General features: G+C 43.1%; 2 protein-coding genes across 3 annotated transcripts; both read right to left on the bottom strand.

Annotated features, from left to right (window-relative positions):
- Positions 1-4205: 4205 nt before the first annotated feature.
- Positions 4206-6565, bottom strand: LOC119325728. Of its 2 annotated transcripts, none has more exons than XM_037599456.1 (2): positions 6409-6565; positions 4206-5634 (listed from the first exon to the last, which is right to left on the bottom strand). In XM_037599456.1, the coding sequence occupies exon 2, from the start codon at positions 5610-5612 to the stop codon at positions 4458-4460; it is 1155 nt and encodes a 384-aa protein (XP_037455353.1). In that variant the 5' UTR covers positions 5613-5634; positions 6409-6565; the 3' UTR covers positions 4206-4457. The 2 variants fall into 2 exon arrangements, with proteins under 2 accessions (XP_037455353.1, XP_037455354.1); XM_037599457.1 differs by lacking the exon at positions 6409-6565 and adding an exon at positions 6187-6381.
- Positions 6566-44028: 37463 nt separating this feature from the next.
- LOC119325720 lies at positions 44029-52232 on the bottom strand. The gene is made up of 3 exons (XM_037599454.1): positions 52077-52232; positions 49855-51276; positions 44029-44330 (listed from the first exon to the last, which is right to left on the bottom strand). Exon 2 carries the CDS (start codon positions 51252-51254, stop codon positions 49884-49886), a length of 1371 nt encoding a protein of 456 aa, XP_037455351.1. The 5' UTR covers positions 51255-51276; positions 52077-52232; the 3' UTR covers positions 44029-44330; positions 49855-49883.
- Between the last annotated feature and the right edge of the window lie 19857 nt (positions 52233-72089).

Raw genomic sequence — 72089 nt, 5'->3', positions numbered from 1 at the left:
GCAGATGCCTCATACGGAGTGGACTCAAATTGGTATCTTGACTCTGGCTCAAATGAGAACATCACCTCTGAGCTTGAGAAGATGACCATGCACGAGAAGTATCAAGGCCAAGATCAAGTCCACACTGCTGAAAACGGTCCAGGTATGATGATAAGTCATGTTGGCAAGTCTATTATTCAAACCCCACATCGTGATATTCGTGTAGATGATGTTCTGCACATTCCTAATGCATCAAAAAATCTTCTGTCAGTTCATCGCATTACTCTTGACAATGGTGTCTTCATAGAGTTTCATCCCTTTTTCTTTTTGATCAAGGATCAGGTCACGAGGAGGGTGCTTTATCGCGGTAGATGTGTGCAAGGTCTCTATCCGTTGATCCCCACAATTTCCAAGTTCAATAAGCAAGCATATGGAGCTTTCAAGGTGTCCTCAGAACGATGGCATAATCGTTTAGGCCACCCATCTTTTTCCGTTGTTTATCAAATTCTTAGCAAAAATAAGCTCGCGTTTGTTGACGAGCATGATCATGAAACTATCTGTGACTCTTGCCAAAGAGCAAAAAGCCATCAGTTGCCATATCCTATTTCCAATAGTGTTTCAACAAAACCCTTGCAACTTGTGTTTTCTGATGTATGGGGACCGGCCCCCTCCTCTGTCGGTCGGCACACCTATTACGTGAGTTTCATCGATGATTTTAGCAAGTATACATGGATATACCTCCTTAAGAAACGCTCCGATGTTTTCCAAGTTTTTCTTAACTTTCAAGCTCTTGTCGAACGACAATTCAATTGCAAAATACTTGCCATGCAATCAGACTGGGGAGGGGAATACGAGAAACTTAACTCCTTTTTCCAACAGATAGGGATTTCTCATCATGTTTCTTGCCCTCACGCTCACCAACAAAATGGTTCCGCGGAGCGCAAGCATAGACACATTGTCGACGTTGGTCTTTCCCTTCTTGCCGGAGCATCCATGCCACTCAAGTTCTGGGATGAGGCGTTCCTCACCGCGGTGCACCTCATAAATATTTTACCTAGTCGTGTCATCAACTTTGAGACACCCACTGAACGTCTACTTCATATCAAGCCTGAGTATTCTCATCTTCGTGTGTTTGGTTGCGCATGTTGGCCCAACCTTCGTCCCTATAATAATAGGAAACTCATGTTTCGATCAACACAATGTGTCTTCATAGGCTACAGCGCACAACATAAAGGTGTCAAGTGTCTCGATGTAGCCACGGGACGCGTGTATATCTCCCGAGATGTTGTCTTTGATGAAACGGTGTTCCCTTTTGCTAAACTCCACCCAAATGCCGGCGCTTTGCTTCGCAAAGAAATTCTTCTGTTGCCTTCTACCTTAACCGGCGTTGATCATGGGGGAGAGAATAATAGTACTGACCAACTTGCCTCTAATCATCATATTATGCCTGAGATTAATGCTGCAGATTTAAATCCAGAAGAAGAAGGCAACAGGCGTGATTTCATGTGCCCCCTGGCTGGCGACATGCACGCACATCGAGGAGGATTCGCCCCAATATCCTCTCCGGGATCCGGGCGCACAGCACCTGGTCGGGCCTCGGGGCCCGAGCGCCTCGAGCAGGCGCGTGATCAAGACAACGACGGCGCTGCCCCGCACCAACCGCCTGACGACGCGTGGCTGGCAGATACTCGCGCGCCCGACCCCGCCTCACCTGGTTGGTCCACGCCGGTTTCGCCAGGGCCCGCCACTGCACCAGATTTGACCGGGCCCGCCGCTTCACCACCGAGGCGGTCGCCCACAGGCACGACACAATCTTCCTCGGGATCTGAGTCGCCAGCACCTGAGGCTGATTCGACCGGCGGATCTCCTGCGGCTTCATCTCCTGTGGTTTCTCCTGTGGCGCCGCGCACCAGGCTACAGAAGGGAATTACCACTCGGTTAAATTATAAAAATTTCTCAAAAATCGGTATGTCATGCACAACTGGTGAACCTAACAGTTTAATGACAGCACTTGGTGATCCTAGGTGGAAGGCGGCCATGGAAGATGAAATCGCGGCGCTGCGTAAAAATAAAACGTGGCACCTAGTGCCCCCTCGACCAGGCAGAAATCTGATTGATTGTAAGTGGGTATATCGAATCAAGAAGAAGTCTGATGGTACTATAGATAGATACAAAGCAAGACTTGTAGCCAAGGGCTTCAAGCAAAGGTATGGAATAGATTATGAGGACACGTTCAGTCCTGTTGTTAAAGCTGCAACAATCCGTCTTGTGTTATCAATAGCTGTGTCCAGGGGTTGGAGTCTGAGGCAGCTAGATGTTCAGAACGCGTTTCTTCATGGTGTTCTGGAAGAGGAAGTGTACATGAAACAGCCTCCTGGGTTTGAAGACAAAGATGCACCATCCTATGTTTGCAAGCTTGACAAGGCCCTGTATGGGTTGAAGCAGGCACCCAGGGCGTGGTATTCACGGTTAAGTATGAAACTCCAATCACTTGGCTTTGTTCCATCAAAATCTGACACCTCCTTGTTCATCTATAACAAGCACAAAACATCCATATTTGTTTTAATATATGTTGATGACATAATTGTCACTAGTTCTTCTGATGGAGCTGTGACAGCATTACTCAAGGATCTAGGCTCTGAGTTTGCACTCAAGGACTTGGGAGATCTGCATTTCTTCTTGGGCATTGAGGTCAAGAAACATAGCAACGGTATTCATCTATCTCAGGAAAAGTATGCTACTGAACTACTAAGCAGAATTGGCATGCAGAATTGTAAATCTTCACCAACACCTTTGTCTAGTTCAGAACCTTTGTCCTTGACAGAAGGACAGCCTCTGCATCAAGAGGATATTACAGGTTACAGGAGCCTAGTCGGTGGACTTCAGTATTTGACTCTTACACGACCTGACATCTCTTTTGCAGTCAATAAAGTGTGTCAGTATCTTTATGCACCTACCACAGTTCACTGGACAGCTGCAAAACGAATTCTCAGGTACATAAGAAGCACTATACACTTGGGTCTCACATTCAGCAAGTCATCTTCCACACGTGTCAGTGCCTACTCAGATGCAGACTGGGCTGGTTGTTTGGATGACAGAAGGTCAACAGGTGGTTTTGCTATCTTTTATGGACCTAACTTGATATCATGGTGCGCAAGAAAACAAGCTACTGTTTCTAGGTCAAGCACAGAAGCAGAGTATAAAGCATTAGCAAATGCAACGGCAGAAATTATTTGGGTTCAGTCTATGCTCAGAGAACTTGGGGTGACTCAGATTCAGCCTCCTTGTTTGTGGTGTGACAATCTTGGTGCTACATATTTATCTGCTAACCCAGTTTTTCATGCCAGGACAAAGCACATTGAAATAGACTTTCACTTTGTACGAGAACGTGTTGCCAATAAACAGCTTGAGATCAGGTTTATACCTTCCAAAAGTCAGCTTGCAGATGGGTTCACAAAGGCATTGCCATTCAAAGGTTTTGAAGAATTCAAACGTAATCTCAACTTATGCTAGTTGTGATTATGGGGGAGTGTTAAACATACATGTGCCAACATGTGTCACGGCGACTATTGCTTGGTAGCCAAGACTTTGAAGTAGTTAGGAGATCTCTAGTTGTTAGCATAGTTATCATTTAACTTGATATTCTCCTTATCTCTCCATGTAATCTATCTGGTTGTTAACAACCGAACCTTGTATGCCTCTGCGAGATCTGGCCTCGCCTCAATCAATATATATCATGCGGGCTCCCATGTTGGGGGTTGAGACGCTTCTACAATTTCCACACTAGCCAGTTGCATAATTCACTAGGATGAGGGGCATAACTAAACTGCAGTGGCCAGTCCTGTAGCTAAACTGGAAATTTATATCATAACTGAACTGCAGAATTTCACTGCATCAGATCATCAGGGAATTTATATCTTCACTGAGACGAGGTGCAGAACTATATATACTGCCGCGGGCAGTCCTGGTCACTATCAAATGGGGACTTCTATTTTTAAACTAAGGTTACACCAACTAATCCATCTGGTGTATCATCCTTCCACTGCCGTTTAGCAAACAATGACAACCTTATGCACACAAAGCTCAAGTACAAGCAGAAATGTTAGATTTTCATCGTTGAAACAGGGGAGACGCTGAACATATATATGCTACTTTCATTATAGAAAAAAAGCATAAGTGGTCAAGTACACCTAGTAAAATACTATTAAACAGGGAGCACAGGTTGGTAAAAAACGGATAACTGAGTTATTCTAGTAAAGCTAGTGCTAGTGCCGACACCACAAAAGTTAAAACTTATCAAGTTCAACAAACAAAATACAGGAGCAGAGGGAGCACTCCTCCGTACCACGAGTAACATATTCTGCCAATGCATGCAGCAAAAACCAATCTCTACTCCCTGGATCTCAAAGGGAAATCTCAGATGAAGCCGGTGCTGCGGCAAACTGTACGTAGTTGGCTGGCAGGCACGGATCATTCATTCATTGGCCATCCGAGTAGAACATGCTTGGGTACAGCCAGAGCGGCCGAACTGATGACTGCACTGGGGTGCTTCCAAAGCCTGCGGGTTCAACGCGTGTTGGTCGTGTTGGTCTATCCTGCAAGCGATCTGGCCTGCCACACAGCCTATAGAGAAACCAAGGTCGAGCTGTACGAGCAAAGTACACGATGTCGCTCCTTCCTCCCCATAGCTCCGGGCTCATGCAAGAAAGTGCCGAGCTCTTCGCTTCCGCCCCTACAAAGAGTGCCCGCTCGCCCAGCTTCTCCACGGCCACCCGTGTCGCGGGCTCAGTTGACATGTCGAGGCGGTGGAACTCGCCAAAACTGAGAATGAGAAGTATATCACCACAAACCACCAGCCTTCCTACCACCGGCTTTCCTCCCACAGGCTTGGTTTTTATCTCCTGCAGGCCATGCTGAGGGGCCAGCTGCAGAGCGTAGGATCTCCCATAGCTATTCGAGACAATGAGCTGACCATCCAACTCCACAAAATGGTCTATTACAAACTGACAAGGAAGCTGGAGTTCGGACCAAGAGTCGTTTCCAACACGCAGATCAAGCAGGAAGGACTCGGTACTGACAAGGAGATGTGAGTTGGGTGATGCAAGTGGGGCTGTTAGAATGCCAGCCAAGTGAAGTTTTGAACATCCAGCACGGGATGGGAGACGTGGAGTCGACACCTCGTCGCCGGTGAACACATCGATGATGCGACAGTATCCGTTGCAGTAGTAGATGAGCTTACCATAGGAGGATCCAATAAATGTCATCTTCTCCAGGGCATCTTGAGGGATCCAACAGCGAAGGGCGGCGTTTCGGTTGGCTGGATCAACAACCTTACATGGGTATAGCTCACGACAACCACTGGTACAAGGAAGAAGAGGACCTTGTGCACGAATATGGGGCTGGATGAGGAGAGGTGGTAATTTTGTGAGGAATGTGGATTTTGATGGGTACGAGGAGAAGGCAGCACGCCACGAGGGGCATGTGGTGGCGAAGCCAAGAAGGTCTCGGAAGGAGCCCAGCCGATCAACGATGGAGTGAAGCAAGCCATCTGGGAGGTCAGCCCAACCTTGGGGTCCGAAAGAGGCAAGGTGCCAAGGGAGAGAGACGGCAGGCAGTTTGCTGGGTCTCTGCATGATGCGCTGTTGATGGCAAACTCTGCAAGCAATAAAAAGAATTGTAAGCTACTACTAAGCAGATTAAGAAATACAAGGCGGATAGCATGTTAATCGGAACCATGGGTAAGGAGATGATATTCTGCAGGTGAAACATATATGCCTGTGTATCAAAGAAACTTGCTATGTGCTACCAGGAATAAGAAGCATGGATAAATAAACGCGCGATACTTCTTCGGATAAATAAACAACCAAAAGGAACTTCATATAGACCAAAAACAACAGTTTAATCGGATTACATTTGCGGTGGGTCGTCATGGTTATGGAAATATGTGTCCTCCATTTTATTTTATCTTATTTGTGAAGCACATATGTACATTCAGAACATTTCGATGCTGGTGCCTTTCGGCTAGCAGTATACTACATCTGTACACATTCAGCAACTGTACATCTTTACATCGACAAGTGCTGCTCTAGCCCTCTAACGGATGACATTAAAATGTTGTTGAGGTGCGATTTTCTTTCTTTATTCCATTCCATTCAATTGCAGGGGAGGGGGCGCTCGAATTCGCTCAAAACTGGGGACAAACCAAACCTGAATCCGGGTCAGAGTATCCCAAATCGCAGCGCTAGCTGAGTCTAAATCTCGATTAGTCCACCCAATCTACTCTAAATCTAGTCCTATGTTAGGTAAGCACAGTGTATCTTACGCCAGAATTCACTAAAACACCCAACCAAGAAGCGGAAGCGATTCATCCAACCAAGAACCAGCTAGGGTTTCGGCGCAGGGGCGGGAGGTGGAGCGAGCGAGCCTCACGGGTGGGGAAGGAGACGGCGATGCCGATGCGGTCGCCGGCTGTCGCGGACGTCCTCTTCTCCAGGGGTGTCGCCGCCGACTCGCCGGGAACGGAGAGGATCTGCTCTCTTATTGGTTGGGAGGGGAGGGTGGGGAGGTGTGAGCACTACTCAAGCAGAAGCACACTGACGTGAGTGACGGCTGACGGAGCAGAGTGCACTCTGGTCTCCGGGATTCAGATAACCAACGGCTCCGATTCGATTCGTCCAAGCACCAACTTGATATGGCTGGTCATAGTGGGAGTAACTTAAGGAGCAACATAGATGCCACATTAGCAAAAATGATGAGGTGACAAGTAGTTAATGAGGAGAGAGGCAAATAGAGTAACATAATATGTTACCATCACATATCGCTTTCCAATGTAAAATGAGTCTACATAGTGATAAATGAAGACATCTATGTTACTACATATATGACACTACCCACTATGAAGGTAGTAACATAGGCTAGTAACATATACATGTTACTACTTTAAGTTACTCCCCACTATGACCAGCCTAATAGATCAACGGTGGACAAGTCAGCTGAACACCGTAATTGATGAGTGAGTAGGTGGGTTAGGTGCACCCCTCGTCCAGTGAAAAGTCATGAGGCATGGCGAGGAGGTAATTCCTTTGGCTCACGGAATAAAATTGATGAATGAATAAAATTTCGTTTTAATTCAAAAAAAGAAGAAGGTAAGAGCGAATGATCTTTTTCGTGGTTTCCATTCTAAGAAGATCGACTTGTATAAGTCTAAAAATGGGGAGCAAAGGAAGAAGCAGGCTGAGCCATCTAGGAGGTGTTTGGCAACAGAAACGTTAACGGCAACGTTAACGTAATCAGATCACACTGTTTACATAGGTGTAATGAGATTTTTTGAAGTTTGTTTGGTTCACGTTGGCGTAAAGGTATTGCTTACCATCGCTCTGTTCTTGCTCGGCCCTGCTGCTCGCCGGCGGAACCTCGCCGGCCACTATCGTCCCTGTGGATGGCCTGCTCTTGCTCGGCCCCAGCTGCCCAAGATCTCAAACGCCACGGGCCACCATCGTGCGGGGAGGATGGGGGCTCGTGGGGCAGGATACCGTGACCTTACCGGTGTGGGGTGGGCGGTATCGATCCATAACTGGGCCTGACCTGTTTACAGAGGGATTCGTTTACGTAGTGGACTAAACAAACAAGAGTAACGTTTTTCCTTTACAGCGTAAACAGGTGACGGGCAAATATCGCCGAAACAAACACCTCCTTATGCTTACCGTCTTACCGTCCAACTTTATTATTGTATACGGTACTACCTTGATTGATTACCCCAATAACAGTTGACTAGCCCAGCCACGTGGAATGTGTGACAAACAACGGTGATTTAGATCGTGAGAGCATCTACAACCGAATGCCCTCAAGCCCCCAAATGTTCGAGCGGGCAGCTCGGCCAATGACCGCTCGCGAAAGCGTGACACAATCGAATCCCTCAAACCCGATCTATACGCCCGGGTTGACCGACACCCCATAGCCGACTCATATCTGGGTGGATATGGGGCAGTCCGGATGCGTCTGCCACGACTGACCGGTGCACCTCGTCCCCACATATAACTCGTCCTGGGCGAACCCTACACAGTCGGTCAAACACTCTCGAAGAGTCCATATTCCACCGCCATTTCCTTTCCTTCCCTTCCCTCTCGGTCTCCTCCCAATCTCTCCTCGTTCCTCTCCGTCATGTCGAGCTCCGGCAGCACCGGCGGTGTCGGATCAAGCAGCGAAGTAGACCCCATCGACTGGACGCCCTATGCGCCGCATTAGCGCGGTTGCAGGTGGACAAGGGTTGGAGCTCACACACACACAACCCATATGACAAGTTGATGGACTACCAGTGCAATTGCTTTGAAAAGATATACGAGGAATTGTTTCGAGGTACAGAAGCGACGTTGGCATGAGTCTCGAAGATGTAACGACCAGACGTTAGCCCTAGGTTATGTAACCGCCATGTGTCACTTGTGGACAAGTGTCTTGCATGTTGTCGTGATGTATATCTGGCCTACATAGAAGATACAAAGCTACATGTGCGGACATGTAGTCACCAAAAAAATTAACACAAGCATGAGGCTCAACATATAACATGGTAGCCTCATGGACATGGAAATAAACAAGATATTGTTCAGTTAGCTTACATTAAAATTTAGATATCATTTTACTAGAAGCTTGATGATATTAGAGTTTAGATATTATTTGGTTATATGTCACCTTATCTTATATATGTATTGGTTAGATTGTATACATGACAACTAAACTATTAGCATTCAACTTAATTGTCTTTGGAGAAGTCTGAGTACAATAGAGAATTACATAAGAAATGACAAAATATTATTAAATATTCTACATGGTCTCTATTTTTCTTAATAAAAAATGTGACATTAATAAATACTCCTAGTGTACTATAATTTTTTTATTTTTCTAATTGACTAGTATGATTCATGGATACCGAGACTCGGGATGAGATAGTAGTACAAAACTGCTCAGTGTACATCATGTTCATATTCATATGAAAGAAATTCAAATTGAGATTAATGTTAAATTATATGGAAACTCAAACCTCAACTCCTAGTATGTGTAGAATGCCTTGGCTTATGGATAGGTAGTGAATATAACAACGGGATCCAATTTGATTATATTGTCCAGAAAAAAACATCATAATAATTGCTCTCCTCCTGCTTCGGCATCACGGTCGGAACTTAGCCGGTAAAAGTGCGTCCGGTGGGAAAGGAATCCAAGATTAACTTGGACAAAATAATACGAGTGAAACTGAAAACAAACGCATCATTTGTCTGCTCTCAATTACTTGGTATGTATCTCTACAATGGAAGAATTTCAAAATTCAATATAAAATGAGTTGAATAGACTAAGCAATAATAAAAATATCATCAGCATGTATTACCGCCACTTATTAGACCATGAAGTCCGGAATATTAAATAAAAATGACATGCCAACAACTTGTAAAACATAACTGTCACCCTCTCCCACCCCTTCGGCGGCAGTTCCTCCCGGACAGCGCCCCCATATCTATCCCATATATGAGCTGGTTATGGTGGCTACCAAACAACTGGGACATATAGGACCAGTTTAAGGTGTCTAGTTGGGTGGGAAAAAGTGTCTGGGTAGTGAACGGGCAGCTAGCCCAAACGTTTGAGGAGGATATGGGGGCTCCAACGGCGAGACAAGAGGGGTGCGGAGAGGACATTTGTGGCGGTGTGACGGATCCGCCTTCGGTGTCGCCCGTAAATGAGGCGGGGCAATCCACTATTCTTGGAGCCAGCTGCCAGGTAGTGGTTGTCTCATTGGCATGGCAAATATATATCTAGCTTGCAGCAGATATCTAATATGACACGCAAAAGGCATATATATGGGCATCATCCTATCTTATACTTCCTCCGTCTCGAAATACCAGTACATTCCAACTGTAACAAAAACATGCCAATCTTACCTTTTATATCATCAGATGCAGGGTTCTATGCATCTACATGCTTCTTTTCTATATGCAATGCAAGATGAACAAAAGTTCTTTCTATATGCAATGGAAGATGAACAAAAGTTCCGAGCGCATTCAACATGCTTCTCTATATGCAGTGGAAGTTGAGAAAAACTTCCTGGCGCATTCAACTGTACCGAAATTGAGACAAGTTTCCAACACATTCAGTTTAGCTGTTATACTCCTCATGTTTTTTACCATCCACTCAAATTGGGGAAATATCAGGTGCCACCGAAGTTTAGATGATACTGTATCATGATACAGGCTCTTGGGAGCCGCTAGATCTCAAATCAAACGGTTTCTGGGAGCTTCTGAACATTTGAAAAAAATTATCCAAAAGTCCTAAAATTACACACAGGTACAACAGCTCCATGGATGCCGTCGGATTCATGATCCAACGGTCTAGATGCCCGTATCACGGTAGCATACGAAAACCGGTATCACCTAAAACTTTCCCCGTTCAAATTCTAGCTAGTTGCATGATTCACTGGGATGATAAGGCAAAAAGCTAAACTGCACTGTATGTAACCAAGTATCACATGGGGATTTTTATCCCCACATTATTAAGGGGACACCAACTAATCCACCTTCTCCATCATCCTTCAATTTTTCATCTTAGCAAACAATGACAAGCATTTAAACAATCTTATAGAACTGACTTGAGTTGTCAGATGATTTTAGAGGATTTGCCCAACGAACCCTCCTCGCGACCCTCCTGCGCCCCCCCCCCCGCGGGCGGCCAGGAGGGAACCCTAGCCGCCGCCGCCGGGGCGCCCCCTCCTCCTCTCATCCCTCCCTCGCTGCTGCCAGGGGGCGCAGCCGGGCGAAGTGCGGCTGGCGCCGGCGGCAGCGGGGAGATCGTCCTCTCGCGCGGGGCCTTGATGCGGGACGGGGCGGCCGGGCTAGGGTGTGGCGCTGGCGGCGGGCGCTGTGGCGTGGCGGGGAGCCAGAGCTGTGCAGCATCGGCATCTTGCTGGCTGCACGACGGGCGTCGTGGTGGCGGAGCGTGCTAGGCGGCCAGTGGCGGCGGATGGTGCGGGTCAACGCAGCTCCGCCAGATCTAGCCGCATCGCGACGCGGGCTGCTGAAAGATCGTGGATGTCGCCTAGGGGGGGGGTGAATAGGCGTTTTAAAATAATTACGATAGAGGCTTGAACAAATGCGGAATAAACCTAGCGGTTAATTTGTCAAGCACAAAACCTTACAACAACTAGGCTCACCTATGTGCACCAACAACTTATGCTAAGCAAGATAAGAAGCTATGTGATAGCAAGATATATGACAAGGAACAAAATGGCTATCACAAAGTAAAGTGCATAAGTAAAGGGCTCGGGTAAGAGATAACCGAGGCACGCGGAGACGATGATGTATCCTGAAGTTCACACCCTTGCGGATGCTAATCTCCGTTTGGAGCGGTGTGGAGGCACAATGCTCCCCAAGAAGCCACTAGGGCCACCGTAATCTCCTCACGCCCTTGCACAATGCAAGATGCCGTGATTCCACTAAGGGACCCTTGTGGGTGGTCACCGAACCCGTACAAATGGCGACCCTTGGGGGCGGTCACCGAACCCGTACACTTTGGCAACCCTTGGGGGCGGTCACCGGTACCCGTCAAATTGCTCGGGGCGATCTCCACAACCTAATTGGAGACCCCGACGCTTGCACGGAGCTTTACACCATAATGATTGAGCTCCGAACACCACCAACTGTCTAGGGCGCCCAAGCACCCAAGAGGAACAAGCTCAAGGGTACCAACCACCCAAGAGTAATAAGCTTCTCAACTTGTAACTTCCACGTATCACCATGGAGAACTCAAACCGATGCACAAATGCAATGGCAAGGGCACACAGAGTACCCAAGTCCTTCTCTCTCAAATCCCACCAAAGCAACTAATGCTAGGGAGGAAAGTAAGAGGAAGAACAAGAAGGAGAACACAAAGAACTCCAAGATTTAGATCCAAGGGGTTCCCCTCACATAGAGGAGAAAGTGATTGGAGGAAGTGTGGATCTAGATCTCCTCTCTCTTTTCCCTCAAAAACTAGCAAAAATCCATGGAGGGATTGAGAGTTAGCAAGCTCAAAGAAGGTCAACAATGGGGGCAAAAACAAGCTCAAGAGATAGGGAACCATTGGGGAAGAAGACCCCCTTAAATAGGCCCCCACGAATCTGCCCGTTATGTGTAGAAAACTGTAGGACCGGTACAACCGGTGCACGAACCGGTACAACCGGCCAAAGCAGAGGAAAAACCTACCTGGGAAAAGCTCTAAGCGGTACAACAGCCTGGGGAACCGGTAGTACCGGTTAAACCGGTCAACAACCGCCCAAGAACCGCTCCAAAATAGAAACTAGTCCGGTGGTAGAGCGGTACATGGCCGGTACAACCTCCGGACCAATTCTGGAGCGGTACAACCGCTCCAAACACCGGTTGTACCGGTCAACCGGTACAACCTCTCTACGGGGCGGTACAACCTCTCTATGTAAAACAGGCAATATCAAAACAGCCACAACTTTCGCATACGAGCTCCGAATTCAATGAAACCAAGTTTGTTGGAAAGCTAGCAACAAGGGCTAACACAATATTGATAGAAATATCAATAAGAAGCAAATGAGAAAAGGCCCATAAGAAAATGGTGAGAACCCTTCCTTGGATAAGACCGGTAAAACCTCCAACACCAAAAACATCATAGAAGACGCATGCGAACTCCGTTTTTGATGAACTCAAGCTTGTCATCAAGATGACCATAAGCTCTAAGACTCACAAAGAGAACCAAACAAGAACAAAGAAACATGATGCAAGGATGCAATGGTTTGAGCTCTCTACTAACGATACGATCAAGCTACCAACTTGAGAGCCCCCCTTGATAGTACGGCAAACGATCCTATAACCCGGTCTCCCAACTACCACCACGAGACAGGTAAAATAGAAAACCTATCAAGGGCAAACCTTTGCCTTGCACATGGTCCACTTGAGCTAGATGAAGACGATCTTGACTCCCTCAAGTTGGACCACCTTTCTTGATTACGTTGGCTCGATGAAGACAAGATGATTGCTCCCCCATAGTCCACTATGGGTGAGCGACACTTCGGCACATCTTCACAAGTCCATTGACACCACAATAGATGGCAAGATTCAAACTTGATTGCTCCCCCATACTCCATTATGGGTGAGCCACTCTTCGTGTTGCTCCACTTGAAGTTGCACACAGCAAACTTGATGACGATCACCACTTGATGTCATCCTCCATGGGTTGTATGGGATCTTCCTCTTGATGCAAGACCATGGAAACATACCTAACCCCACAAAGAACTCTCACGTAGACCATGGGTTAGTACACAAAGCGTAATGGACAATTCTTACCATACCATGGGAACACTTGGTCCCTCTCGGTACAACTTGTGCGCTTTGTGTGTTGATCAACTTGAATCACTCTCTGTACTTAGGCTAGATCAACCTTGAATCTTTCCAACTCTCTTCATTTGGATGATGTCTTGAAGGTAAACATGAATGATCACATAATCTTCTTCTTCAAGACATGCTTGCAATAAGCTCAACACTCACATGACCAATCTTTGGATAATTGCTTAATAGCACCTTGGTCAACTCATAAACTCCTTGAAACCAACACATGGACTTCAAGAAAAGCCTATGGACAAAACCTTCAAATATAACTCAAGGCAACCATTAGTCCATAGAGATTGTCATCAATTACCAAAACCAAACATGGGGGCATCGCATGTTCTTTCAATCTCCCCCATTTTGGTAATTGATGACAATCACTTTCAAGAGAGTTTATATAAGGAATTATGCATCACCATGCAATACAACAACCAATAGTGCATGCAAATGAGATGCAAATGCTAAGGAACAAAACCAAAGCAAGAGGAGACAACTCTCTAAACTTCTCCACACAACTCTCTGAAACTTCTCCCCCATTGGCATCGATTGCCAAAATGGGCTAAAAGCTTAGAAGGCCAATATAAAATGTGTTCCTCCATAAATTGTGTATTTCTCAACAAGAGAGTGGAATGCAATACACATATCCAACGGTAAATACTTGGAGGAAGACAAACTATATTGAGGCCCAAATATTGCAAAAGGAAGATATGCCACAAAGACACAATCAAAGAGAGAAACACGCAATCAAGCAATCAAAAGATACCAATTGAAGCAAGCTATCAAAAGATACCAATTGAACCAACTAGGCCAATGATCCTACGAGCCACATGAATAAAGGATATTATGATAAGAGCGGAGCAGTGTTCCAAAGAAACTAGAGAAGCTCCCCATGATTTGTGCACATCAAGAATTTTTGTATTTGGATACAAAGTGCACAAAATAGGATCATAGCTCCCCCAAAATCAATAGAAACTTACAACAAGTGCAAAGAGAGCATATAGGAAACTAAGCCTAGTACTTGCAACAAACACATGGTTGAGCAACAAGTAAGAGAGGCAACTTAAGACTGGGCTCAACCAAAAAGATGTGTGTGGCTCAAGGCAATGCACTTGAGAAGACTAATGTACAGAAGAGCATTAAGCAACAATAAAGTCTTCAAAGAATGAGGCACACGGTGCAAGGCCTATCATTCCCACACACAACTAGAGAATGGGTTCACAAACTTACTAATAAGCATATAGAGAACCTATGCTTGTGACAACCCGCGGAGAAGATAGAAGATGAGAGGCTCATCAAGACGACGGATACCAAAAAAAAGATGGCAAAAGCCTCGTAAAGATAAGCAAGAGGAAAATAATCTTCACCACACAAGAGTGCAACAAGATGCAACGAGATAAGACCCGCACTGAAGCCACACACTTTCACGGAGCCACCAAAGAAATAACATGAGAAAGAAACGATGGACATGAAAGAAAGGGATATCAGCTAGAGATGTACCTTCTCTCAAGTGTATAAGATTCTAGGTAGATGAAAATCATGATGATATCAATCCACAAAGAAGGATATACACATGAAATAGTTACAAAAAGGAAAGAACAAGATATCCACAAGGAAGTCATAAATATACCAATAAGAAATTTGCTTGAGAGCATAACACATGGCTAGATATGGTCTTATTGTATATAAATGAATTCCAACCACACGAACATCAAAGACATCACAACTAGCAACAAGAGATCATTGTTGGGATGTTTTGAGAAAGGAAACAAGTAACACAAGAAAGAATGAATAGCATGCCATGATACAACCTACACAAGGTTGATGGAAGAAATGTGTGCATGAAGTAGATGATGATACTTGTTACCGAGATATCATTGGAAGGATATAGTAGATACCTATTGAAGGTAGATAGTAGTTCATTGATGATCCTAGCTTGACTACAGTAAGCACATGGTGACAACACCTTCCTTGTGAGTGAGACGAGCATCCAATGCATCTCCAATTGTTCCTAGAACAAAAACACAAACAAAATGGTACCCAAACTCATCGGGACCAAATAGTTAGAAACACCAACACATAGGACAAACTCCACATAAATATGTTTATCTAGATATGAAAATGAATTTCATGCACATCTCATCCAAATTGAGACTAGGTGGAGTTTCCCCTATATATTGAGTCAAAGAGAGAAATCATGCCAAATGAAAATACATGAAGTAAACATGCATGCTCAAGACTTTCAAAACCCGAAACCAAAAGACAAAGAAATGCCAAGGGAAGAAAAGATACCAAATGAATAAATCATCACTTGGAGGATGTCCATAAAATATACATCAAGGAATGAGATATCCATTGATACACATGAAAATAAAGATGTCGAACTCCCAAAGAGAGAATGGTTCCAAACAAACCAAGCTCTCAACAAAGTTTCATGATGGCACAAGTACCAAAAAGAAATGGCTTGCCTTCCACCAAAACACACTTGATGAGGATCACAAGATGAGCGTTTTAGAGAAAATAGAATAGCTCCCCCACAAGTTGTGCATTACATAGGAATTGCATTTGAATACAAAATGCACAAGGTGGGATCATCACTTTCACTATATCTAGAAAACACTAGAGAAGAACAAGAAATAAACAAGATCCACAAGTGGTAGGGAAGACAATGGGAGTTGACACAAACTTGGCAAGAGATAAGGCAAATAAAAAGCAAACGCCAACGTGAAGATGATCAATAATTTCTACCACACATAAGTGAGTACCAATTGTCAAAGACAAGAAGTATTTGGAAATAATTCCCGTTGGTAGATAGCAATGATATCCAACATCATCTTCACACCAAACACACGCAAATTGCAACTTGTAGAAATAACATTCCACCTAGGAACAAGATAATCTACAATATCAATTCTAGGTGACAATATCTCAAATGTACACATTTTCTAGGCTTGTAATATGCACTTAGCATATTACTCCCCCATAATGTGATACCAATAAGAACTTAACAAGAGGCAATAAGAGGAACAAACAAGAGATAATTAATGGACTATTTAGAGTTTGAATTTCTCATGAGAGATATACCACCTAGCGACTAGATAATCTTGCAATATCAATACTAGATGGTATTCCTCATGTACACACATTTATAGGATTGTGAGGTGCACAAAGCACATCACTTCCCCAAAATGGGATGTTCCATTAATCTCTCACACGAGCCAACTAGGATACAAACAAGAAACATAAAGGCTCAACGCATGACACACGCGTACATGATGTGCAAACCAACACACACATACTTGATTGCTCAAGATAAGCAAGTTGGAATCACAACATATACAAACACATGCAAGGAACAAAACCAAAACATGCAAGGGGGTAAGTAACTTTGAATGTAAGCAATTTTAAGTACAAGTTACCGCAAGGAGGCACATTGGATATAAGATATAAACTTGATGATTCAATTGACTTGGCTTGAGACAATAAGAGTGATGAAGTCCCCTTAATTCTTCATAATGTAGCCAAGTCTCCAATGCCCTCCAACAACACCTATTGATCAAGTTTGATCTTGTTGGTCCCCAACCAAGTTGGGTCCTAAGAGGTTAGTCACAATAGGTTTGGCTACCCAAATGGTTCTTTGCTTGACACCACTTTGAGTACCAACAAACTTGGCAAACACATTGCCAACCTTATCCTTACCAAGAGAATAGATATCATCAATAATAATTGGGTTTGATAAGTTACCACTAGTGCATGAAGAAGCGACGTGACCTTTCTCACGACATAAGTAGCAACGTCTGCTCTTCACTTTATTCTCACTTGATTTCTAAATTTGAGAAGCATTAACTTGAGTCTTCTTGGGAAGAGGCCTTTCTTCAACTTGAGGTTGAGCATGAGATTGAACTTGTGCCCTCTTCCCTTGTTGCTTGACACTAATGGCCTTATTCTTCAATGGGCAAGATCTAACATGATGCCCTTCTATTTTGCACTTGAAGCAAACAATCTTGGCCGAATTCTTGACTTGTTCTTGGCCCTTCCTTTTGTTCATCTTGGACTTCTTCTTCTTATTGGAGTTGAATCCAAGTCCACCTTTGTCATTGGGGTATTTTTGCACACTCAAGATATTGTTGAGTGTGGATTTCCCTTCATGACACTTTTCCAAGTCTTTCTTCAAAGAAGTGACTTGGGCCTTGAGCTCTTTGATTTCCTCTACATGGTTAGTCTCAACACAAGTACTAGAGGAAGTATAAGCTTCATCGTTAGAGCAACAAGGCAAGGAAAGCAATTCATCACAAGATGTACCAACATTGTGAGTAGATGAATTACAAGGACTAGCACATGGCAATATACTATTTTGACTAGAAGTAGTGCTAGTATCCACATGAGGCTCACTAGATGTTACCTTAGCTATCATGGCCTCATGAGCTATCTTTAGCACACTATGGGATACTAGAAGATCATCATGAGAGCTTGAGAGATTTTCATGACTTTCTTCCAATTTCCCATAATTGCAAGATAGCACCTCAAGTTGAGCCCGTAGCTCAACATTCTCCTTCAAAAAGGATGCTTCACAAGTAATAGAATTAGTAGCACAAGCATCATCATTAACAACAAGAGGAGAAGGCAACTTGGCAAGCTCTTTTAAATAAGAAGCTTCAAGTTGAGCATGAGACTCGATGAGTTTTATGAGCTCACCCTTGATGACCCTTGAGCCATTTTCGAGGTGCTCAAAATCCTCAAGGAGTCTAGCATGAGCAACTTCAAGCTTAACATTTTTAGTTTCAAAAACATTGGCCACCTCAAGAGCTCTATCAGTAGATTCCTTCACTCTAGACAATTCTAGAGCAAAAGTCTCCTCAAGAGATTTCTTGGTGGTTTGTTCAAGCTCAAGAGCTTGAGAGAGGTCTGCAATCTCATTAGTGTAATCACGCCCATGACCTTCCATTTTATCAATGGTGACCTCATGCTCCTCAAGACGAGATTCCAACTCATCAATATATTTCTTGCTCTCAATAGCAATGGACATAATTTCCATGAAGTTGGAACGAGCAATTTTATTTTTATGAAGAGCTTTAGAAACCATTTCCCCCTTAATTTTTAAGGAGGCAACATTATCATTCTCTTCATCATTATCCTCATCATCATTAGCATCAACATCATCATCAAGAGACATATTGGGGTACAAAGTAGGAGATACCTTTGACGCCTTAGCCATAAGGCAAAAAGCAATAGATGATGATGTACGATCCCTTGAGGCACCATTAAACACCACATCTTGTTCCATGGAGTGTTCGGTTTCCTCTACATTGTTAGCACAACAGTTCGAGGAAATAGATGCATTTTTATCATGGCAACAAGACATAGCAAGCATATCATCATGATATTTAGTCAAGCAATTTCTACATGATATGCAAAGACTATCAACACAAGCATGTGAAACATTTGGAGTGCTCGAAGTGTTAAAACCCAAACAGGGAGCATTGCAATAATATAGTGATGAAGGATCATCCACAATAAGCATACTATCATCATTGCAATGACCAACACTACTCACCATATCATTACCTTGTGGCAAACCACATGTAGGTGAAGTAGAAGAAGTTGAGAAGACTATATGACCGGAGGTGGAGGGAGAACAACCATCCCCACAAATCTTGGACACACCACATTTATCTTGAAGCTTTGTCCATAACTCATGAGCATCCCGGAACGGCATGAGTTGAAATATAACTACATTGCTCAAAGCATCGAAAAGCACATTAGAGGCTTGAGCATTGAGATAAGAGTTTTTCTCATCCTCTAAAGATAATGTTTGGGGATCCTTTGGAGGAGAAAAACCCATATCTACAATTCGCTCTATATTTGGGTCCGTGACCCTAAAGAGATTAAGCATGCGAATTACCCAAACATCAAAATTTGTGCCATCGAAACTAAGAGTGTCAAAGAATACTAATCCTCTAGTCGACATCTTTACTCTCTAGGCGGTTAAGCCCAACAAAGAGAGACGAGGCTCTGATACCAATTGAAAGATCGTGGATGTCGCCTAGGGGGGGGGTGAATAGGCGTTTTAAAATAATTATGGTAGAGGCTTGAACAAATGCGGAATAAACCTAGCGGTTAATTTGTCAAGCACAAAACCTTACAACAACTAGGCTCAGCTATGTGCACCAACAACTTATGCTAAGCAAGATAAGCAACTATGTGATAGCAAGATATATGACAAGGAACAAAATGGCTATCACAAAGTAAAGTGCATAAGTAAAGGGCTCGGGTAAGAGATAACCGAGGCACGCGGAGACGATGATGTATCCCGAAGTTCACACCCTTGCGGATGCTAATCTCTGTTTGGAGCGGTGTGTAGGCACAATGCTCCCCAAGAAACCACTAGGGCCACCGTAATCTCCTCACGCCCTTGCACAATGCAAGATGCTGTGATTCCACTAAGGGACCTTTGTGGGCGGTCACCGAACCCGTAAAAATGGCGACCCTTGGGGGCGGTCACCGAACCCGTACACTTTGGCAACCCTTGGGGGTGGTTACCGGTACCCGTCAAATTGCTCGGAGCGATTTCCAGAACCTAATTGGAGAACCCGACGCTTGCCCGGAGCTTTACATCACAATGATTGAGCTCCGAACACCACCAACTGTCTAGGGCGCCCAAGCACCCAAGAGGAACAAGCTCAAGGGTACCAAGCACCCAAGAGTAATAAGCTTCTCAACTCGTAACTTCCACGTATCATCGTGGAGAACTCAAACCGATGCACAAATGCAATGGCAAGGGCACACAGAGTACCCAAGTCCTTCTCTCTCAAATCCCACCAAAGCAACTAATGCTAGGGACGAAAGTAAGAGGAAGAACAAGAAGGAGAACACAAAGAACTCCAAGATCTAGATCCAAGGGGTTCCCCTCACATAGAGGAGAAAGTGATTGGAGGAAGTGTGGATCTAGATCTCCTCTCTCTTTTCCCTCAAAAACTAGCAAGAATCCATGGAGGGATTGAGAGTTAGCAAGCTCAAAGAAGGTCAACAATGGGGGCAAAAATGAGCTCAAGAGATAGGGAACCATTGGGGAAGAAGACCCCCTTAAATAGGTCCCCACGAATCTACCCGTTATGTGCAAAAAACTGTAGGACCGGTACAACCGGTGCACGAACCGGTACAACCGGCCAAAGCAGAGGAAAAACCAACCTGGGAAAAGCTCTAAGCGGTACAACAGCCTGGGGAACCGGTAGTACTGGTTAAACCGGTTAAACCGGTCAACAACCGCCCAAGAACCACTCCAAAACAGAAACTAGTCCGGTGGTAGAGCGGTACATGGCCGGTACAACCTCCGGACCAATTCTGGAGCGGTACAACCGCTCCAAACACCGGTTGTACCGGTCAACCGGTACAACCTCTCTACGGGGCGGTACAACCTCTCTATGTAAAACAGGCAATATTAAAACAACCACAACTTTCGCATACGAGCTCCGAATTCGATGAAACCAAGTTTGTTAGAAAGCTAGCAACAAGGGCTAACACAATATTGATAGAAATATCAATAAGAAGCAAATGATAAAAGGCCCATAAGAAAATGGTGAGAACCCTTCCTTGGATAAGACCGGTAAAACCTCCAGCACCGAAAACATCATAGAAGACGCAGGCGAACTCCGTTTTCGATGAACTCAAGCTTGTCATCAAGATGACCATAAGCTCTAAGACTCACAAAGAGAACCAAACAAGAACAAAGAAACATGATGCAAGGATGCAATGGTTTGAGCTCTCTACTAACGATACGATCAAGCTACCAACTTGAGAGCCCCCCTTGATAGTACGGCAAACGATCCTATAACCCGGTCTCCCAACTACCACCACGAGACAGGTAAAATAGAAAACCTATCAAGGGCAAACCTTTGCCTTGCACATGGTCCACTTGAGCTAGATGAAGACGATCTTGACTCCCTCAAGTTGGACCACCTTTCTTGATTACGTTGGCTCGATGAAGACAAGATGATTGCTCCCCCATAGTCCACTATGGGTGAGCGACTCTTCGGCACATCTTCACAAGTCCATTGACACCACAATAGATGGCAAGATTCAAACTTGATTGCTCCCCCATACTCCATTATGGGTGAGACACTCTTCGTGTTGCTCCACTTGAAGTTGCACACAGCAAACTTGATGACGATCACCACTTGATGTCATCCTCCATGGGTTGTATGGGATCTTCCTCTTGACGCAAGACCATGGAAACATACCTAACCCCACAAAGAACTCTCACATAGACCATGGGTTAGTACACAAAGCGTAATGGGCAATTCTTACCATACCATGGGAACACTTGGTCCCTCTCGGTACAACTTGTGCGCTTTGTGTGTTGATCAACTTGAATCACTCTCTGTACTTAGGCTAGATCAACCTTGAATCTTTCCAACTCTCTTCATTTGGATGATGTCTTGAAGGTAAACATGAATGATCACATAATCTTCTTCTTCAAGACATGCTTGCAATAAGCTCAACACTCACATGACCAATCTTTGGATAATTGCTTAATAGCACCTTGGTCAACTCATAAACTCCTTGAAACCAACACATGGACTTCAAGAAAAGCCTATGGACAAAACCTTCAAATATAACTCAAGGCAACCATTAGTCCATAGAGATTGTCATCAATTACCAAAACCAAACATGGGGGCATCGCATGTTCTTTCAATCTCCCCCATTTTGGTAATTGATGACAATCACTTTCAGGAGAGTTTATATAAGGAATTATGCATCACCATGCAATACAACAACCAATAGTGCATGCAAATGAGATGCAAATGCTAAGGAACAAATCCAAAGCAAGAGGAGACAACTCTCTAAACTTCTCCACACAACTCTCTAAAACTTCTCCCCCATTGGCATCGATTGCCAAAATGGGCTAAAAGCTTAGAAGGCCAATATAAAATGTGTTCCTCCATAAATTGTGTATTTCTCAACAAGAGAGTGGAATGCAATACACATAACCAATGGTAAATACTTGGAGGAAGACAAACTATATTGAGGCCCAAAGATTGCAAAAGGAAGATATGCCACAAAGACATAATCAAAGAGAGAAACACGCAATCAAGCAATCAAAAGATACCAATTGAAGCAAGCTATCAAAAGATAACAATTGAACCAACTAGGCCAATGATCCTACGAGCCACATGAATAAAGGATATTATGATAAGAGCGGAGCAGTGTTCCAAAGAAACTAGAGAAGCTCCCCATGATTTGTGCACATCAAGAATTTTTGTATTTGGATACAAAGTGCACAAAATAGGATCATAGCTCCCCCAAAATCAGTAGAAACTTACAACAAGTGCAAAGAGAGCATATAGGAAACTAAGCCTAGTACTTGCAACAAACACATGGTTGAGCAACAAGTAAGAGAGGCAACTTAAGAGTGGGCTCAACCAAAAAGATGTGTGTGGCTCAAGGCAATGCACTTGAGAAGACTAATGTACAGAAGAGCATTAAGCAACAATAAAGTCTTCAAAGAATGAGGCACACGGTGCAAGGCCTATCATTCCCACACACAACTAGCGAATGGGTTCACAAACTTACTAATAAGCATATAGAGAACCTATGCTTGTGACAACCCGCGGTGAAGACAGAAGATGAGAGGCTCATCAAGACGAGGGATACCAAAAAAAAAGATGGCAAAAGCCTCGTAAAGATAAGCAAGAGGAAAATAATCTTCGCCACACAAGAGTGCAACAAGATGCAACGAGATAAGACCCGCACTCAAGCCACACACTTTCATGGAGCCACCAAAGAAATAAAATGAGAAAGAAACGATGGACATGAAAGAAAGGGATATCAACTAGAGATGTACCTTCTCTCAAGTGTATAAGATTGTAGGTAGATGAAAATCATGATGATATCAATCCACAAATAAGGATATACACATGAAATAGTTACAAAAGGGAAAGAACAAGATATCCACAAGGAAGTCATAAATATACCAATAAGAAATTTGCTTGAGAGCATAGCACATGGCTAGATATGGTCTTATTGTATATAAATGAATTCCAACCACACGAACATCAAAGACATCACAACTAGCAACAAGAGATCATTGTTGGGATGCTTTGAGAAAGGAAACAAGTAACACAAGAAAGAATGAATAGCATGCCATGATACAACCTACACAAGGTTGATGCAAGAAATGTGTGCATGAAGTAGATGATGATACTTGTTACCGAGATATCATTGGAAGGATATAGTAGATACCAATTGAAGGTAGATAGTAGTTCATTGATGATCCTAGCTTGACTACAGTAAGCACATGGTGACAACACCTTCCTTGTGAGTGAGACGAGCATCCAATGCATCTCCAATTGTTCCTAGAACAAAAACACAAACAAAATGGTACCCAAACTCATCGGGACCAAATAGTTAGAAACACCAATACATAGGACAAACTCCACATAAATATGTGTATCTAGATATGAAAATGAATTTCATGCACATCTCATCCAAATTGAGACTAGGTGGAGTTTCCCCTATATATTGAGTCAAAGAGAGAAAGCATGCCAAATGAAAATACATGAAGTAAACATGCATGCTCAAGACTTTCAAAACCCGAAACCAAAAGACAAAGAAATGCCAAGGGAAGAAAAGATACCAAATGAATAAATCATCACTTGGAGGATGTCCATAAAATATACATCAAGGAATGAGATATCCACTGATACACATGAAAATAAAGATGTCGAACTCCCAAAGAGAGGATGGTTCCAAAGAAACCAAGCTCTCAACAAAGTTTCATGATGGCACAAGTACCAAAAAGAAATGGCTTGCCTTCCACCAAAACACACTTGATGAGGATCACAAGATGAGCGTTTTAGAGAAAATAGAATAGCTCCCCCACAAGTTGTGCATTACATAGGAATTGCATTTGAATACAAAATGCACAAGGTGGGATCATCACTTTCACTATATCTAGAAAACACTAGAGAAGAACAAGAAATAAACAAGATCCACAAGTGGTAGGGAAGACAATGGGAGTTGACACAAACTTGGCAAGAGATAAGGCAAATAAAAAGCAAACCCCAACGTGAAGATGATCAATAATTTCTACCACACATAAGTGAGTACCAATTGTCAAAGACAAGAAGTATTTGGAAATAATTCCCGTTGGTAGATAGCAATGATATCCAACATCATCTTCACACCAAACACACACAAATTGCAACTTGTAGAGCTAACATGCCACCTAGGAACAAGATAATCTACAATATCAATTCTAGGTGACAATATCTCAAATGCACACATTTTCTAGGCTTGTAATATGCACTTAGCATATTACTCCCCCATAATGTGATACCAATAAGAACTTAACAAGAGGCAATAAGAGGAACAAACAAGAGATAATTAATGGACTATTTAGAGTTTGAATTTCTCATGAGAGATATACCACCTAGCGACTAGATAATCTTGTAATATCAATACTAGATGGTATTCCTCATGTACACACATTTATAGGATTGTGAGGTGCACAAAGCACATCACTCCCCCAAAATGGGATGTTCCATTAATCTCTCACACGAGCCAACTAGGATACAAACAAGAAACATAAAGGCTCAACGCATGACACACGCGTACATGATGTGCAAACCAACACACACATACTTGATTGCTCAAGATAAGCAAGTTGGAATCACAACATATACAAACACATGCAAGGAACAAAACCAAAACATGCAAGGGGGCAAGTAACTTTGAATGTAAGCAATTTTAAGTACAAGTTACCGCAAGGAGGCACATTGGATATAAGATATAAACTTGATGATTCAATTGACTTGGCTTGAGACAATAAGAGTGATGAAGTCCCCTTAATTCTTCATAATGTAGCCAAGTCTCCAATTCCCTCCAACAACACCTATTGATCAAGTTTGATCTTGTTGGTCCCCAACCAAGTTGGGTCCTAAGAGGTTAGTCACAATAGGTTTGGCTACCCAAATGGTTCTTTGCTTGACACCACTTTGAGTACCGACAAACTTGGCAAACACATTGCCAACCTTATCCTTACCAAGAGAATATATATCATCAATAATAATTGGGTTTGATAAGTTACCACTAGTGCATGAAGAAGCGATGTGACCTTTCTCATGACATAAGTAGCAACGTCTGCTCTTCACTTTATTCTCACTTGATTTCTCAATTTGAGAAGCATTAACTTGAGTCTTCTTGGGAAGAGGCCTTTCTTCAACTTGAGGTTGAGCATGAGATTGAACTTGTGCCCTCTTCCCTTGTTGCTTGACACTAATGGCCTTCTTCTTCAATGGGCAAGATCTAACATGATGCCCTTCTATTTTGCACTTGAAGCAAACAATCTTGGCCGAATTCTTGACTTGTTCTTGGCCCTTCCTTTTGTTCATCTTGGATTTCTTCTTCTTATTGGAGTTGAATCCAAGTCCACCTTTGTCATTGGGGTATTTTTGCACACTCAAGATATTGTTGAGTGTGGATTTCCCTTCATGATACTTTTCCAAGTCTTTCTTCAAAGAAGTGACTTGGGCCTTGAGCTCTTTGATTTCCTCTACATGGTTAGTCTCAGCACAAGTACTAGAGGAAGTATAAGCTTCATCGTTAGAGCAACAAGGCAAGGAAAGCAATTCATCACAAGATGTACCAACATTGTGAGTAGAGGAATTACAAGGACTAGCACATGGCAATATACTATTTTGACTAGAAGTAGTGCTAGTATCCACATAAGGCTCACTAGATGTTACCTTAGCTATCATGGCCTCATGAGCTATCTTTAGCACACTATGGGATACTAGAAGAACATCATGAGAGCTTGAGAGCTTTTCATGACTTTCTTCTAATTTCCCATAATGGCAAGATAGCACCTCAAGTTGAGCTCGTAGCTCAACATTCTCCTTCAAAAAGGATGCTTCACAAGTAATAGAATTAGTAGCACAAGCATCATCATTAACAACAAGAGGAGAAGGCAACTTGGCAAGCTCTTTTAAATAAGAAGCTTCAAGTTGAGCATGAGACTCGGTGAGTTTATGAGCTCACCCTTGATGACCCTTGAGCCATTTTCGAGGTGCTCAAAATCCTCAAGGAGTCTAGCATGAGCAACCTCAAGCTTAACATTTTTAGTTTCAAAAACATTGGCCACCTCAAGAGCTCTATCAGTAGATTCCTTCACTCTAGACAATTCTAGAGCAAAAGTCTCCTCAAGAGATTCCTTGGTGGTTTGTTCATGTTCAAGAGCTTGAGAGAGGTCTGCAATCTCATTAGTGTAATCACGCCCATGATCTTCCATTTTATCAATGGTGACCTCATGCTCCTCAAGACGAGATTCCAACTCATCAATATATTTCTTCCTCTTAATAGCAATGGACATAATTTCCATGAAGTTGGAACGAGCAATTTTATTTTTATGAAGAGCTTTAAAAACCATTTCCCCCTTAATTTTTAAGGAGGCAAAATTATCATTCTCTTCATCATTATCCTCATCATCATTAGCATCAACATCATCATCAAGAGACATATTGGGGTACAAAGTAGGAGATACCTTTGACGCCTTAGCCATAAGGCAAAACGCAATAGATGATGATGTAGGATCCCTTGAGGCACCATTAAACACCACATCTTTTTCCATGGAGTGTTCAGTTTCCTGTACATTGTTAGCACAACAATTCGAGGAAAGAGATGCATTTTTATCATGGCAACAAGACATAGCAAGCATATCATCATGATATTTAGTCAAGCAATTTCTACATGATATGCAAGGACTATCAACACAAGCATGTGAAACATTTGGAGTGCTCGAAGTGTTAAAACCCAAACAGGGAGCATTGCAATAATATAGTGATGAAGGATCATCCACAATAAGCATACTATCATCATTGCAATGACCAACACTACTCACCATATCATTACCTTGTGGCAAACCACATGTAGGTGAAGTAGAAGAAGTTGAGAAGACTATATGACCGGAGGTGGAGGGAGAACAACCATCCCCACAAATCTTGGACACACCATATTTATCTTGAAGCTTTGTCCATAACTCATGAGCATCCCGGAACGGCATGAGTTGAAATATAACTACATTGCTCAAAGCATCGAAAAGCACATTAGAGGCTTGAGCATTGAGATAAGAGTTTTTCTCATCCTCTAAAGATAATGTTTGGGGATCCTTTGGAGGAAAAAAACCCATATATACAATTCGCTCTATATTTGGGTCCATGACCTTAAAGAGATTAAGCATGCGAATTACCCAAACATTAAAATTTGTGCCATCGAAACTAAGAGTGTCAAAGAATCCTAATCCTCTAGTCGACATCTTTACTCTCTAGGCGGTTAAGCCCAACAAAGAGAGACGAGGCTCTGATACCAATTGAAAGATTGTGGATGTCGCCTAGAGGGGGGGGGTGAATAGGCGTTTTAAAATAATTACGGTAGAGGCTTGAACAAATGCGGAATAAACCTAGCAGTTAATTTGTCAAGCACAAAACCTTACAACAACTAGGCTCACCTATGTGCACCAACAACTTATGCTAAGCAAGATAAGCAACTATGTGATAGCAAGATATATGACAAGGAACAAAATGGCTATCACAAAGTAAAGTGCATAAGTAAAGGGCTCGGGTAAGAGATAACCGAGGCACGCGGAGACGATGATGTATCCCGAAGTTCACACCCTTGCGGATGCTAATCTCTGTTTGGATTGGTGTGGAGGCACAATGCTCCCCAAGAAGCCACTAGGGCCACCGTAATCTCCTCACGCCCTTGCACAATGCAAGATGTCGTGATTCCACTAAGGGACCCTTGTGGGCGGTCACCGAACCCGTAAAAATGGTGACCCTTGGGGGCGGTCACCGAACCCGTACACTTTGGCAACCCTTGGGGGTGGTCACCGGTACCCGTCAAATTGCTCGGGGCGATCTCCACAACCTAATTGGAGACCCCGACGCTTGCCCAGAGCTTTACACCACAATGATTGAACTCCGAACACCACCAACTGTCTAGGGCGCCCAAGCACCCAAGAGGAACAAGCTCAAGGGTACCAAGCACCCAAGAGTAATAAGCTTCTCAACTCGTAACTTCCATGTATCACCGTGGAGAACTAAAACCGATGCACAAATGCAATGGCAAGGGCACAAGAGTACCCAAGTCCTTCTCTCTCAAATCCCACCAAAGCAACTAATGCTAGGGAGGAAAGTAAGAGGAAGAACAAGAAGGAGAACACAAAGAACTCCAAGATCTAGATCCAAGGGGTTCCCCTGACATAGAGGAGAAAGTGATTGGAGGAAGTGTGGATCTAGATCTCCTCTCTCTTTTCCCTCAAAAACTAGTAAGAATCCATGGAGGTATTGAGAGTTAGCAAGCTCAAAGAAGGTCAACAATGGGGGCAAAAACGAGCTCAAGAGATAGGGAACCATTGGGGAAGAAGACCCCCTTAAATAGGTCCCCACGAATCTGCCCGTTATGTGCAGAAAACTGTAGGACCGGTACAACCGGTGCACGAACCGGTACAACCGGCCAAAGCAGAGGAAAAACCAACTTGGGAAAAGCTCTAAGCGGTACAATAGCCTGGGGAACCGGTAGTATCGGTTAAATCGGTTAAACCGGTCAACAACCACCCAAGAACCGCTCCAAAACAGAAACTAGTCCGGTGGTAGAGCGGTACATGGCCGGTACAACCTCCGGACCAATTCTAGAGTGGTACAACCGCTCCAAACACCGGTTGTACCGGTCAATCGGTACAACCTCTCTATGGGGCGGTACAACCTCTCTATATAAAACAGCCAATATCAAAATAGCCACAACTTTCGCATATGAGCTCCGAATTCGATGAAACGAAAGCTAGCAACAAGAGCTAACACAATATTGATAGAAATATCAATAAGAAGCAAATGAGCAAAGGCCCATAAGAAAATGGTGAGAACCCTTCCTTGGATAAGACCGCTAAAACCTCCAACACCAAAAACATCATAGAAGACGCATGCGAACTACGTTTTCGATGAACTCAAGCTTGTCATCAAGATGACCATAAGCTCTAAGACTCACAAAGAGAACCAAACAAGAACAAATAAACATGATGCAAGGATGCAATGGTTTGAGCTCTCTACTAACGATACGATCAAGCTACCAACTTGAGAGCCCCCCTTGATAGTACGACAAACGATCCTATAACCCGGTCTCCCAACTACCACCACGAGACCGGTAAAATAGAAAACCTATCAAGGGCAAACCTTTGCCTTTCACATGGTCCACTTGAGCTAGATGAAGATGATCTTGACTCCCTCAAGTTGGACCACCTTTCTTGATTGCGCTGGCTCGATGAAGACTAGATGATTGCTCCCCCATAGTCCACTATGGGTGAGCGACTCTTCGGCACATCTTCACAAGTCCATTGACACCACAATGGATGGCAAGATTCAAACATGATTGCTCCCCCATACTCCATTATGGGTGAGCCACTCTTCGTGTTGCTCCACTTGAAGTTGCACACAGCAAACTTGATGACGATCACCACTTGATGTCATCCTCCATGGGTTGTATGGGATCTTCCTCTTTACGCAAGACCATGGAAACATACCTAACCCCACAAAGAACTCTCACGTAGACCATGGGTTAGTACACAAAGCGTAATGGACAATTCTTACCATACCATGGGAACACTTGGTCCCTCTCGGTACAACTTGTGTGCTTTGTGTGTTGATCAACTTGAATCACTCTCTATACTTAGGCTAGATCAACCTTGAATCTTTCCAACTCTCTTCATTTGGATGATGTCTTGAAGGTAAACATGAATGATCACATAATCTTCTTCTTCAAGACATGCTTGCAATAAGCTCAACACTCACATGACCAATCTATTGATAATTGCTTAATAGCACCTTGGTCAACTCATAAACTCCTTGAAACCAACACATGGACTTCAAGAAAAGCCTATGGACAAAACCTTCAAATATAACTCAAGGCAACCATTAGTCCATAGAGATTGTCATCAATTACCAAAACCAAACATGGGGGCATCACATTTTCTTTCAATCTCCCCCATTTTGGTAATTGATGACAATCACTTTCAAGAGAGTTTATATAAGGAATTATGCATCACCATGCAATACAACAACCAATAGTGCATGCAAATGAGATGCAAATGCTAAGGAACAAAACCAAAGCAAGAGGAGACAACTCTCTAAACTTCTCCACACAACTCTCTGAAACTTCTCCCCCATTGGCATCGATTGCCAAAATGGGCTAAAAGCTTAGAAGGCCAATATAAAATGTGTTCCTCCATAAATTGTGTATTTCTCAACAAGAGAGTGGAATGCAATACACATATCCAATGGTAAATACTTGGAGGAAGACAAACTATATTGAGGCCCAAAGATTGCAAAAGGAAGATATGCCACAAAGACATAATCAAAGAGAGAAACACGCAATCAAGCAATCAAAAGATACCAATTGAAGCAAGATATCAAAAGATAACAATTGAACCAACTAGGCCAATGATCCTACGAGCCACATGAATAAAGGATATTATGATAAGAGCGGAGCAGTGTTCCAAAGAAACTAGAGAAGCTCCCCATGATTTGTGCACATCAAGAATTTTTGTATTTGGATACAAAGTGCACAAAATAGGATCATAGCTCAACCAAAATCAATAGAAACTTACAACAAGTGCAAAGAGAGCATATAGGAAACTAAGCCTAGTACTTGCAACAAACACATGGTTGAGCAACAAGTAAGAGAGGCAACTTAAGAGTGGGCTCAACCAAAAAGATGTGTGTGGCTCAAGGCAATGCACTTGAGAAGACTAATGTACAGAAGAGCATTAAGCAACAATAAAGTCTTCAAATAATGAGGCACACGGTGCAAGGCCTATCATTCCCACACATAACTAGCGAATGGGTTCACAAACTTACTAATAAGCATATAGAGAACCTATGTTTGTGACAACCCGCGGTGAAGATAGAAGATGAGAGGCTCATCAAGACGAGGGATACCAAAAAAAAGATGGCAAAAGCCTCATAAAGATAAGCAAGAGTAAAATAATCTTCACCACACAAGGGTTCAACAAGATGCAACGAGATAAGACCCGCACTCAAGCCACACACTTTCATGGAGCCACCAAAGAAATAACATGAGAAAGAAACGATGGACATGAAAGAAAGGGATATCAACTAGAGATGTACCTTCTCTCAAGTGTATAAGATTCTAGGTAGATGAAAATCATGATGATATCAATCCACAAAGAAGGATATACACATGAAATAGTTACAAAAAGGAAAGAACAAGATATCCACAAGGAAGTCATAAATATACCAATAAGAAATTTGCTTGAGAGCATAGCACATAGCTAGATATGGTCTTATTGTATATAAATGAATTCCAACCACACGAACATCAAAGACATCACAACTAGCAACAAGAGATCATTGTTGGGATGCTTTGAGAAAGGAAACAAGTAACACAAGAAAGAATGAATAGCATGCCATGATACAACCTACACAAGGTTGATGCAAGAAATGTGTGCATGAAGTAGATGATGATACTTGTTACCGAGATATCATTGGAAGGATATAGTAGATACCAATTGAAGGTAGATAGTAGTTCATTGATGATCCTAGCTTGACTACAGTAAGCACATGGTGACAACACCTTCCTTGTGAGTGAGACGAGCATCCAATGCATCTCCAATTGTTCCTAGAACAAAAACACAAACAAAATGGTACCCAAACTCATCGGGACCAAATAGTTAGAAACACCAATACATAGGACAAACTCCACATAAATATGTGTATCTAGATATGAAAACGAATTTCATGCACATCTCATCCAAATTGAGACTAGGTGGAGTTTCCCCTATATATTGAGTCAAAGAGAGAAAGCATGCCAAATGAAAATACATGAAGTAAACATGCATGCTCAAGACTTTCAAAACCCGAAACCAAAAGACAAAGAAATGCCAAGGGAAGAAAAGATACCAAATGAATAAATCATCACTTGGAGGATGTCCATAAAATATACATCAAGGAATGAGATATCCACTGATACACATGAAAATAAAGATGTCGAACTCCCAAAGAGAGGATGGTTCCAAACAAACCAAGCTCTCAACAAAGTTTCATGATGGCACAAGTACCAAAAAGAAATGGCTTGCCTTCCACCAAAACACACTTGATGAGGATCACAAGATGAGGTTTTAGAGAAAATAGAATAGCTCCCCCACACGTTGTGCATTACATAGGATTTGCATTTGAATACAAAATGCACAAGGTGGGATCATCACTTTCACTATATCTAGAAAACACTAGAGAAGAACAAGAAATAAACAAGATCCACAAGTGGTAGGGAAGACAATGGGAGTTGACACAAACTTGGCAAGAGATAAGGCAAATAAAAAGCAAACGCCAACGTGAAGATGATCAATAATTTCTACCACACATAAGTGAGTACCAATTGTCAAAGACAAGAAGTATTTGGAAATAATTCCCGTTGGTAGATAGCAATGATATCCAACATCATCTTCACACCAAACACACGCAAATTGCAACTTGTAGAGCTAACATGCCACCTAGGAACAAGATAATCTACAATATCAATTCTAGGTGACAATATCTCAAATGTACACATTTTCTAGGCTTGTAATATGCACTTAGCATATTACTCCCCCATAATGTGATACCAATAAGAACTTAACAAGAGGCAATAAGAGGAACAAACAAGAGATAATTAATGGACTATTTAGAGTTTGAATTTCTCATGAGAGATATACCACCTAGCGACTAGATAATCTTGTAATATCAATACTAGATGGTATTCCTCATGTACACACATTTATAGGATTGTGAGGTGCACAAAGCACATCACTCCCCCAAAATGGGATGTTCCATTAATCTCTCACACGAGCCAACTAGGATACAAACAAGAAACATAAAGGCTCAACGCATGACACACGCGTACATGATGTGCAAACCAACACACACATACTTGATTGCTCAAGATAAGCAAGTTGGAATCACAACATATACAAACACATGCAAGGAACAAAACCAAAACATGCAAGGGGGCAAGTAACTTTGAATGTAAGCAATTTTAAGTACAAGTTACCGCAAGGAGGCACATTGGATATAAGATATAAACTTGATGACTCAATTGACTTGGCTTGAGACAATAAGAGTGATGAAGTCCCCTTAATTCTTCATAATGTAGCCAAGTCTCCAATGCCCTCCAACAACACCTATTGATCAAGTTTGATCTTGTTGGTCCCCAACCAAGTTGGGTCCTAAGAGGTTAGTCACAATAGGTTTGGCTACCCAAATGGTTCTTTGCTTGACACCACTTTGAGTACCTACAAACTTGGCAAACACATTGCCAACCTTATCCTTACCAAGAGAATAGATATCATCAATAATAATTGGGTTTGATAAGTTACCACTAGTGCATGAAGAAGCGATGTGACCTTTCTCATGACATAAGTAGCAACGTCTGCTCTTCACTTTATTCTCACTTGATTTCTCAATTTGAGAAGCATTAACTTGAGTCTTCTTGGGAAGAGGCCTTTCTTAAACTTGAGGTTGAGCATGAGATTGAACTTGTGCCCTCTTCCCTTGTTGCTTGACACTAATGGCCTTCTTCTTCAATGGGCAAGATCTAACATGATGCCCTTCTATTTTGCACTTGAAGCAAACAATCTTGGCCGAATTCTTGACTTGTTCTTGGCCCTTCCTTTTGTTCATCTTGGACTTCTTCTTCTTATTGGAGTTGAATCCAAGTCCACCTTTGTCATTGGGGTATTTTTGCACACTCAAGATATTGTTGAGTGTGGATTTCCCTTCATGACACTTTTCCAAGTCTTTCTTCAAAGAAGTGACTTGGGCCTTGAGCTCTTTGATTTCCTCTACATGGTTAGTCTCAACACAAGTACTAGAGGAAGTATAAGCTTCATCGTTAGAGCAACAAGGCAAGGAAAGCAATTCATCACAAGATGTACCAACATTGTGAGTAGAGGAATTACAAGGACTAGCACATGGCAATATACTATTTTGACTAGAAGTAGTGCTAGTATCCACATAAGGCTCACTAGATGTTACCTTAGCTATCATGGCCTCATGAGCTATCTTTAGCACACTATGGGATACTAGAAGATCATCATGAGAGCTTGAGAGCTTTTCATGACTTTCTTCTAATTTCCCATAATTGCAAGATAGCACCTCAAGTTGAGCCCGTAGCTCAACATTCTCCTTCAAAAAGGATGCTTCACAAGTAATAGAATTAGTAGCACAAGCATAATCATTAACAACAAGAGGAGAAGGCAACTTGGCAAGCTCTTTTAAATAAGAAGCTTCAAGTTGAGCATGAGACTCGGTGAGTTTTATGAGCTCACCCTTGATGACCCTTGAGCCATTTTCGAGGTGCTCAAAATCCTCAAGGAGTCTAGCATGAGCAACTTCAAGCTTAACATTTTTAGTTTCAAAAACATTGGCCACCTCAAGAACTCTATCAGTAGATTCCTTAACTCTAGACAATTCTAGAGCAAAAGTCTCCTCAAGAGATTCCTTGGTGGTTTGTTCAAGTTCAAGAGCTTGAGAGAGGTCTGCAATCTCATTAGTGTAATCACGCCCATGATCTTCCATTTTATCAATGGTGACCTCATGCTCCTCAAGACGAGATTCCAACTCATCAATATATTTCTTGCTCTTAATAGCAATGGACATAATTTCCATGAAGTTGGAACGAGCAATTTTATTTTTATGAAGAGCTTTAAAAACCATTTCCCCCTTAATTTTTAAGGAGGCAAAATTATCATTCTCTTCATCATTATCCTCATCATCATTAGCATCAACATCATCATCAAGAGACATATTGGGGTACAAAGTAGGAGATACCTTTGACGCCTTAGCCATAAGGAAAAATGCAATAGATGATGATGTAGGATCCCTTGAGGCACCATTAAACACCACATCTTGTTCCATGGAGTGTTCGGTTTCCTATACATTGTTAGCACAACAATTTGAGGAAATAGATGCATTTTTATCATGGCAACAAGACATAGCAAGCATATCATCATGATATTTAGTCAAGCAATTTCTACATGATATGCAAGGACTATCAACACAAGCATGTGAAACATTTGGAGTGCTCGAAGTGTTAAAACCCAAACAGGGAGCATTGCAATAATATAGTGATGAAGGATCATCCACAATAAGCATACTATCATCATTGCAATGACCAACACTACTCACCATATCATTACCTTGTGGCAAACCACATGTAGGTGAAGTAGAAGAAGTTGAGAAGACTATATGACCGGAGGTGGAGGGAGAACAACCATCCCCACAAATCTTGGACACACCATATTTATCTTGAAGCTTTGTCCATAACTCATGAGCATCCCGGAACGGCATGAGTTGAAATATAACTACATTGCTCAAAGCATCGAAAAGCACATTAGAGGCTTGAGCATTGAGATAAGAGTTTTTCTCATCCTCTAAAGATAATGTTTGGGGATCCTTTGGAGGAGAAAAACCCATATCTACAATTCGCTCTATATTTGGGTCCATGACCCTAAAGAGATTAAGCATGCGAATTACCCAAACATCAAAATTTGTGCCATCGAAACTAAGAGTGTCAAAGAATACTAATCCTCTAGTCGACATCTTTACTCTCTAGGCGGTTAAGCCCAACAAAGAGAGACGAGGCTCTGATACCAATTGAAAGATTATGGATGTCGCCTAGAGGGGGGGGGGTGAATAGGCATTTTAAAATAATTACGGTAGAGGCTTGAACAAATGCGGAATAAACCTAGCAGTTAATTTGTCAAGCACAAAACCTTACAACAACTAGGCTCACCTATGTGCACCAACAACTTATGCTAAGCAAGATAAGCAACTATGTGATAGCAAGATATATGACAAGGAACAAAATGGCTATCACAAAGTAAAGTGCATAAGTAAAGGGCTCGGGTAAGAGATAACCGAGGCACGCGGAGACGATGATGTATCCCGAAGTTCACACCCTTGCGGATGCTAATCTCCGTTTGGAGCGGTGTGGAGGCACAATGCTCCCCAAGAAGCCACTAGGGCCACCGTAATCTCCTCACGCCCTTGCACAATGCAAGATGGCGTGATTCCACTAAGGGACCCTTGTGGGCGGTCACCGAACCCGTACAAATGGCGACCCTTGGGGGCGGTCACCGAACCCGTACACTTTGGCAACCCTTGGGGGTGGTCACCGGTACCCGTCAAATTGCTCGGGGCGATCTCCACAACCTAATTGGAGACCCCGACGCTTGCCCGGAGCTTTACACCACAATGATTGAGCTCCGAACACCACCAACTGTCTAGGGCGCCCAAGCACCCAAGAGGAACAAGCTCAAGGGTACCAAGCACCCAAGAGTAATAAGCTTCTCAACTCGTAACTTCCACGTATCACCGTGGAGAACTCAAACCGATGCACAAATGCAATGGCAAAGGCACACAGAGTACCCAAGTCCTTCTCTCTCAAATCCCACCAAAGCAACTAATGCTAGGGAGGAAAGTAAGAGGAAGAACAAGAAGGAGAACACAAAGAACTCCAAGATCTAGATCCAAGGGGTTCCCCTCACATAGAGGAGAAAGTGATTGGAGGAAGTGTGGATCTAGATCTCCTCTCTCTTTTCCCTCAAAAACTAGCAAAATTCCATGGAGGGATTGAGAGTTAGCAAGCTCAAAGAAGGTCAACAATGGGGGCAAAAACAAGCTCAAGAGATAGGGAACCATTGGGGAAGAAGACCCCCTTAAATAGGCCCCCACGAATCTGCCCGTTATGTGTAGAAAACTGTAGGACCGGTACAACCGGTGCACGAACCGGTACAACCGGCCAAAGCAGAGGAAAAACCTACCTGGGAAAAGCTCTAAGCGGAACAACAGCCTGGGGAACCGGTAGTACCGGTTAAACCGGTTAAACCGGTCAACAACCGCCCAAGAACCGCTCCAAAACAGAAATTAGTCCGGTGGTAGAGCGGTACATGGCCGGTACAACCTCCGGACCAATTCTGGGGTGGTACAACCGCTCCAAACACCGGTTGTACCGGTCAACCGGTACAACCTCTCTACGGGGCGGTACAACCTCTCTATGTAAAACAGCCAATATCAAAACAGCCACAACTTTCGCATACGAGCTCCGAATTCGATGAAACCAAGTTTGTTGGAAAGCTAGCAACAAGGGCTAACACAATATTGATAGAAATATCAATAATAAGCAAATGAGAAAAGGCCCATTAGAAAATGGTGAGAACCCTTCCTTGGATAAGACCGGTAAAACCTCCAACACCGAAAACATCATAGAAGACGCAGGCGAACTCCGTTTTCGATGAACTCAAGCTTGTCATCAAGATGACCATAAGTTCTAAGACTCACAAAGAGAACTAAACAAGAACAAAGAAACATGATGCAAGGATGCAATGGTTTGAGCTCTGTACTAACGATACGATCAAGCTACCAACTTGAGAGCCCCCCTTGATAGTACGGCAAACGATCCTATAACCCGGTCTCCCAACTACCACCACGAGACCGGTAAAATAGAAAACCTATCAAGGGCAAACCTTTGCCTTGCACATGGTCCACTTGAGCTAGATGAAGACGATCTTGACTCCCTCAAGTTGGACCACCTTTCTTGATTGCGTTGGCTCGATGAAGACTAGATGATTGCTCCCCCATAGTCCACTATGGGTGAGTGACTCTTCGGCACATCTTCACAAGTCCATTGACACCACAATAGATGGCAAGATTCAAACTTGATTGCTCCCCCATACTCCATTATGGGTGAGCCACTCTTCGTGTTGCTCCACTTGAAGTTGCACACAGCAAACTTGATGACGATCACCACTTGATGTCATCCTCCATGGGTTGTATGGGATCTTCCTCTTGACGCAAGACCATGGAAACATACCTAACCCCACAAAGAACTCCCACGTAGACCATGAGTTAGTACACAAAGCGTAATGGACAATTCTTACCATACCATGGGAACACTTGGTCCCTCTCGGTACAACTTCTGTGCTTTGTGTGTTGATCGACTTGAATCACTCTCTATACTTAGGCTAGATCAACCTTGAATCTTTCCAACTCTCTTCATTTGGATGATGTCTTGAAGGTAAACATGAATGATCACATAATCTTCTTCTTCAAGACATGCTTGCAATAAGCTCAACACTCACATGACCAATCTTTATATAATTGCTTAATAGCACCTTGGTCAACTCATAAACTCCTTGAAACCAACCCATGGACTTCAAGAAAAGCCTATGGACAAAACCTTCAAATATAACTCAAGGCAACCATTAGTCCATAGAGATTGTCATCAATTACCAAAACCAAACATGGGGGCATCGCATATTCTTTCAATCTCCCCCATTTTGGTAATTGATGACAATCACTTTCAAGAGAGTTTATATAAGGAATTATGCATCACCATGCAATACAACAACCAATAGTGCATGCAAATGAGATGCAAATGCTAAGGAACAAAACCAAAGCAAGAGGAGACAACTCTCTAAACTTCTCCACACAACTCTCTGAAACTTCTCCCCCATTGGCATCGATTGCCAAAATGGGCTAAAAGCTTAGAAGGCCAATATAAAATGTGTTCCTCCATAGATTGTGTATTTCTCAACAAGAGAGTGGAATGCAATAAACATATCCGACGGTAAATACTTGGAGGAAGACAAACTATATTGAGGCCCAAAGATTGCAAAAGGAAGATATGCCACAAAGACATAATCAAAGAGAGAAACACGCAATCAAGCAATCAAAAGATACCAATTGAAGCAACATATCAAAAGATAACAATTGAACCAACTAGGCCAATGATCCTACGAGCCACATGAATAAAGGATATTATGATAAGAGCGGAGCAGTGTTCCAAAGAAACTAGAGAAGCTCCCCATGATTTGTGCACATCAAGAATTTTTGTATTTGGATACAAAGTGCACAAAATAGGATCATAGCTCAACCAAAATCAATAGAAACTTACAACAAGTGCAAAGAGAGCATATAGGAAACTAAGCCTAGTACTTGCAACAAACACATGGTTGAGCAACAAGTAAGAGAGGCAACTTAAGAGTGGGCTCAACCAAAAAGATGTGTGTGGCTCAAGGCAATGCACTTGAAAAGACTAATGTACAGAAGAGCATTAAGCAACAATAAAGTCCTCAAAGAATGAGGCACACGGTGCAAGGCCTATCATTCCCACACACAACTAGAAAATGGGTTCACAAACTTACTAATAAGCATATAGAGAACCTATGCTTGTGACAACCCGCGGTGAAGATAGAAGATGAGAGGCTCATCAAGACGAGGGATACCAAAAAAAAGATGGCAAAAGCCTCGTAAAGATAAGCAAGAGGAAAATAATCTTCACCACACAAGAGTGCAACAAGATGCAACGAGATAAGACCCGCACTCAAGCCACACACTTTCACGGAGCCACCAAAGAAATAACATGAGAAAGAAACGATGGACATGAAAGAAAGGGATATCAACTAGATATGTACCTTCTCTCAAGTGTATAAGATTCTAGGTAGATGAAAATCATGATGATATCAATCCACAAAGAAGGATATACACATGAAATAGTTACAAAAAGGAAAGAACAAGATATCCATAAGGAAGTCATAAATATACCAATAAAAAATTTGCTTGAGAGCATAGCACATGGCTAGATATGATCTTATTGTATATAAATGAATTCCAACCACACAAACATCAAAGACATCACAACTAGCAACAAGAGATCATTGTTGGGATGCTTTGAGAAAGGAAACAAGTAACACAAGAAAGAATGAATAGCATGCCATGATACAACCTACACAAGGTTGATGCAAGAAATGTGTGCATGAAGTAGATGATGATACTTGTTACCGAGATATCATTGGAAGGATATAGTAGATACCAGTTGAAGGTAGATAGTAGTTCATTGATGATCCTAGCTTGACTAAAGTAAGCACATGGTGACAACACCTTCCTTGTGAGTGAGACGAGCATCCAATGCATCTTCAATTGTTCCTAGAACAAAAACACAAACAAAATGGTACCCAAACTCATCGGGACCAAATAGTTAGAAACACCAATACATAGGACAAACTCCACATAAATATGTGTATATAGATATGAAAATGAATTTCATGCACATCTCATCCAAATTGAGACTAGGTGGAGTTTCCCCTATATATTGAGTCAAAGAGAGAAAGCATGCCAAATGAAAATACATGAAGTAAACATGCATGCTCAAGACTTTCAAAACCCGAAACCAAAAGACAAAGAAATGCCAAGGGAAGAAAAGATACCAAATGAATAAATCATCACTTGGAGGATGTCCATAAAATATACATCAAGGAATGAGATATCCATTGATACACACGAAAATAAAGATGTCGAACTCCCAATGAGAGGATGGTTCCAAACAAACCAAGCTCTCAACAAAGTTTTAGATAAAATAGAATAGCTCCCCCACAAGTTGTGCATTACATAGGATTTGCATTTGAATACAAAATGCACAAGGTGGGATCATCACTTTTACTATATCTAGAAAACACTAGACAAGAACAAGAAATAAACAAGATCCACAAGTGGTAGGGAAGACAATGGGAGTTGACACAAACTTGGCAAGAGATAAGGCAAATAAAAAGCAAACGCCAACGTGAAGATGATCAATAATTTCTACCACACATAAGTGAGTACCAATTGTCAAAGACAAGAAGTATTTGGAAATAATTCCCGTTGGTAGATAGCAATGATATCCAACATCATCTTCACACCAAACACACGCAAATTGCAACTTGTAGAGCTAACATGCCACCTAGGAACAAGATAATCTACAATATCAATTCTAGGTGACAATATCTCAAATGTACACATTTTCTAGGCTTGTAATATGCACTTAGCATATTACTCCCCCATAATGTGATACCAATAAGAACTTAACAAGAGGCAATAAGAGGAACAAACAAGAGATAATTAATGGACTATTTAGAGTTTGAATTTCTCATGAGAGATATACCACCTAGCGACTAGATAATCTTGTAATATCAATACTAGATGGTATTCCTCATGTACACACATTTATAGGATTGTGAGGTGCCCAAAGCACATCACTCCCCCAAAATGGGATGTTCCATTAATCTCTCACACGATCCAACTAGGATACAAACAAGAAACATAAAGGCTCAACGCATGACACACGCGTACATGATGTGCAAACCAACACACACATACTTGATTGCTCAAGATAAGCAAGTTGGAATCACAACATATACAAACACATGCAAGGAACAAAACCAAAACATGCAAGGGGGCAAGTAACTTTGAATGTAAGCAATTTTAAGTACAAGTTACCGCAAGGAGGCACATTGGATATAAGATATAAACTTGATGATTCAATTGACTTGGCTTGAGACAATAAGAGTGATGAAGTCCCCTGAATTCTTCATAATGTAGCCAAGTCTCCAATGCCCTCCAACAACACCTATTGATCAAGTTTGATCTTGTTGGTCCCCAACCAAGTTGGGTCCTAAGAGGTTAGTCACAATAGGTTTGGCTACCCAAATGGTTCTTTGCTTGACACCACTTTGAGTACCAACAAACTTGGCAAACACATTGCCAACCATATCCTTACCAAGAGAATAGATATCATCAATAATAATTGGGTTTGATAAGTTACCACTAGTGCATGAAGAAGCGACGTGACCTTTCTCACGACATAAGTAGCAACGTCTGCTCTTCATTTTATTCTCACTTGATTTCTCAATTTGAGAAGCATTAACTTGAGTCTTCCTGGGAAGAGGCCTTTCTTCAACTTGAGGTTGAGCATGAGATTGAACTTGTGCCCTCTTCCCTTGTTGCTTGACACTAATGGCCTTCTTCTTCAATGGGCAAGATCTAACATGATGCCCTTCTATTTTGCACTTGAAGCAAACAATCTTGGCCGAATTCTTGACTTGTTCTTGGCCCTTCCTTTTGTTCATCTTGGACTTCTTCTTTTTATTGGAGTTGAATCCAAGTCCACCTTTGTCATTGGGGTATTTTTGCACACTCAAGATATTGTTGAGTGTGGATTTCCCTTCATGACACTTTTCCAAGTCTTTCTTCAAAGAAGTGACTTGGGTCTTGAGCTCTTTGATTTCCTCTACATGGTTAGTCTCAACACAAGTACTAGAGGAAGTATAAGCTTCATCATTAGAGCAACAAGGCAAGGAAAGCAATTCATCACAAGATGTACCAACATTGTGAGTAGATGAATTACAAGGACTAGCACATGGCAATATACTATTTTGACTAGAAGTAGTGCTAGTATCCACATGAGGCTCACTAGATGTTACCTTAGCTATCATGGCCTCATGAGCTATCTTTAGCACACTATGGGATACTAGAAGATCATCATGAGAGCTTGAGAGATTTTCATGACTTTCTTCCAATTTCCCATAATTGCAAGATAGCACCTCAAGTTGAGCCCGTAGCTCAACATTCTCCTTCAAAAAGGATGCTTCACAAGTAATAGAATTAGTAGCGTATTCTAAAAAAATGGTCAATGTTTCTTTGTATAATGTTCACCCTATACTAAGAAAATGTTCAATGTGTATTCTAAATTTGCTTTCTAAAAATTGTTCACAGTACAAAAAAAGTATTCAATTTTCGAAATTTGTTCAGTTTCTGAAAAACATAGTTCGCGTTTAAAAGAAAAGGAATATTCGAAATTTGATGAACTATATTCAGAATTGATGAACTAATTTTTTCAAATTCGATGAACTTTTTTCAGAATTGGTTAACTTTTTTTTCTAATTCGTCTTTTTTAAAAAAATTGATAAACCTTTTCGAGTTCCATGAATGTTTTTTAAAATTGATCTTTTATTATAGATCTATGATTTCCTTTTTCTTTTTTACGTTTCCCTTTTCTGAAATGATTTTTATGGTACAGAAGTTATGTTAATGTTGTACTAGAAGAAGTATTAAGTAGGTTTGTTTTTGGATTATAGACATGTAAGCGGTCCTAGGGCAGTGGTAACTGCACTGTTTTCTTTCGGCTATATATGTAGGTGCGATGGTTCGAATCCCACTACCTGCAATTATGTTTCTATGATGTTTGATTTTTGGCGAAATTATGTTTCAACCACGTTTTCTTTTTGGCGAGGTTATTGGGCCGGCCCGCTAGGCGACACGCGCGAGCGCCAGGAACATTAAGCGGCACAGAAGGCGCCCTATAGGAGCTCCCATCTAAACGACACCCCAGAGCAGGTTCGACCCAGACCCAGCCTCTTCGCCCCCCTTCTCTTTTCCAGCAGGCCCAGTCCGACGTGGCCGGTCGATGGGCCCAGCCTAGGCGCCACATATGCAAAACCACCATCCCAAACCACTTAAGTGCATGCCAGGGGGTGATATGTCTGGTTTAGAATAGTTCAGGGGATTAAGAACTCAGTTTTAAACATGGGGGGTTTATGTGATCCAAACGGGATACTTCTGGGGGTTATCTATAGTTTTTTCAAAGCAAAAGGAACACTCCTACATACCAAATTTCCAGACCACTAATGCCACAAAGAACATCAATCTCCTATCCACGCAGCGAAAACCAATCTCAGAAGAAGTTGGTGCACCACCTCAAAAGAGATTCAAAATTGCAACCTGACCAACTTACCTTGCCCCACAAATCAGAACAGGCGTTTTTCAGCCCAGCTTGCAAATTGCACAATAACTAAACGTCATAGCAGTTCATTTCTGCAAACAACATACAAATTAACCACAAACCTGCTACCAGTTAAGGCACAACCACAACTTGCAACAGATAGAACAAGCCTGCTGTTCGCCTGTATATAGCATGACACATATCTAATCAACTTGCAACAGATATCTGATGCAGTCTCTAGTGACACACAGAGGCCATATATAGGTATCATCCTTTATTATTACATACATATATGATGCAGCAGAAATCAGTCTCCTCTCCCTGCTGCGTCTCGGATGTAAATTTCACAAGAAGTTTTGTTGAACCGGTATGGGCCCTAGCCCATCAAGATCTGTCTCTTGGGCCCAAGCCCATGAGTGGTGCTGACCTAGAAGAGGAGCCCCTCTTCCCCCTGCCCCGGTGTGAGTCACCAGACACCACCTGCCCTCCTCTCTGTAGGTACTCCCCCTCTCATCTCAACATGGTATCGGAGGCCAGCGACGGCGGGGCCTAAGGAGACGGCGGCGACGTCCGGTGAGGTGGCGGCGGATCTGGCGCGCGCGCGGGAGGCTGCGGAGAGCTGCACGCACGAGAGACGCGGGGAGCGGCCCGGCAGAGCTGCGCGGGCGGCTGCTGCTGCTGCTTCTTGGACCGGAGGCAGAGCCCCTGCTCGGGCTCTTCCTCGTCCTCGGGCGGCTGCAGAGGAAGAGGAGCTGCTCGGGGTGGTTGTTGGCGTGCGTGTGCTGAGCGGCAGCAGGCAGAGGAGCAGAGGAGGAGCACCAGTGGAGAGAAGGAGTGCGTGCGTCCTGCGTGCGCTGTGGTGCTGCTGAGCGGAGAGTAGAAAGGGGAGTGATCGAGAGGAGAGGAGCTGCTGCTGGGCGCTGTGGTCCTGGAGGCTGCGTGTTTGCTGCTGCTGACTCTGCTGCTGCTACTGCTGGTGCTGCTGAGGGGGAGAAGGAAGAGGAGGTGCTGGAGCTTATTCCTGCGAGGAGCTGCTGCTGGTTGGAAAGAGAAGAAGAGGTGTTGCTGAAGCTGAGCTGCTGCTGGTTGGAAAGAGAAGAAGAGGTGTTGCTGAGTTTTGCTGTTGCTGCTTATGCCGCCAAACAATGGCTGAACCAACTGGTCTTGCCGAGGCTTTGGAGAAGCTCGCTAAGATCCTCGCGGAGTCCAACTCTGGGGCCATCGTTCCTCGACAGGGAGTGGCTCAAAAGCTTGAAATGTCGCCCCTGGACATGAAGCTAGAGGGGGCAACAAACTATTTGAGCTGGTCCAGAAGGGCTTTGTGGGCTGTGGAGCAGAAGGAGCTTGATGGATATTTGTTGGGCACCGTTGTAGAACCAAGGGACAAGAGTAGTGCAGAGGGCAAGAGGTGGAAGGTCATCCACTCTGTACTTATGGTGTGGTTGTTGAACTCCGTGGTGCCCTCCATTGGACGCTCTGTGGAGGGGCTATCCTCACCTGCTGAGATATGGAAGATTCTGTCCACTCAATACTCTGGCAAGGGCAATGTCATGCTCATTGCTCAGATTGAGGACAAGATTAGGTTGCTACGTCAAGATGATGGCATGTCAGTGATGACATACGTGGCAGAACTGCAGGCTCTGTGGGCTGACCAGGATAACTGTGATCCCTTGGAACTCTATGATGCGGCTTCAATCGAGTCAGGGCATAAGTGGATGGCACGCAGGTGTGTGCTGAAATTTTTGGCTGGCCTCAAAGGTTGCTTTGATGGCAGGAAGGCTTCCCTGTTGCACCAACCTAGTCTGCCTACCATTCCTGAGGCTATTGCAGCGATGACTCAAGAGGAGGTGCGCCTATCCCTTGAGCATGCAGACATGAAGGTTGTGCCAGCTTCGACATTTGCAGTCACTGAGCGCATGGAGTGGGGAGATCCCACCAAATGTCATATCTATGGGGAGGTAGGTCACTGGAAGAGAGAATGTCCAACTCGTGGCAGAGGCAGGGGATATAACAGAGGGGGAGCAGGCAGAGGTAGAAGTGCTAGAGGCAGAGGTGGATACTCAGAGACCTCATGGAGCCAGGCTTCTAGAGGTAGAGGTGGCTACTCAGGACACTCAGGGGGTCAGAGGGCTCACATGGCCGTTGCAGGAGACACTGGGACGTCCAAAGGCAAAGATGTAGATGATGTTGTCTATGGAGACTTTGCTCACTGGGCCTCCACTGATGAAGGTAATCCGGAAAGAGCATCTCTTGCTACTAATGAGAGTGCTCCAGAGTGGGTTCTTGACTCTGGAGCATCTAAGCATGTTGCTAGTAACTCATGTGTGTTCGAATCTTACACTAAGCATCCCCCCTCTCACACGGGCACTATACAAACGGCTGATGGCACAAAACAACCAGTCATAAGGGTTGGTACAGTAAAGTGTACTCCGACCATTTCCCTATCGTCAGTTTTACATGTGCCAGCCTTTCCTGTCAATTTGGTCTCTTTCAGTGCACTCATTGATCAAATGGACTGTCGTGTGATCCTTGACAAGTTCGGTTGCTTGATTCAGGTGCGACAGACGAGCCAGACGGTTGGGACTGGCACCAGGCGTAGGGGGCTCTGGTACATGGACCAGGAGGTGCAACCGGACTTGGTGTGTGCTGCGACCATGGAGGATAAGGAGAAGCAGGCGATGATCCATCATTGTAGGATGGGGCATGTATCTTTTGATAAGATGAGTAGAATATTTCCGGATGTTATGTGTGGAATAGGCAAAGGCAAGCTGACATGTGATGCTTGTGAATATGCAAAACACACACGGGCCTCATATGTGAGTAAGGGGCTCAGGAGCATATATCCTTTTATGCTTATTCATTCGGATGTATGGACTAGCCCAGTGGTGTCAATGAATGGGAAGAAGTATTTTGCTACCTTTATTGACTGCTATTCTCGCATGACTTGGATTTACTTGATGCGTCACAAGGATGAGGTGTTTAGCTGTTTTCAGAACTTCCATGCTCTTGTAAAGAACCAGTTTCAGGTACAGGTCAAGGTGCTCAGGACGGACAATGGAACGGAGTATGTGAACAACATTTTTGGGGCTTTCATGGCTGACCATGGGATTCTTCATCAAACTTCATGTCCGGACACCCCCCCTCAGAATGGAGTGGCCGAACGGAAGAATCGTCATGTTCTTGAGGTCGCTCGGTCGTTGATGTTTACCATGAATGTGCCTAAGTTCTTGTGGGATGATGCAGTTATGACAACCACATACTTGATCAACCGAACACCTTCCAGGATACTTGGCATGAAATCTCCGTCTGAGTTGATCATTGGAGATAATAAGTTTGTTGTTCCCCCAAAGTTGTTTGGCAGTACCTGCTTTGTTCGTGATCATCGACCATCTGTTGGCAAGCTTGATCCTCGAGCAGTGAAGTGTGTCTTTCTGGGATACTCGTCTAGTCAGCAGGGGTATAAATGTTGGTGTCCCTCTGAAAAACGCAGGTTTGTAAGTATGGACGTTACATTCAGGGAGTCTGAGCCATTCTATGGTGAGCCGACTGATCTCAGTCTGTTGTTTGCAGAGCTTGACCACCTACACCCTGTGCATGATGGTCAAGAGGGGGAGAAGGATGTGTCTCATACTCACGGTGATCCTGTGGACATTAACACTGATAATGATGTGCAGGCTCAGGTTCAACCAATAGTGGGTACAATTCCGGTTAGTACCATCACTGATGATGATGTGCGGGCTCATGTCGAGCCAACTGTCGATACACTTAAGATTGGTGCTCTCCAGGTTCTTGTTCGGGATCGATGGCAGACGAATACCCTGGTGTACTCTCGGCGGCAACCACAAGTGCAGGGGGAGCAGCAAGGCAGGGAGGCAAGAGTGCAGGGGGAGCAGCAAGGCAGGGAGGCAAGAGTGCAGGGGGAGCAGCAAGGCAGTGAGGCAAGAGTGCAGGGGGAGCAGCAAGGCAGTGAGGCAAGCTCATCTGACACAGTGGAGCTGCCCATTGCGTTGCGAAAACCTACACGTGAAGCGGCAAGGAAGGGTGAGGTAGCAAGGAAGGCTCTGCCAAAGGATGATGCTTGTGATGACCTTGATATTGGCAATTTTGTGTCTTACAAGGCTTTGTCACCTTCATATAAGGCGTTTGTTGCCTCTCTGCAAACCGTGTCTATCCCTAGGGATTGGAAGGCTGCAAAGCAAGATCCGAAGTGGCGTGAATCGATGATAGAGGAGTTAGAAGCATTGAAAAAAAACAAGACATGGGTGCTAACCACATTGCCGGCAGGAAAGAAAGCAGTGAGTTGTATGTGGATTTTTACTGTGAAGCAGAATCCTGAGGGCAAGGTGGAACGGTATAAGGCTAGATTGGTTGCCAGAGGATATAGTCAAACTTATGGAATTGACTATGATGACACATTTGCTCCAGTTGCAAAGATGAACACGGTACGGGTATTGGTCTCGTGTGCTGCAAACTTTGGGTGGAAATTGCACCAGTTAGATGTCAAGAATGCCTTCTTACATGGTGACTTGAAAGAAGAGGTATACATGGAGATACCGCCAGGTTTTGGCACAGAACAGACTACGGGGAAGGTATGCAGGCTGAAGAAATCCTTGTATGGTCTGAAGCAATCGCCGAGGGCATGGTTTGATAGGTTCAGACGAGCTGTTTGGAATATGGGGTATGGCCAATGTAATGGTGACCACACGGTGTTTTATAGACACACTAATAAGAAGATCACCATTGTTGCAGTGTATGTTGATGATATCATCATCACTGGAGATGATGAGGAGGAAATAAAGAGAGTGAAGGGGTGTCTGAGCAAGGAGTTTGAGGTAAAAGACTTAGGAAATCTAAAGTACTTCCTTGCCATAGAAGTGGCCCGGACAGAGAAGGGAATATCTTTGTGCCAACAAAAATACACCTTGGATCTTTTGAGTGACATGGGCATGATGGGATGTCGTGCAGCCCCTACTCCAATTGAACAAAATCATCAAGTAACAGCACAATCAGGTGAGCTAGTGAATAAGGAAGATTATCAGAAGCTGGTTGGGAGGTTATTGTACTTGTGTCATACCAGGCCTGACATTACGTATGCCGTGGGGGTGGTGAGCAGATACATGCATGAACCAAGGAGAGGGCATCTTGATATTGTTCACAGAATCCTGAGATACTTGAAGGGGACTCCGGGTAAAGGGTTGTGGTTTGCGAAGAGTGGACATCTTGAGGTGGATGGCTATAGTGACTCTGATTGGGCTAGCTGTCAAGATGATAGACGATCAACTTCAGGTTACTGTGTGTTTGTGGGAGGAAATTTGGTGTCATGGAGAAGCAAGAAACAGAATGTTGTGTCTAGATCAACAGCAGAAGCTGAATATAGAGCATTATCTCAAGGGTTGTGTGATATGCTCTGGGTGAAGCACCTACTATGCGAGTTGAAACTCTTGAGGAAGGGACCCTTAAGGGTGTGGTGTGACAATCAGTCAGCTATAGCCATTGCTAATAACCCAGTTCAACATGATAGGACGAAGCATGTGGAAATTGATCGCTTCTTCATTAAAGAGAAACTTGATGCTGGGATCATCAGCCTTACTCATGTCAGCTCTGGGCAGCAGTTTGCAAATTGCTTGACAAAGGGACTGGGAACAAAGGACTGTAACTTGGCGTGTGACAAGATGGGGATGATAGATATCTACCACCCATCTTGAGGGGGAGTGTTGAACCGGTATGGGCCCTAGCCCATCAAGATCTGTCTCTTGGGCCCAAGCCCATGAGAGGTGCTGACCTAGAAGAGGAGCCCCTCTTCCCCCTGCCCCGGTGTGAGTCACCAGACACCACCTGCCCTCCTCTCTGTAGGTACTCCCCCTCTCATCTCAACAAGTTTCTTGTGCGGCAAGACGTGGTCAGGCCGGATCACTGGCCACCAGAGTAGAACATGCTCGGGTACAGCCAAAACGGCGGCGGCCTGCGTAGATGCCAACGGTTGGAGTGTGAGGTGTCGTTCCACCCTCCCCATTCGTATGGGCTTGTGCAAGCAAGCGCTGGAGCCGCCCACCATGGTTCCGGGCTCGTGCAAGGAAGCGCCGGCGAATCCCATTCCCATGGCTCCAAGCTTGTGCAAGCAAGCGCCGGAGTCGTCGCCCACCATGGTTCTAGGCTCGCGCAAGGAAGTGGCGAATACCATCCCCATGGTTCCGGCGCGTCTCCTGCATCGGGCGGTGTGTCACGCATGGGATCCGGACCGCCACACAGATGGTGTAGATTCCATGGCTTAGAGTCAAGGCCTGCATACAACAAGATCTTGCTCCCCAATCCCAATAGGTCCGAGCTCGTGCAAGAGAGTGGCGTGCTCTTAACTTCCTCCCCTAGAAAGAGTGCCCAATTGTCTAGCTTCTCCACAGCCATCCATGTTGCTGGCTTGGTCGACATGTCGAGGCAGTAGACCTCATTAAAAGGAAAAGCAGTGACCATGAGAAGCATGCCACCACAAACCACCAGCCATGTTTTACCACGCCAGTCTTCACTCCTATCCTGGAACTTGGTTGTTATCTCTTGTAGACCAAGCTGAGGGGCCAACTGCAGAGTGTAGAACCTCTGGAAGCCATCCGAGACAATGACCTGCCCATTGAACTCCACGATTTGGTCTATTACCAACATATGAGGAAGCTGGACTTGAGACCAAGAGTCACTTCCAACAAGCAAATCAAACAGGGAGAACTCGGTACTGACAAGAAGATGCGAGTTGGGTGATGTAAGGGGGGACGTTAGAATGCCGTTCAAGTAGAATGTCTCACGTTTGGCACTGGATGGGAGACGTGGAGTTGAAATCTCCACACCAGTGAACACATCGACGATGTGAACATATCCGTAGCAGAAGTAGATGATATTACCATAGGATGAGCCAATATATATCATCTTCTCCGTGGTTTCTACAGGAATCTGGCAGCGAAGGGAGGTCTTTTTGTTGGCTGGATCGATAACTACACATGTGTATAGCTGATGGCAACCATTGGCAGCAGGAAGAAGAGGACCTTGTACACGAACATGGGGCTGGATGAGAAGAGGTGGAAATTTTGTGCGGAGCATAGATTTGGATGGGTACGAGGAGAAGGCAGCACGCCAAGAGGGGCATGTTGCTGCGAAGCCAAGAAGGTCTCGGAAGGAGCCCAGCCGAGAAACGACAGAGTGAAGCAAGCCATCTGGGAGGTCAGCCCAACCTTGGGGTCCGGAGAACGCATGGGGCCAAGGGAGAGAGACATCAGACAATTTGCTGGGGCTCTGCATGATGTCCTGCTGACGACAAAATCTGCAATCAATAAACTTTTCAAGTCAAGCAAATCATTTTTCAATTAAAAAAAGCTTAGAACTGTAGGCTGGTGAAGAAATACGAGATGAATAGCAGGAATAAGCAAATGATATTTTGGAGATCAAGTATATATAATATGCCTGACAATCAAACGAACTTGTTATGCAATTTATTCGAATAGCAAATTTGATCTTATTATGTTTTGGTGAATCGTCACATGGCGTGTTAAGATTGATTCAGAATAAGCTAGCAGCAGCCAGCACAAGAAGAAACTTGGTTATGGAAAATGTCACGCTTCAGTCAGCGCTAAAACTTGGATTTTGTTGTTTTCTGTGAAGCACATTCATTCAGAGCGAGTGCAGTTCTAGCTCTCTAACAGCAGATATGCCGCTTTTCGATGCCCTCAAATGCTGTCCAGATGTTTCCAAATGTGTTTTTTTCTCTCTCTTGTTTCAGTTGCAGATGATTTATTTTCTCAAGAGGGGCGCTCAAATTACAAATTATCTCAAAACCGACCCACTGGATTTAATTTAATCCAAGACTGAATCCAAGTCAATTATCCATCCAAAACTGCAACGCTAGGCGTCAGACCAATCCACTGGATCTACTCCGGTTTTAGCCTACGAATCAAAAAAATTCCAACCGTACCTACCAGATTGCTAGCTAGCGGAAGATGCGCGCAGAAAAAGTAAGCGGAAGATGAACATTCATCAATCAAAGGAAGTGGGAAAACATCTGGACAGATGGATCTAGCTAGGGTTTTGTGCAAGGGGGCGGCGGGAGCGGGATGGTGGTCAGACCTTGTGGATGGTGTGCAGATATGTTGCAGACGTCTTCTCCGGCGGTGCCTCGCCGTCGCCGTCGCCGTCGCCGGGGTGGATCCGCTCTCTGGAGCCTCCTCGGGCCAGCCGGTGTCAACTAGGACCAGTCCACTACGGAGAATGAAGCCAGCCTGAGACGAGACACTGACGGAACAGAGTGCGCACACATTTCTGGGTTCAGATAACCAACGGCTCAGATTTATCCTAGCGCAGGCTCAAAAGTGGACAGGCATCTATGGTCATCAACAAACATACTGTACAATATATTCTAGGGTAAAATGCAGCGTTGATTTTTTTTTAAAAAATAAACATGTACTTTATTAATTAGAAATAATTATTACATTGTCGATAAGTAAATATACAATGTCTCTCATAGACTCCTCAAACCAGTCCTTAGTGACTGAAAATTTCGCTAGCCCGGCAATTTCATGAACCACTTTATTTGCTTCCCTATTACAATGTTCAAACCTAACAAGAGGAAAATCACAAGTTTTGGAATAGCAATTATCGACCACTGCTGCCACGCACCTGCCAAATGTCCTACATTCTTTATTATTTCAATCACCTCCATGTTGTGAGAGTTAACGACGAGACAATTGCAACCCACCTTTTGTGCAAGAAATAGGCCGAAACTTAGAGCTAAAGCTTCTGCTGTCAATTCATCAGCACACCAATCAATCCTCCATTTTCCACCAACAATAAATCTTCCATTATCATCTCTGAGAATAGCCTCAATTGTGCCCCTAAGCAAATCACCTCCATATTGTGAGAGTTAACGATGAGACAATTGCAACCCACCTTTTGTGCAAGAAATAGGCCGAAACTTAGAGCTAAAGCTTCTGCTGTCAATTCATCAGCGCATCAATCAATCCTCCATTTTCCACCAACAATAAATCTTCCATTATCATCTCTGAGAATAGCCTCAGTTGTGCTCCTAAGCAAATCATGATCGAAAGAGGTGTCAACATTGAGCTTAACAAAACCCATAGGAGGTCAGCTCCATCCCATGTTTTACTAGTTGCCTTAGGTGAATGTGCAAAATGCAGCGTTGATGGCACAATTCATGGATCCTGAAAGATCATGGATGTCGCCTAAAGGGGGGGGGAGTGAATAGGCGCTTTAAAGTAATTATGGTTTAGGCTAATGCGGAATAAACCTAGCGGTTAATTTGTCAAGCACAAAACCTAAAACAACTAGTCTCACCTATGTGCACCAACAACTTATGCTAAGCAAGATAAGCAACTATGAGATAGCAAGATATATGACAAAGAACAATATGGTTATCACTAAGTAAAGTGCATAAGTAAAGGGCTCGGGTAAGAGATAACCGAGGCACGCGGAGACGACGATGTATCCCAAAGTTCACACCCTTGCGGATGCTAATCTCCGTTTGGAGCGGTGTGGATGCACAATGCTCCCCAAGAAGCCACTAGGGCCCCCGTAATCTCCTCACGCCCTCGCACAATGCAAGATGCCGTGATTCCACTAAGGGACCCTTGAGGGCGGTCACCGAACCCGTACAAAATGGCAACCCTTGGGGGCGGTCACCGAACCCGTACACTTTGGCAACCCTTGGGGGCGGTCACCGGAACCCGTCAAATTGCTCGGGGCGATCTCCACAACCTAATTGGAGACCCCGACGCTTGCCCGGAGCTTTACACCACAATGATTGAGCTCCGAACACCACCAACCGTCTAGGGCGCCAAGGCACCCAAGAGGAACAAGCTCTAGGGTGCCCAAACACCCAAGAGTAATAAGCTTCTCAAACTTCACTTCCATGTATCACCGAGGAGAACTCAAATCGATGCACCAAATGCAATGGCAAGGGCACACGGAGTGCCCAAGTCCTTCTCTCTCAAATCCCACCGAAGTAACTAATGCTAGGGAGGAAGATGAGAGGAAGAACAAGAAGGAGAACACCAAGAACTCCAAGATCTAGATCCAAGGGGTTCCCCTCACATAGAGGAGAAAGTGATTGGTGAAAATGTGGATCTATATCTCCTCTCTCTTTTCCCTCAAAAACTAGCAAGAATCCATGGAGGGATTGAGAGTTAGCAAGCTCGAAGAAGGTCAACAATGGGGGAAGAAAACGAGCTCAAAGGATTAGGTTCAATGGGGAAGAAGACCCCCTTTCATAGGTGGAAAAAAATCCAACCGTTATGCTCACAGCCCGCACAGAGCGGTACTACCGCTCCAAGGAGCGGTACTACCGCTAGGGCGGTAGAACCCCTTTGAAAAACAACAGCGAGGGGGCAAAAGGCCAGTAGAAACCGCCAGAGCGGTACTACCGCTCGTCCTCACGGTACTACCGCTCGACCTCACGGTACTACCGCAAATGGTAGCGGTACTACTACTTGCGAGCGGTACTAAAAAATACTTCTGTGCCTACTTCCGCTGAGCAAAACACGAGATTTTGGTCCGAAGCGGTACTACCGCTTAGGAGCCGCGGTAGTACTGCTCTGGAGCGGTACTACCGCTCAGGAGCCGCGGTAGTACCGCTTTGGAGCGGTAGTAAAAAATTACATCCGCTCTAGTCGCGGTAGTACCGCTGCAGCCTTTACCAAAACAGCCACAACTTTTGCAAACAGACTCCAAATTCAACGAAACCAAGTTTGTTGGAAAGCTAACGACATGGGCTAACACAATATTGATAGAAATATCAAGAATAAGCAAATGAGAAAAGTCCCATAATAAAATGGTGAGAACCCTTCATCGGATAAGACCGGTAAAACCTCCAACACCGAAAACATCATAGAAGACGTATGCGAACTCCGTTTTCGATGAACTCAAGCTTGTCATCAAGATGACCATAAGCTCTAGGACTGACAAACAGAACCAAACAAGAACCAAGAAACATGATGCAAGGATGCAATGGTTTGAGCTCTCTACTAATGATACAATCAAGCTACCAACTTGAGAGCCCCCCTTGATAGTACGGCAAACGATCCTATAACCCGGTCTCCCAACTACCACCATGAGACCGGTAAAATAGAAAACCTATCAAGGGAAAACCTTTGCCTTGCACATGGTCCACTTGAGCTAGATGATGATGATCTTGACTCCCTCAAGTTGGACCACCTTTCTTGATTGTGTTGGCTCAATGAAGACTAGATGATTGCTCCCCCATAGTCCACTATGGGTGAGCCACTCTTCGGCACATCTTCACAAGTCCATTGACACCACAATGGATGGAAATATTCAAGCACTTGATCTCTTCGTGATGCTCCACTTGAACTTGCACATGGCAATCTTGATGACGATCACCACTTGATGCCATCCTTTCCATGGGTTGTATGATATCTTCCTCTTGACGCAAGCCCATGGACACGTACCTAACCCCACATAGAACTCCCACATAGACCATGGGTTAGTACACAAAGTGCAATGGACAATGCTTACCATACCATGGGATCACTTGATCCCTCTCGGTACATCTTCTACGCTTTGTGAGTTGATCAACTTGATTCACTCCTGACTTAGTCTTGATCAACCTTGAATCTTTCCAACTCTCTTCATTTGGATAATGTCTTAAAGGTAAACATGAATGATCACACAATCTTCTTCTTCAAGACATACTTGCAATAAGCTCAGCACTCACATGACCAATCTTTGGATAATTCCTTAATAGCACCTTGGTCAACTCATAAACTCCTTGAAACCAACACATGGAGTTCAAGAAAAGCCCATGGACAAATCCTTAAAATATAACTCAAGACAACCATTAGTCCATAGAGATTATCATCAATTACCAAAACCAAACATGGGGGCACCGCATGTTCTTTCAATCTCCCCCTTTTTGGTAATTGATGACAATCACTTTCAAGAGAGTTTATATAAGGAATTATGCATCACAATGCAATGCAACAACCAATGATGCAGGAGAATGAGATGCAAATGCTTAGGAACAAAACCAAAGCAAGGAGAAAACTTTGAAACCTTCTCCACAAAATCTCTTTGAAACTTCTCCCCCATTGGCATCGATTGCCAAAATGGGCGAAAAGCTTAGAAGGCCAAAATAAATTGTGGTCCTCCATAAATTGTGTATTTATCAACAAGAGAGTGGAATGCAATACACATATCCAACTGTCAATACTTGGAGGAAGACAAACTATATTGAAGCCCAAAGATTGCAACATAGAGATATGCCACAAAGACATAACAAAGAGAGACACAAGCAATCAGAAGATACCGATTGAAGCAAGCAATCAACGGATATCAATTGAACCAACTAGACCAATGATCCTACGTGCCACATGAATAAAGATAGTATGATATGAGTAGATGATTGTTCTAAAGAAACTAGAGAAGCTCCCCATGATTTGTGCACATCAAGATTTTTTGTATTTGGATACAAAGTGCACAAAATAGGATCATAGCTCTCGCAAAATCAATAGAAACTCACATCCAGTGCAAGTGAGCATATAGGAAACAAAGCCTAGCGCTTGCAACAAGCACATGGTTGAGCAACATGTAAAAGAGGCAACTTAAGAATAGGCTCAACCAAAATGATGTGTGTGAGTCATGGCGAAGCACTTGAGAAGACTAAAATTAGGATGAGCATTAAGCATCAACATAGTCTTGAAAGAATGAGGCATACGGTGCAAGGCCTATCATTCCCACACACAACTGGCAAATGGGTTCACAAGCTTACTGATAAGCAAAAGAGAACCTATGCTTGTGACAACCCGTGGTGAAGATAGACGAGGGGAGGCTCATCAAGACGAGGGATACCAATTAAGATGGCAAAAACCTCGTAAAGATAAGCAAGAGGAAAATAATCTTCACCACACAAGAGTGCAACAAGATGCAACGATAGAGGACACACACTCAAGGCAAAAGCTTTCACGGAGCCACCAAAAAAATAACATAAGAAAGACAAGGTGGGCGTGAAAGAAAGGATATCAACTAGAGATGTAATTTCTCTCAAGTGTATAAGGTTCTATGTAGACGAAATCATGATGATATATATATATCTACAAAGAAGGATGTACATCCGAAATAGTTACAACATGAAGGAACAAGATATCCACAAGGAAGTCACAAATATACCAATAAGATATTTGCTTGAAAGCATAGCACTTGGCTAGATATGGTCTTATTGTATATAAATGAAGTCCAAACACACATCCATCAAAGGCATCACAACTAGCAACAAGAGATCATTGTTGGGATGCTTTGAGAAAGGAAACAAGTATCACAAGATATGAAATGAATATCATGTCAAGATGCAACCTACACAAGGTTGAATGCAAGAGGAGAAAGCATGAATAGATACTTGTTACCGAGATATCATTGGAAGGATGTAGTAGATACCAATTGAAGGTAGATAGTAGTTCATTGATCATCCTAGCTTGACTCCAATATGCACATGGTGACAACACCTTCCTTGTGAGTGAGCCGAGCATCCAATGCATCTCCAAATGTTCCTAGAAGAACAACACAAACTAAACAGTACCAAAACTCATCAGGACCAAATAGTTAGAAACACTAATACATAGGACAAACTCCACATAAATATGTGCATATAGATATGAAAATGAATTTCATGCACATCTCATCCAAATTGATACTAGGTGGAGTTTCCGCTATATATTGAGTCAAAGAAAGAAAGCATGCCAAATGAAATACATGAAGTAAATGACGACCCACAAGTATAGGGGATCTATCGTAGTCCTTTCAATAAGTAAGAGTGTCGAACCCAACGAGGAGCAGAAGGAAATGATAAGCGGTTTTCAGGAAGGTATTCTCTGCAAGTACTGAAATAATTGGTAACAGATAGTTTTGTGATAGGATAAATTGTAACGAGCAACAAGTAACAAAAGTAAATAAAGTGCAGCAAGGTGGCCCAATCCTTTTTGTAGAAAAGGACAAGCCTGGACAAACTCTTATAATAGGAAAAGCGCTCCCGAGGACACATGGGAATATCGTCAAGCTAGTTTTCATCACGCTCATATGATTCACGTTCGGTACTTTGATAATTTGATATGTGGGTGGACCGGTGCTTGGGTACTGCCCTTACTTGGACAAGCATCCCACTTATGATTAACCTCTATTGCAAGCATCCGCAACTACAACAAAAGTATTAAGGTAAAACTAACCATAGCATGAAACATATGGATCCAAATCAGCCCCTTACGAAGCAACGCATAAACTAGGGTTTAAGCTTCTGTCACTCTAGCAACCCATCATCTACTTATTACTTCCCAATGCCTTCCTCTAGGCCCAAATAATGGTGAAGTGTTATGTAGTCAATGTTCACATAACACCACTAGAGATTAGACAACATACATCTTATCAAAATATCGAACGAATACCAAATTCACATGACTACTAATAGCAAGACTTCTCCCTTGTCCTCAGGAACAAACGTGACTACTCACAAAGCATATTCATGTTCATAATCAGAGGGGTAATATTGTGCATAAAGGATCTGAACATATGATGTTTCACCAAATAAACCAACTAGCAACAACTACAAGGAGTAATCAACACTACTAGCAACCTACTAGCACCAATCCCGGACTTGGAGACAAGAATTGGATACAAGAGATGAACTAGGGTTTGGAGATGAGATGATGCTGGTGAAGATGTTGATGGAGATTGCCCTCTCCCGATGAGAGGAGCGTTGGTGATGATGATGGTGATGATTTCCCCCTCCCGGAGGAAGTGTCCCCGGCAGAACAGCTCTGCCGGAGCCCTAGATTGGTTCCGCCAAGGTTCCGCCTCGTGGCGGCGGAGTCTCGTCCCGAAAGGTTCTCTTCTATTTTTTTCTCATCGAAAGACTTCATATGGGAGAAGATGGACGTCGGAGAGCCACCAGGGGGCCCACGAGGTAGGGGGGCGCCCCACCCTCGTGAGTAGGGTGTGGTCCCCCTGGCCTTCATCTTTGGCGACGATTTTTCTTTATTTATTCTAAGATATTCCGTGGAGTTTCAGGACTTTTGGAGTTGCGCAGAATAGTCCTTCAATATTTGCTCCTTTTCCAGCCCAGAATTCCAGCTGCTGGCATTCTCCCTCTTCATATAAACCTTGTAAAATAAGAGAGAATAGCCATAAGTATTGTGACATAACGTGAAATAACAGCTCATAATGCAATAAATATTGACATAAAAGCATAATGTAAAATGAACGTATCAACTCCCCCAAGCTTAGACCTCACTTGTCCTCAAGCAAAAAGCCGATAACAATAAATATGTTCTCATGTTTAGAGGTAGAGGCGTCGATAAAAATAAAATACGGACATGAAGGCATCATGATTACTTCATAACAGCACCATATATAAATTTTGTCATATGATTACTTATGTTCTAGTGATGATCTTTTCACCAAGCCAAAATATGAATCAGAAACTTTATTGGGCACCAACAATTATAATCTCAGTCATTGAAGCAATTGCAATTTATCATAACATCGGAAAGAGTCTATGTCAGAGCTTAAAAGCAAGTCCACATACTCAACTATCACTTAGTCCTGCATAATTGCTAGCACTCACACGATACTTTGTGGTTACGGAGTTTTAATCGGACACAGAGAAAGATAGGGGCTTATAGTTTTTGCCCCACAACCTTTTACCTCAAGGGTAATGTCAACAATAATAATTCACGCTCCCCCACATCCAATTAGATATATATATATCATGTTCTTTACAACATGCTGAGCTTGCCAAAGCATAAAATGAAAAAGGAAGGTGAAGATCACCGTGACTCTTGCATATGGTAGAGGATAATAATAAAAGATAGGCCCTTCGCAGAGGGAAACAGAGGTTGTCATGCGCGTTTAGGGTTGATGCATAAAATCTTAATGCAAAAGAACGTCACTTTATATTGCCCCTTGCATGTGAACCTTTATTATGTAGTCCGTCGCTTTTATTGCGTCCACAACAAGTTCGTACAAAGCTTATTTCTCTACACTAATAAGTCATGCATATTTAGAGAGCAATTTTTTTATTGCTTGCACTGATGACAACTTACTTGAAGGATCTTACTCAATCCATAGGTAGATATGGTGGACTCTCATGGCAAAACTGGTTTAAGGGTATTTGGAAGCACAAGTAGTATTTCTACTTAGTGATGAGAATTGGCTAGGATGAGGGGGAAAGGCAAACTCAACACGGTAGAGGAACCATGACAACATACTTTATCTCGGATGTAAGAAAACATAACTCATTATGTTGTCTTCCTTGTCCAACATCACCTCTTTAGCATGTCATATTTTAATGAGTGCTCCCAATCATAAAAGATGTCAATGATAATATATCTATATGTGAAACCTCTCTTTCCTTATTACTTCCTATTAATTGCAACGATGACCAAAGCTATATTTGCCAACTCCCAACAACTTTAAATCATCATACTCTTTCTATGTGAAGTCATTACTTTCAATAAGATCAACATGAACTCTTGACTCTTTTTATTCTTTTTCTTCTAATCACCCAAGATCATGGCAAAATACTCAAGCCCTTGACTCAACACTAATCTTTATTATATAGCTCACGGACTCGATTACAAAGAAGGATCATAAAGCAAAACTCAAAACTAAATCATGCCACGACTTTATTCTACTAAATCAAGATACTACTAATAGGATCGAACTAAGAAAAACAGTAAAGATAGGAGTTGTGATGGTGCTACGATACCAGGGCACCTCCCCCAAGCTTGGCAGTTGCCAAGGGGAGTGCCCATACCCATGTGATTATATCTCCTTCTTTGTTGTTGGCGGTGGAGGTGTTGTTGATGATGAAGTTGTCACATTTTCCTTCTCTAGCTTGCGTTTGAGGCTAAAATTTTCATACCTCAGATCCTCATTCTCGAGCTCAAGTTTCATTATCTTTTTGCATAGTGCTGCCTTGTTGTCCTGCAAAAAACGAGGTGGGACAGATTGGACCTTATGGAGGCTTGACTTCTTGAACTCCACATGCATGTCACCAGGTTGAGGTAGGGTATAGTCCTCTTCGTTGGAACTCGTTTCCTCCTTCCTCTTTGGATCATAGTCTTCTTATTCCTCCGTGGTCCAGCCATAATGCTCCACGTCCCCATATACCTTGGGATTTGCAATATAATCAGCCATGTAGCTCTTTCCCTCCGAATCTTGGGAAGACATCTTGCTCTAGTCTGCAGCAGCAATGGCTCGGAACAAAAACAGGAGAGATTTGCGTGATACGAGAGTCAAAACCTCCGGGAGTATATATAATGGATTTTTACCGACCAAAATACGTATCATGCAAGGAAACGGAGTCCGGAGGGCACACAAGGTGCTCACGAGGTAGGGGGGCGCCCCCAGGGGGATAGGGCGCGCCCTCCACCCTCGTGGAGGCCTCGTGTCCTCCCCGGACTGCTACTTATTTTTCTATTTTTCTAAATATTCCAAAACGGAGAAATTTGCCTTAAAAATTGTTTTGGAGTCGTTTACTTACCGTACCACATACCTATTCCTTTTTTGAGTCTGGAACGTTCTGGAAAGTGTCCTTTATGTATTCCTCCGGAGTTACGGTTTCAATAATATTAGTTTCAACATTTATGGGATTACCTGAAATATAGTGTTTGATCCTTTGGCCGTTTACCACCTTCGGATTTGTGCCTGCGAAGTTGTTGATTTTTATGGCACCGGAACGATAGACCTCCTCGATAACGTAAGGACCTTCCCATTTGGAGAGAAGTTTTCCTGCAAAAATCTTAAATGAGAGTTGTATAGCAATACGTAATCACCTACATTGAACTCACACTTTTGTATCCTTTTGTCATGCCACCTTTTAACTTTTTCCTTAAACAACTTGGCATTTTCATAAGCTTGGGTTCTCCATTCATCAAGTGAGCTAATATCAAATAACCACTTCTCACCGACAAGTTTGAAATCATAGTTGAGCTCCTTAATAGCCCAATATGCCTTATGTTCTAGTTCGAGAGGTAAATGACATGCTTTTCCATAAACCATTTTATTAAACAGATAAAATAGAGCCTCCATATGCAGAAGCGTAAGTTCACACCACACATAGGCAAACCAATCCGACTGACGAAGTTGAGTTCAAATACATTAGTCTCTCTTTACGATGAATGTGTAGTATCATAATGAAAATTATGATAACTAGATTTCAATGTTTAAACCAATGCAGAATTTTTAATTTGATAAACGTGTAGGACATCTTATTTGCACCAAATTAAACCAAGTGAATCTAGACGAGCATGTTAGGTAATCGAATCATACGTAAAAGTACAATCAACAACATTTTTGATTCTTCGATGATTGTATTATTGAACCCAATTTACAAGTCACATTCTATGCCCTAGAAGTTTCCATGAATATGACTGCCTAATATACACTAGGAACCACTATTCAAATATTTGTCAGTGTGTATATAATTTAGAAATCTCTACCATAGTATTCATTAATATTAGAAGATATATGAACACACGCATAGATATGCAAATGTGTATACACTACATCTTTTATGCAATATTAGAAAATAATTTTGAAACATTGTTTTAACAATGAAAAAAATTGGTACATCATAAAATTTTCATTTTGTAGAATCAAAATTTGAAAGATATACATTACTATGTATACCAATTAATAATATAACTATTATTTGAAAACATTCTTTATGTGGCTAAGTAATAGAAAAATATATTAATTAGAACTGTAGTATGGTGCACTTAACTTAAAATAAATATAAAATTTTAGTATAAAAAACAATTGTTTTATCTCACCCCGAGCTCAAAAATGCTTTGGACCGACTTTAGGCGTGGCTGCAGGAGCGCTCCAGCGCCGGGAGGAGGAGAATACGGAGGCTGCGCTCTCAGGTCGAGGAGGAGAGCGCGATGGCGTCGAGTGGAGTGGGAGGAGGAGGACAGTTGGGGTTTTGGTTTATTATTTGCCACAACTTTGGTTGTACTTTGAGATCCCTTATTTTGTAACTCATCTCGTAATACTATTTTCTTTTATTTGACCTTTTATCTTTTACCACTTTTCAACACAAAAATAAACTTTTGAAGTGAACAACATAGATGACTATTATACCCTTGTACCTCTTTGACCCAAACATAATAACAACTCAACCCAAATGAAGGGATGGACACAAACTTCTGCTCATTAACACAACCGCCGTCGTCCTACTACTCCTCGCTGGCTCTTGCTACCCTGCCGCCGCCACACCCTCGTGCTCCCCTCCTACACCTTCTACCACCCCCTGCTGCCCCTGCTATTACAGTCTCCCCTTCCCCTGCCGCTCCTCGTCAAAATTTGGTTAAACTATTTGAAATGCATGGAACCGTTGATCCGATTTTGATAAAACTTTCCCAGATTTTTCACACATATATGAATGGTTTTCTGTAATTTTTTTGAAATTTGTCTGACAACTTTCAAATTCAGTCAAAATTTGGTCAAACTAGTTAGGCTCAAGTTGAAATGCATGGGATCGTTGATCCAAATTCGATGAACTTTCCTAGATTAGCACATATATGTTTGTTTTTATGTTTTTTTTTTCAAAAATTTATAGGTGGTTTGAAATTCTTTTCCAAAATTTTGGCCGAATTTGGATAACATCTTGACTATTTTTTTGGCTTTTCAAGAAATTTGTGCACATAATATCCAAATTCAAACATATCTTTCCATATGGACATATTCATACGCCATGTCACGATATGATGACAACATGGCAAAATAATGCATTTAAGATGTCCATTGAGCTGGACTAGAGTTCGTCTATTCATTTTTGGGATTAAAAATAGGCACCATCTTAGGATTCATTTTTTAGTTCAAAAGTAAACACTATCTCATAATTCATTTATAAAAGTTGAGCTTTTGTGGCACACAAGTAAAAGTTTATGCAAAATATATAAACCAATACACCAAGTTAGCAGCAAAGTGCGGCATGCCGCCACACACTACCGACTAAGTAGTATCTTTTAAGTCCCGGGAATTACGGGCATGTGGTGTATCGAGGCCTTTAGGTGGCATGTGGACCACGTTGGTCAGTGTTACAAACCGAAGTGCATCCCTTTCAGTCAAAGCGAGATTGTGACTATCACAGGTGGCCTCGTGTTTCATTCTCCCTCACCTGAACAAACAAACACCCATTGACGAGAGGTGGTAAGGGTTCCCGGTGGGTCAGCCGCCGCCCGCCGATAGCCGCGACTATGAGCTCCCTCAGGCCACCGATCATGACCTGCCTCAAACACTCCCCAAGCCGGAACCCAAACCCTACACCCCGCTCCCCGCAGACCACGGCGCTGCCGTCTAACTCTCATCATAGAAATGCATTTGTGCTTCTTAACAATGTGAATTGAAACTAACATTTACCTTGCTCCGGTCCATGAGAGCACATGCTTCAACTTGTTTCTACCTAAAATCCATGGATCCTTGGAAAGAAAAAAAATAGTTGGAAACAAACTTTTGAGTTAAAAAACACAACCAAAGCACCAAGGTTAATTTTGCAATCATAGTAGCATTACCAATCAGACAAAAACAATGTGCTAATTAAATTCCATATAAAACACACACTTATTTGTTTATTTGGTGGGAAAACACACACATTCCTATATGCACGTGTGCCATGATAAACGGCGCTCGCACAAAGAGCATGTCCAACTTGGGAGGTAGCCAAATTGCACACTGAAAAACAGAGTTAATAAAACTATGCAAGGCCCACATGATAACATTTCGACAACTAAAATTGCCTTTTTGTCAAATAGTAAGACCAAGAGTGAATTTTCAAGTTAACTATATCATCCCTTCATCTGAACCGTACCAAAGTAAGACCAAGCAGGTGCTAATAGCTAGTACCTCCGAAGAGTTGACAAAACTGCATTCTGAACAACCAAGATCAACTGCTAGCCTAACCATTTCAACAAGTAAAAATGCAACAACTAGCATTTATGGCAATACCATGGTGCAGTGCAACCATACAAAAGTTCTAGTAGCACATACAAATACTCCATAGTTCAGAACAATAGATAGTGTTGAAGGCATCATAATAAGCACCACATAGATAGCAACCATCCAAGATGTAGTTCTAGCACTAGTACTAATAAGTAACAAGAGCTAAGAGTAGAAGGCATGTCTCCAACGGAAAAGCAAACACGGAGTCTTGAACATTCAGGAGGATGAGGATACATGCTCCACATCTTCTTCTTTCATCCCAAGGGACGGAATTGGCGCAATGGTCTCTTGGAGGCGAAAACGAGTAAGCCCCACAATATATGTTCTAGTTCCAATGGACACTATTCATTCCTAAAATCTTGCTTTCAATGTTACAACATAACACATGTATTATGTCAAACAGAACCAACAACTCTTGTGTGTTGAGCACAACCAAACCATCGTAAGATTCCACTACTGAATAATGTGGGTTGCGTTGACTCTTTTTTCTCTTTCTCTTTCCGAGTGGTTGTGATACCCTCACTGCTGACAAGTCAATCTGGCACTTCAAGACCCATATTTCAGCCTCATAATCCTCCACTACTCCACACAACCAGAGTCCCATTCACGTCGAACAATTCAGAAAAGTAGCGCAACTGGGCAGGACCATGCATCCATCGGAATGTCTCTGCTTTTGTGTCAAACAAAAAAATGTCCTGGGAGCCCGTAATGTGAAACCCAGAAGGATCCCAGTGCAGGTTGTCACGGTGGTGTACCAGTGGAAATTGACTGAAATGAAACAGTTTCTCAATTCATAGAAATTTATCCAACAAAGTCAATACCGATGTGAGTTTGACTTGGATGCTCCTCAGACTTGTTGCCATTCATTGTGCAGACATTCAACATGGCTTCTTTCTTACTCTTTTTTTCAAGCACTGACCATAGAACAATTGTTCTACAATAATTTTTCATTAATAAGGTACAAAATAAAAAGTAAAGAAAAGCAAAGTTCTACATCATCCAATACGTACTGTTTTGGCCAACATGAAAATTAAATTACAAGTGTTGTTCTACCCAAGATTTGTTCTGGTTGGCTTTGCTAATGTTTGCTTTGATTTGAGCAACCCAAAGACCTTCTTTCATGCAGTGTACCTTGTTAAGAAATTGAGGGGCAGCTGATCTGAACACCTTGTCATTTCGTACTGACCAAATACTCCAGCAACCGATGATTGGATATGAATAGCAATGTCTTTTGGCAGGAAAACTTTTGCAAGTGTGAGATCATCGAAAGTGGAAGTGCCTTTGCATCTGCTTGGTAGAATGAGATCCCAACATTGGAGTGCAAATGAAAAATTCTGAAGAGATGGTATGAGGTTTCCTCTACACTATCAGAACATAGAACACAAACATAGCTTGCCAAAAACATAGCTTCTTTCTTACCGTACATGATAGAGCACCAGAGCACCTTGTATTCCTTAGTTAACTTATGCTCGTAGAAGCCGCATATGTGGTTACTCTGTTGGAAGTCGTTGAATTCTATAAATAGCAGGAGAGCACAGTCGCGGATAACCGGGTAGCAGATATAAAATCAGGATCTCTGGGTTGTTCAGTATTTTCTCTTCTCACCCGTGCCTGGCTATCAGTGCACGCTATAAGGTATTGTTTGCTGCTGCTGGGGCCTCCGTGTCATTGGCTGCAGTCGCCCGGTATGTGTGTCTTACACGATGCTCATGGTCAAACCTGGCCAAATGGGCCGGTATTGTTGGGCCGACACGTTAGCCTGCGTGCCTGGCCCGTTACGGATCGACACGACACGTGGATTAGTGGGACGTGCCAGGCCATGGCCAGCTAGGGTCGTGCCTGGGCAGCCTTGCTCGTCATGTGTGCTAGCCCGGCACGCCCAGTGTCGGTGTCAAAACCGGCGGACCTCGGGGTAGGGGGTCCCGAGCTGTGGATCTCGGATCGGTGGTAACAGGAACGAAGGAGATGATGTTTACCCATGTTCGGGCCCTCTTGATGGAGGTAAAAAACTACATCCTGCTCTTGTTTGTATTGATGATGATGTATCGAATACAAGCTTGATCTACCTTGAGATCGTAATTTGTGTTCTAACCCTAGGGCTAGTTGAATGTAATTGCAATTGGATCCTCTCTACAGGCTAAATCCCTTGGCTTATATACACGCTAGGTGGAGATACTAGGTTACATGGTCGGTATCCAGAGATGCGTATAGAGGCGGCATGGGCGGTCTTGGAGTATACATCAAGTCTTCGGCAGGTGCAATCTTGATCTGGCGTGTAGCTTCCGGAATCCACCTCAATGAGAATGAGGGCCTACAGGCCTGACCCGAGGATTATGGGCCGACCAGATTGGCACCCCCTAGTCCAGGACACCGTCACCTAGTAAACGGGCCGGCACGGGCACGACACATGAGCCCGACAGCGAGCGAGAGGACTCCTGCCTCGGGGCTTGAGCGATCGAGCCATTGGCTCATGACGGGTGGAGCGAGAGAGGAGGGTATGACGTGCCCCCTGTTTTTCTATTTAGAGTCTTTTAGGGGGGTGGGAGGTTTATTTATGTTTAGGTAAGTTTAGGTTGGTTTTGTTTGAATTTCGAATATTTGATCATTGAAGGGCAAATTTAGTCAAAAGAATTAGCAGTTTTTGGCTATAAAAAGGGCTGCCCACCCCTCTCATTTCTCACAATCAAACCTTCTCTTCCTCTCATTTCTCACACTCAAACATGCATGATCCCACGGATAGTGATCCCAACTGATTCAATTTCAATACTAGTGATTTAGATGTGGCCATCCCCGAGTGGATCGACACCACATCCCACACATATTCTTCTTCCAACCAGTATGGTGTGTCCGGCGGCTAGTACACTACCTCCACCTCCATCGGCATAAAGAGGGTTCAACGCAAAACCTCATTGTGTTGGGAACATTTTGCTGAAGAAGTAGCCGTGGAGGACGGCGTCAACGTGCTGAAAGCTCAGTGCAAGACATGGGACCACTTGTTGTCCTGGGGGAGGGGAGGAACCGGCCACCTCAATAGGCACACCCTCATGCAATAGGAAGAGGACAAGGCGGCTACGCGGAAACATGCCACACTCAGGTTCAACCCCGACGGTACAATACGCAATTTCACCTGTGATTTTACTCTTCATAGAGAAGACATTTGTCATTGAATTGCTTCTAGTGATTTGCCATTAGGTTTTGGTGATTCAGAAGGTTTTATTGATTACATTCTAACTGTTCATACTCCTGGTTTCAAATCAGTTTCTAGACAAACTACAACTAGGGATATGCAAAAATTATGTAAAACTAGTCTTCAAAAAATAAAAGATGATTTTACTACATGCACTTTTCCCGTCTCTTTAACATCTGATATGTGGAGTAGTCGGTCAAAGAAAGGCTACATTAGTGTGGTCGCTCATTATGTTAACAAAAAACGGGGACTACAAAAAATAATTATAGGATTCGAATTAAGTGACGAAGCACATACTGGTGAAAACATAGCTTGGGTTGTACTTAATGTTGTGTCAGAATTTGGTCTGACTGACAGGATATTTGCATTAACTTTGGATAATGCTTCACCAAATACAACTGCAATGGAGAGCCTCAGTCCTCTATTTTCTTTATATGCTACTCTCTCCGTCCCATAATATAAGGGCGTTTTTTATAGTGATCAAAAAAGCTCTTATATTATGGGACGGGGGGAGTACATCCTTTTGATTGCGTCAACGTTGTGCTTGCCATATAATTAATCTTCTTGCTAAATGTGCTATCAAGAGATGCGAGAAAATACGTTGAGATTTTGCGCACTGCCATTTCTTTTCTTGGTAACTCTACTCAGCGAATTAGTAGCTACAAGAGATATTGCATAGCAATAGAACAAACTCCTCATAAGTACAATCAAGACATGCTTGTTAGATGGAACTTTACGTATGTGATGCTTAAGGCAGTTATCCGAGATGAAGTGGCATTCTCAGGATGATTAATGCAAATATGGGAAAACAACATATCACTGCTGATACTTGGAAAGTTGCTAAAGCTTAGGTCAAGTTTTTAGTTTATGATGCAACAATTTCTTTGTTTGGTGTTTATTATCTCGCATCTCTTTTAATGATGCACACTCTTGTAGACATTGCAACAGCACACGAAAAAGATAAATTACCAACTGCTATGGTTTCTCACATGAAACATAAATATTTCAAATATTGGACAAAAATACCTATTTTGTATGCATTTGAATTTATCTTGGATCCTAGGGTTAATTTGAACTGTTTGCTTGTGCACTTAAGGCCAACAAATTGCGGACAACAAAGAACCTCCGGACAAGGGGCATGCACAAGGTCACGAGCGCACTGTTGCGCACAGTCACGACATCACTGGTGGACATGCCTTTTTTTGGAGGCAACGAGCGAACGTGCCTAATCGGGCTAGTTGTGCCGGCGTGCCAGCCCGTGTAGCGAGTGGCCGTGCTTGGGCCAGAGAGGTCAGCATGCGTTTCGGCCCAGCATGGCCCAAGTACTTAGCATGCCTTCACGGGCCGTGTCGTGCCGGGCCCGTTTAACCCAGGACGGGCCGACCCATTTGGCCTACTCATGGTGAATATATATTTTTATATTAAACTTTTATTCTTATTTAATCTTATTTTTATTATACTAATACATTGAGGAGTATAATTTTTATTATTTAGTTGGTATAGTTTATCGCATAATTTGGTTGATGTAGTTAACCAGCTTTCTTTGTCATCATTTGAAAGTGTATATCATTCATCACTTGTTTCTGCTGAATTTAAATTAAGTGATGCAATAGAAGTTATTTTTGAATTATATGGTGGACATGTACATATTTTTATGTATGTGCATATGTGCATATGTAGTTTAACTTCATTAAATATCATGTTAGAGATTTCTAAAGAATGATGTCCAACTTATCTTAATAGTGATTTCTACATCAATGTTAGGTGTCCATATTTATAGGTACTTGTAGAGTATAAATTGTACTGTTTGCGAATGTGTCACAAGTTAGTCTTATAATTTAGTTTGTGGGGCCCTCGTCCTTATACCTAAAGGCAACACAAAGGCCTCTAAAAGCGGATACACATCACAGGAGGCTTAGGGCATCTGCAACACCGACCCCTAAACTCCATGCATCAGTCCGGACTGAGCGGTCCGGACCTATTTTGTCACCCAACGCAATACACCAACGGCTTTGTAGACCGTTTCAGACGTCCGTTTTCCCGCAAATTAGAGGGGCTTTTACGAGTGTCCAAACAGCTGCTACGCACGCGATGAACACCCCAGACCTACCCAAAAACCTCTCCCGTGTCGCGCCCTCTCCATCGCCCACGCTCTTACCTTATTGAATGTGTTGTCTACTAGCTGATGTGGTGACCTTCATAGGTTGTTTGCAGCAATCAGGGTGAAAATCCTTGTCCTTCCGTCTTCGGCTATACATGATGATGTCGACAATGAGGGCGTACCTTTATGAAGGCGTTGTTGCAGAAAAAGTTGACTTAGTTGTAGGTGCTAAATTTACATATTTTAATAGGTCTGTCATAATTGTCTAAGTCTTCTACTCTCTTTTTTGATGTCTTTAACCTCACGACCTTACAACAACTTTAATAAATGTGCTTGTGTGCATCTCAATGATGCAGAAGCCGGGTTCCAACCTCCTTTAGAAAAAGAGTACATTCATTCTCATTTTCTTCCCGGAGGTGAATGAATATTTGTTGTAATGCATCCCCATGGGCCTATGAATCCCAGCCCAGCTTCACAGGTAGCGGTGGGTTGGGCCCTACGTTGACGAGGCGGGCGGATGAGGCCCTCCTTGCAGGGACCAGGGCTCACGCATGCCCCCCAGGTGGGCCAGCCCAACCGCGCGAGTAGTTCGCTGACTCAATCGCTCCCTGCCCTTCGTTCGCTTGGGTGACAGGTCAACTTGTTGACCGGTTCGACTTTTGGGAAAAAAGAATCTAGAAAATTCATATTAGAAAAAGGTTTCAAAAATCATGATTTTTTAAAATGTTCATATCATGGATCTCAAAAGATTTCATTGATTTTCCAAAAGATGTTCACTAATATGATTTTTTTTAAATGTCATGGATTTTGGAAAAAATAGGATTTTAAAAAAATACATTGTTGTCTATTTCTTTTGAAGAATCTGGAAAAAGTATACAGATTTTAATATTAGTTCATGGATTTAAAAAATCATCAATTATGAAAATAAAGTTCATATAATTGAGGGGAAAAGTTCATGAAGTTTAAAAAAAAAAGAAAATTTTCAGATATTTAAGACAAACTTTCAAGAATTTGGAAAAAATCACGAATTTTAAAAGTAAAAATCATGAAATTAAAATGGAAAATTAAATAAAATAAGACAAACAACGGACACAAGGAAAACATGAAACAAAAACTGGTCAAAAGAAAAACATGAGAAGACCAAGACTACTGTTACAGTGCCAATGGGCCGGCCTGTTTCGACCGAATATTTGTAGGATTGTTTTCTCAAAAGAAAAACTATTTGTAGGATTCGGGCTCCTTGCGAGGGAACTGGAAGGCGAAATGGGGAGACAATTACAAGAGTGCCCTTCTTCCTCCATTTCGATCTGCTGCAGAGGATTACCGGATTCCTCTCAATCTCACCAGACCAGTGCCGCCGGGTCACGGACACACACGAGCACGCACGCACGCACACATGGCGGATCCTCTCCGTTACTGGCTTGGCTCACAAACGCCTGTGGTAGAATAGAGTAGAAGATTTATTTGGATCTAGCTGGGTGGTTGGGCGTGCGTAGTGCTAATGGCGTCCATCCATTGATTAGATCAAGCATCTCTCTCAGTAATACTATAATGTTATCTGATCTCCAACGGGATTAAGCGTAGTACGAGTAGCAGGAGTCGGCGGGTCAACTGTCATGGTTGGCACGCCGGCGAGACATGGATGTAAGAGGATGAGAGGGGAGAGGATTGGTGGAATCATTTGTTGTATCGCCCTGGATGCAGGACGTAGTGTCTCGTGTGCCGGTGATGCGTCGGCCGCTTGTGCCGGTCAGTAGATCGGCGCAGCGTCCCTGCAGGTGTTGGCTACGAGCACACGTGAATGGCTGTTTGCACAGCTCCGCGCGTTCGG

The sequence above is a fragment of the Triticum dicoccoides genome, chromosome 6B (genome assembly GCF_002162155.2).
Source record: "Triticum dicoccoides isolate Atlit2015 ecotype Zavitan chromosome 6B, WEW_v2.0, whole genome shotgun sequence".
NCBI classification, from domain to species: Eukaryota; Viridiplantae; Streptophyta; class Magnoliopsida; order Poales; family Poaceae; genus Triticum; species Triticum dicoccoides.
The sequence above is the reverse complement of the archived record's forward strand: the minus strand, read 5'-3'. Positions and strand labels throughout refer to the sequence as shown.

What these genes read in the sequence shown, in the direction of transcription:
- LOC119325720 (XM_037599454.1), bottom strand. Translation starts at nt 51,254, where the DNA reads ATGCAGAGCCCCAGCAAATTGTCTGATGTCTCTCTCCCTTGGCCCCAT.
- LOC119325728 (XM_037599456.1), bottom strand. Translation starts at nt 5,612, where the DNA reads ATGCAGAGACCCAGCAAACTGCCTGCCGTCTCTCTCCCTTGGCACCTT.